This window comes from Phascolarctos cinereus, unplaced genomic scaffold (assembly GCF_003287225.1).
Source record: "Phascolarctos cinereus isolate Bilbo 61053 unplaced genomic scaffold, phaCin_HiC Scaffold_8;HRSCAF=390, whole genome shotgun sequence".
Taxonomy (NCBI): domain Eukaryota; kingdom Metazoa; phylum Chordata; class Mammalia; order Diprotodontia; family Phascolarctidae; genus Phascolarctos; species Phascolarctos cinereus.
Window position 1 is genome coordinate 58089803 of NW_027556291.1, and position 72089 is coordinate 58161891.

The 72089-nt window shown below is 39.9% G+C and overlaps 1 pseudogene; it reads left to right on the top strand.

Annotated features, from left to right (window-relative positions):
* Positions 1-33207: 33207 nt before the first annotated feature.
* LOC110202158 (eukaryotic peptide chain release factor GTP-binding subunit ERF3A pseudogene) lies at positions 33208-35989 on the top strand (annotated as a pseudogene).
* The last annotated feature ends 36100 nt before the right edge of the window (positions 35990-72089 follow it).

Sequence of the window (72089 nt, forward strand, 5' to 3'; positions counted from 1 at the left end):
CTGCCCATCAGGGGATGGAAGGCACAAGGAATGGGGTTAGAGGAACATTAGGCTCCTCTTCTCAACTGAAGAAGCTGTTGAGGAGTGGGTAGCAGGAAGTGGTAGGCTGCCTGTGGAAGGGGAGGTCCTTTGGGGCACATGGAAGATGCCTGGTCCCTTTGCCACCTTCCCTCAAAGGACACTATGACCACTGTATTTAATTTTCCTCCAACTTGATTTTCTTTTTCCTTGCAACTTGTCATTTCCCTCATTCCTGCATGTGTTGAATATAGAAGTCAAAATAGCCATTGCAAGTGGCAAAGGATGTCCTAGGTCTGGGTTGGAATCAAGGGTCAACCAGGAAATCAATTTCTCTTATCTTTTTGTCCATGAATCCCTTAATTTTATGACTGCACTTCTTCATCCTTAGGAGTACTCCCAGAAAGAGCTTAGCAGTCTAACTCCCGTGCACTAATGTCTTATCACAGCTGGTACCATTACCTTTGAAAAGTGAGTTTCCTTCATTATCCATCTTTTTCCCTGTGAATCCCTTAAAGTTAACATGATTTCTCCATTTATGGGTCCTAGGATTATTCCAATGAGGAGCTATGCAGTCTCCCTTTTTTGGACAAATTTCATTTTGAAAAGCTGACTGTTATTTCATAAAGATGGGTTTCCAGAGTTGAATTTGCTTAAGAAATTTATAGAGGTTGGGGGTGGGAGCATCAGTCAGGGCAATCCTGGACTGGTGTCTCCTGATTGGCCAATGAAATGGTTCTACTGCACTCCTGAGCCATCTTTCTTTGCAAGTGCTCCTATGCACATGTACCAGTGAAAGGAATAACTCATTTTTTTTGGTTTTTTTTTAGGCAGTTGGGGTTAAGTGAATTGCCCAGGGTCACAAAGCTAGTAAATGCCAAGTGTTTTGGTCTGAGATGGGATTCGAACTCAGGTCCTGAATTCAGGGCCAGGGCTCTGTCCACTGAGCCACCTAGCTGCCCCCAGAATAACTCATTTGTATGAAGAAAGCTGTACATTTTGGGTCACTTTTGAGCCTCTGAGCAAATTGTGAGATAAGTAATTTTCTTATCCCAATGTTGGAGGGGAGAGACCCGAGGATAACACAGGATAAGTGACTTGGTTACCTTGACAGGTCTGGAAAGTGGATGAGCTGGGAGGTAAAGTCCAGGCTTCCTGACCCTGCAGGTCAGATTGTGACCACCAAGCATTTTGGAAATCTGCCTATCAAGCATCATTTTTCCTCCCCTACCACATATGTATTTATTCTTCCCATGCTTGACTTCCATAAAATGTCATGGTCCACATAGCTAGAATCACAGGCCTTTTCAAAGGTCCTCTATTTGGAAGCCCCTTATGAAACAACTGAGAAAAGTGAGGCCCTTGGGTTTTCCAGGGCCTAATGGAAAGAATGTGTCTGACATATGCATTAGGTCTACTGCTTGGCTGACTCCAGATACTGGCCACTGGCCACTGCCTAGAGTGTGCCTCTTCCTTGCTCACATTTTATTCTTTCTTTTTTAAAAATATTTATTTATTTTTACTTTTCAACATTTACGTCCACAAGATTTTGAGTTTCTAATTTTCACCCCATCCTACCCCTACACACACCCCAAGATGGCATGCATTCTGAATATCCCTTCCCCTAGTCTGCCCTTGCTTCTGTCTCTCCCCGCCTTCTCTTATTCCCTTCCCCTTCTACTTTCCTGTAGGGCAGGATAGATTTCTGTACCTCATTTCCTATATTTCTTATTTCCTAGTTGCATGTGAAAACTTTTTTTTAAACATGTGTTTTTAAAACTTTGGGTTCCATATTTTCTCCCTTCCTCCCTCCCCACCTACCCTCATTGAAAATGCAAGCAACTCAATATAGGTTATTCATGTGCAGTTATGCAAAACACTTCCGTAGTAGTCACGTTGTGGAAAACTCGGATATTTCCCTTCATCCTATCCTACTTCCCATTTATTCTATTCTCTCTTCTGACCCCATCCCTCCTCAGAAGTGTTTGTTTCTGATTATCCCCTCCCCCAATCTGCCCTCCCCTCTATCAACCCCCTGCTCTCTTGTCCCCTTCCCCCCTTATTATTCTGTAGGGTAAGATAGATTTCCATACCCTATTGTGTATGCTATTCCTCTGTAAGCCAAATCCTATGAGAATACCATTCACTCATTCCCTCTCACATTCTCCCATTTCCCCTCCACTGTAAAATCCTTTTCTTCTCTGTTTCATGTGAGATAATTTAGCCCATCCTACCTCTCCCTTTCTCCTCCCAGTATAATTCTCTCTCACCTCTTAATCTTATTTTCCAGATATCACCCCATTCATCTTCAACTCACCCTGTGCCCTCTATCTATGTATCTATCTATGTATTTATCTATCTATACATACATATAATTTTTTACCTCCCACTACCCTAATACTGACAAAGGACTCATGAGTTACAAATATCACCTTTCTATGCAGGAATGTAAAGAGTTCAACCTTAACAAGTCTCTTAAAATTTCTCTTTCCTGTTTACCTCTTCCATGTTTTACTTGAGTCTTGTATTTGAAAGTCAGATTTTCTATTCTGCTCTGGTCTTTTCCTCAGGAATTCTTGAAAGTCCCCTATTTCACTGAATGACCATTTTTTACAATGAAGGATTATACTTAGTTTTGCTGGGGAGGTGATTCTTGGTTGTAATCCTATCTCCTTTGTCCTCTGGAATATCATACACCATGCCCTCCAGTCCCTTAATGTAGAAGCCGCTAAGTTTTCTGTTATCCTGATTGTGTTTCCACAATACTTGAATTGTTTCTTTCTGGCTGTCTGCAATATTTTCTCTTTGACCTGGGAATTCTGGAATTTGGCTACAATATTCTTAGGAGTTTTCTTTGTGGATCTCTTTCAGGAGGTGATCAGTGGATTCTTTCAATTTCTATTTTGCCCTTTGGTTCTAAAATATTAGGTTCTAAAATAATTCCTAGATAATTTCTTGGAAGATGATGTCTAGGCTCTTTTTTGGATCATGGCTTTCAGATAGTCCAATAATTTTTAAGTTCTCTCTCCTGGATCTATTTTCCAGGTCACTTGTTTTTTATTTTTCCAATGAGATATTTCACATTCTCTTCTATTTTTTCATTATTTTGGATTAGTTTTACAGTGCCTTGATTTCTCAAATACTCACTAGCTTCCAATTGCTCCATTCTAATTTTTAAGGAAGTATTTTCTTCAGAAATCTTTTGGACTTTCTTTTCCATTTGGCCCATTTTTCTTTTTAGGGCATTCTTCTCCTCATCGGCTTTTTGGAACTCTTTTGCCATTTGGGTTAGCCTTTTTTTAAAGGTGTTATTTTCTTCAGTATTTTTTTGGGTCTCCTTTAGCATCACTCTCAGTTTTCCTCTGCTTCTCTTACTTGCTTCTCAAAATCCTTTTTGAGCTCTTCCATGCCCTGGGACAAATTCACATTTTTCTTGGAGGCTTTGGATGTAGAAGCTTTGCCTTCATTGTCTTCTTCTGGTTGTATATTTTGATCTTCTTTGTCACCAATGTAAGGTAATATAGTCTGACTCTTTTTGTGCTGCTTGCTATTGATCCTGGCCAACTACTTGAGTTATAAACTCTTTGTTAAGGTAGAAGTCTGTTTCCCGTGTGGAGAATGTACTGTCCCAAGCTTCAGGGGTTTTCTGCAGCTGTTTTCAGAGATACTTCTAGGGACCTGTAAATTTTCAGTTCTTCCAAGTTGGTATGATCAAGGGCAAGGTGTTTACTCCTTTCCTGGCCTGTGCTCTGGTCTATAAGTGACTACAAGAACTCTTTTCTGTCTTGGAACTGTTAGGAAGATTTTCTCTTCACAGCCACTACAAGCTCTACCATGCCAGCACTCCTTCTTGCCCCAGGACCACCACCCAGAACTATGACCCAGATCCAAGCATGGACAAAGCAAGAGAATCCTGCACCAGCAGAGAGATCCCTGCAATCCCCCTCTGATCAGCCACTTGAATCCCCCTCAGTTTGTGGGCTGGAAGTTCAGTAGGCAGCTACCACCTCGGGGCCAACCTTGGGAACTGGGGCTAGAAACCCACTGTGCTTCTCTCTCACCACAGAAATGGACTTTCCCCAGTGACCTTCTAAACTGCCTTTGGTGTTCATGGGTTGAGAAATCTGGAAACTGCCACAGTTGCCTGCAATTCAGTCCTCTGAGGCCTGCTTCAGGTTCGCCGCAGCCTGCGTGCCCACACCGAACTGTGATCTTCTACCAGTGTAGCACGATATACCTTTCCAGTCAACCATCCAGGTTGTCTTGGGCTGGAAATTTATTTCAATTTGTCTTTTTGCGGGTTCTTCTGCTTCAGAATTTGTTTAGAGCCATTTTTATAGGTATTTGAGGGGGTTTGGAGGAGAGCTCAAGCAAGTAACTGCTTTTACTCTGCCATCTTTGTTCCACCTCCCTACCTGCACATTTCTAAAGGCAATAGTCCTTGTAGATATTGAAATCAGATTCTAGGGACTTTCAGAAAGTCAGTTTCTCCTTTCTCTGGCCTTCTAATGTGTTAAGGTTAGCTTTATTTCTCTGTTCATTGGTTCTGGGATTATTATGAAAGAGAGCTATGCAATCTTACCATTTTGGACAAATTAATTTTCACAACTCAGTATTTCTTTTCAAAGGTGAGTTTCCAGATTTGTATTGGTTTAAAAATTTGAATACTTTAGGTCTACGGACATAAGTGAGAGAAAGCCAGGGAGTTTAGCCCCTGAAGGACCTCTGAAATAGTTCACTTGCACTCCTGGCATATCCTGCCTTAGAGGCACTCACACACATTCATAACTGTTGTTTTATTCATTCTTTGTTCTCAAAGAGAACCAATAACATTAGGAGGATGATGTCTTGACTTACAGGTGAATTGAATTTAAGTGACGTAGAGCTGGGCAAAGTCAGCAGCCTCATTCTCTCTTCCAGAGTCATCAGAGTACAGTGGCAAGGCATAAGTCAACGACTGGCCATTGCCCAGAGCATATAATTTAGGATATATATGACTAGAAAAGGATGGAGACCAGTAGTGTAGAGGGAGCAAGGGTTAACAGATGGACAGTTTCTTTACCAACATGTCAGTAGGTCTAATGCAAGGATTCAAGGGTAGACCCAGACAACAGACATAGAGTAAGAGGGCATGGATGAGTTGCAATCTGACCACTGGAAGAAGTACCCACATCAGTGAAATCATTCAGCCATCAAAGTATTGAAGTATGTGCAAAGAACCATAACAGGTACTGGGGATATGATGACAAAAATTAAAATATCTCTCAAGGAGTTTGTATTTCACTGATAGACAGAACATGTAGACAGATAAGTACGTATGAGATCTAATCAAAGAAAGGTAAATTCACAAAAATAAGACATGGACATTCTTTGATATTCCCAAACATCCAACGTTGATAATGATCAGGTAAAATTCCAGTAAAATCATGAGGAACAGTACAATGGAATATTCCAATTTAAAATTACACATTTCAGTTACCTTTTTTAAAATTTTAACATATATTTTTAAAACTTTGGGTTATACATTATCTCCTTGCTCCCTCCCCACCCACCCCCATTGAAAAGGCAAGCATCTTGATATAGGTTATAGATGTGTAGTCATGCAAAACACTTCCATAGTAGTCCTATTGTGAAAAACAAAGCATATTTCCCTTCAACCTATTCTACTACCTATTAAAGCTGTTCTCTCTTTTCACCATGTCCCTCCTCAGAAGTGTTTGCTTCTGATTATCCCCTCCCCTAGTCAGCCCTCCCCTCTATCAACCCCCTACTCTCTTGTCCCCTTCCACCTTTATTTTCCAGTAGGGTAAGATAGATTTCCATACCCCATTGTGTATGTTATTTCCTCCTTAAGCCAAATCCTATGAGAATAATTACTCATTCCCTCTCACCTTCCCCCATTTCCCCTCCACCATAAAAGCCTTTTCTTATCTCTTGCATGTGAGATAATTTACTCCATTCTACCTCTCCCTTGCTGCTTCTCCCAGTACAATCCTCTCTCACCCCTCAATGTTATTTTCCAGATATCACCCTTTCATCTTCAACTAACCCTGTGCCCTGTATCTATCTATCTATCTATCTATCTATCTATCTATCTATCTATCTATCTATCTATCTGTCTATCTATCTATCTATCTATCATCTATCTATCTATCTATCTATCTATCTATCCATACATATAATGTTTTCCCTCCCACTACCCTAATGCTGACAAAGGACTTATGAGTTACAAATATCATATTTCCATGCAGGAATGTAAACAGCTCAACATTAATAAGTCTCTTACGATTTCTCTTTCCTGTTTACCTCTTCCATGTTTCACTTGAGTCTTGTATTTGAAAGTGAAATTTTATCTTCAGCTCTGGACTTTTCCTCAGGAATGCTGGAAAGTCCCATATTTCATTGAATGACCATGTTTTACCCTGAAGGATTATGATCAGTTTTGCTGGGTAGGTGATTCTGGGAGGTAGTCCTATCTTCTTTGCCCTCCAAAATATCATACTCCATGCCCTCCCAACTCTTAATGTAGAAGCTGCTAAATCTTCTGTTCTCAGCATTGTGTTCCCACAATACTTGAATTGTTTCTTTCTGGCTGTTTGCAATATTTTTTCCTTGACCTGGGAATTCTGGAATTTGGCTCCTATATTCCTAGGAGTTTTCCTTTGGGGATGACTTCCAGGAGGTGATCAGTGGATTCTTTCCATTTCAATTTTGCCCTCTGGTTCTAAAATTCTCTTGGCAGTTTTTCTTGACAATTTCTTGGAAGATGATGTCTAGGCTCTTTTTTGGATCATGGCTTTCAGATAGTCCAATAATTTTTCAGTTCTCTCTCCTGGATCTATTTTCCAGGTCACTTGTTTTCCAATGAGATATTTCACATTCTCTTCTAATTTTTCATTCTTTTGCATTTTTTTACACTGTCTTGATGTCTGCTGCTTTAGAATTTCTTTAGAGCCTTTTTTTAGGTATCTGGAGTGGTTTGGGGGACAGCTCAAGCAGGTCACTGCTTTCACTCCACCATCTTGGCTCTGCTCCTCCATTTTATTTTTTCTTATCATTCCCATTCCAGATGTGCCAGGCCTTTTCCTTTGTGTTCAAGATTAATCACAATAAGAACAACAACAAAAACACCTGTAATAATGGTTTCAATTACCAAATTAGAAATGAGCACAGCAAACATCATATAAGAAGTATGTATATTACCTCCTTTGACCAAGCAGGACACCTCTGATTGCAATGTTCTTTGTAGTACAATTCACAGAGGAATCATGGGAAATTACTGCCATCACCTTCATTCCTGTACTTCATTTCCTTTAACCATGTCACCATCCTTTCTTTTCTTGGGTTTTCATCTTCCCCAAGAACCCAGGTCTTGATTGGTTGACAATAAAATGAGGTATATGGCCATAAACACACATTACCATTGGGAAAAGTTGTTATAGAAGGGATTGAGATTCTGGACCTCCTCACAATGTCAGTTTCTCCTTCTTTTGTCCTCTCAATGCCTTAAGGTTACCCTTATTTCTCCATTGATTGGTCCTAAGATTATTCTTGGGAAGAGCTGAGCAACCTTCCACTTCAGGACAAATTTCATTTTGACAAGTTCACCATTCCTTTTCAAAGATGAGTTTTAAGGTTTGCAATTGTTTCAGAAAGTTGAATAGGTTAGTTTTGGGGGCTTCAGTTTGGGAAAGCCAGGGAATTTAGCCCCTGATGGACCTTTGAAACAGTTCCCCTTCACTCCTGACACAGCTTTCCTTGGAAGTCCTCTTGCACATGCGAGAAATGACTATTAATAGATCACAATTTTGAGAGATCCCGAGATCCCCCATTTTTCTTTCCTCATTTCAACACCTAAGTCTCTGAAGGTCTGGCTAAACTGGATTAAAGCTATCTCCCCACCCACCTGTATAAGGAATTTCTAGTGTTAAGTGGATTGCATTCCATCAAATTTGGGTGAAGATAGACCCTTTTCCCTAATTGGGTAGAGACAGACTCTTTTGTCTAAATGGCCCAAGGCTGGGGGACGGAGGGGCGTCTGGGTATAGAGCTAGTATCTTTCTCTGACGGTAACATGATGTCACTTTCAGCCCCTCATTGTAACATTCATTTTCTCATTAATTAACCAGTCAAGGTTCATTTCTACCCTTTGGAAGACCTACTCTTTGAAGGGTATATCAACTGTGAGCCTGTCACCATGATTGTCCTTAGTCTCAGAGAGACAGCCAACTGACCATTCTTTTATTGATAAACTGCTGGCCTTATCAATAAAATGATTAAATTACCCAGAAATTGTCTTTGAAATTGCCACACACACACATCAGTAATAAGAAAAAGAGCTCCCTTGTATGTAGCAAGCTCTACATTTTCTGTGCCTTTGGAACCTCAAAGAAAACTGAGATTGGTGGTTTTTTGACTCTGATTTTACAGGTCAGAGAGCTGAGGATGAGGGAGGTCACGTGACTTGGCCTTCTTGACATGATAGTGGAGACATGAAGTCCAGTCTTCTTGACTGTGCAGGTCAGGATGGGGCCTCTTAGTGATTTTGGCCCCTGCTGGTCAGCCAGCCATTTTCCCTTCTCTGCCAAATATGTATCTATCCTTCCCATTCTTCACTTCCCTAAAATTCAGGTCCACATAGTCAGAAGTGTAGGGCTTTTCAGTGACCATTTGCTTGAAGGCTCCTTGGCAGACAAGTGAGAGAAGTGAGGCCACCAGGGTTTTCAAAAGCCTAATCAATAGAATGTGTCTGATGCAAGCTTCAGGTCCCCTGCTTGGCTGGCCACTGGACACTGCCTTGAGTGTGCCTCGACCTCAGTCAGATTTTATTCTTTCTTGTCATTCTAGTTCTTCTGCCTCCATCAAATGGACTCAGTAGGACAAGAAAAAATCACAATTACTAGGGATGCCAGAAAGCTGGCACAATGTGTAGGGCAAGCCATGCAGTCAGTCTTGCCATCTCTTTTCCTCTTAGTCTCTAAGATTTCACCTCATTTTTGCATTTTTCCTTCCTAGGACAGAGATACCCAGGAAGATTTGAGAAAAGACCCTCTTGTTCACCATTGTCCTCATGTAACTATCCTTTTCCCCTTCTAAATGTAAGTCTCTTCCATTCCTCTTTCTTTTGGGAAGAAATGCATGCATTTGAACTGGCCATTATCTGATGAACAGATTCAATTCTTCTGCTCCCTCATGATGGGCCAATTTATTTCCTTTCTGTTCAAGATTAGCCACAATTACAAAAAGCAACAAAAAACCCAGCTACAATAATAATTTCAACTACCAAATCAGAAAGGAACATAGCAAATATCATTGAAGGAATACAGTGATATGTATATATATGTTATTTCTTTGACCCAGCAGTAGACCTCTGATTCTAATGTTCCTTTCAGTCCAATCAACAGAGGAATTAAATGATGCTAAGACATGTGAAGTTACTCAAGGCAGGAGGATAAATGTCACATGTAGCTGAGGTGAGATTACTATTCAGGCCTTCCTGGATCCAAATTCAAGGCTATAAGTTGTTTGACTCTCTGTCATCATTTTTGTTCCCATATTTCATTTCCTTTTACCATGTAATCATCTTTGGCTTTGTTGGGTATTCATCTTCCCCAAGACCCTAGGTTTTGATGTCTTGACACCAAAGTGATAGACATGGGCTCTTATATTTTTCCCCTCCTTTTTGTATTTCCCTGTGCCATTCCATTTTCCTTTATCCCACTTGTATTCAAGGGTGGCAACATACCTGCACATTTCTTTGTTTTTTTTACTCTTTTAAAACATTTTTAGCATGTGTTTTTAAAACTTTGGGTTACAAATTTTCTCCCTTCCTCCCTTCCCACCCACCCTCATTGAAAAGGAAAGAATCTCTATAGAGGTTATCGATGTGTAGTCATGCAAAACACTTCCATAGTAGTCATGCTGTGAAAAACTCAGTATATTTCCCTTCATCCTATCCTACTCCTCATTTATGCTATTCTCTCTTTTCACCCTGTCCCTCCTCAGAAGTGTTTGCTTCTGATTATCCCCTCCCCTAGTCAGCCCTCCTCTCTATCCAGCCCCTGCTCTCTTGTCCCCTTCCACCCTTATTTTCCAGTAGGGTAAGATAGAGTTCCATACCCCATTATGTATGTTATTTCCTCCTTAAGCCAAATCCTATGAGAATAATTACTCATTCCCTCTCACCTTCCCCTGTTTTCCCTCCATCATAAAAGCCTTTTCTTATCTGTTTCATGTGAGATAATTTACCACATTCTGCCTCTCCCTTTCTAATTCTCCCAGTATAATCCTCTCTCACCCCCAATGTTATTTTCCAGATATCACCCTTTCATCTTCAACTAACCCTGTGCCCTTTATCTGTGTATCTATCTATCTATCTATCTATCTATCTATCTATCTATCTATCTATCTAGTCTGTCTGTCTGTCTGTCTGTCTGTCTATCTATCTATCCATCTAGCTAGCTAGCTATACATACATATAATGTTTTCCCTCCCACTACCCTAATGCTGAAAAAGGACTCATGAGTTACAAATATCATATTTCCGTGCAGAAATGTAAACAGTTCAACCTTAATAAGTCTCTTACGATTTCTCTTTCCATGTTTCGCTTGAGTCTTGTATTTGAAAGTGAAATTTTATCTTCAGCTCTGGACTTTTCCTCAGGAATGCTAGAAAGTCCCGTATTTCATTGATTGACCATTTTTCACCCTGAAGGATTATGCTCAGTTTTGCTGGGTAGGTGATTCTGGGTGGTAGTCCTATCTTCTTTGCCCTCCAAAATATCATACTCCATGCCCTCCCAACCCTTAATGTAGAAGCTGCTAAATCTTCTGTTCTCAGCATTGTGTTCCCACAATACTTGAATTGTTTCTTTCTGGCTGTTTGCAATATTTTTTCCTTGACCTGGGAATTCTGGAATTTGGCTCCTATATTCCTAGGAGTTTTCCTTTGGGGATGACTTCCAGGAGGTGATCAGTGGATTCTTTCCATTTCAATTTTGCCCTCTGGTTCTAAAATTCTCTTGGCAGTTTTTCTTGACAATTTCTTGGAAGATGATGTCTAGGCTCTTTTTTGGATCATGGCTTTCAGATAGTCCAATAATTTTTCAGTTCTCTCTCCTGGATCTATTTTCCAGGTCACTTGTTTTCCAATGAGATATTTCACATTCTCTTCTAATTTTTCATTCTTTTGCATTTGTTTTACACTGTCTTGATGTCTGCTGCTTTAGAATTTCTTTAGAGCCTTTTTTTAGGTATCTGGAGTGGTTTGGGGGACAGCTCAAGCAGGTCACTGCTTTCACTCCACCATCTTGGCTCTGCTCCTCCATTTTATTTTTTCTTATCATTCCCATTCCAGATGTGCCAGGCCTTTTCCTTTGTGTTCAAGATTAATCACAATAAGAACAACAACAAAAACACCTGTAATAATGGTTTCAATTACCAAATTAGAAATGAGCACAGCAAACATCATATAAGAAGTATGTATATTACCTCCTTTGACCAAGCAGGACACCTCTGATTGCAATGTTCTTTGTAGTACAATTCACAGAGGAATCATGGGAAATTACTGCCATCACCTTCATTCCTGTACTTCATTTCCTTTAACCATGTCACCATCCTTTCTTTTCTTGGGTTTTCATCTTCCCCAAGAACCCAGGTCTTGATTGGTTGACAATAAAATGAGGTATATGGCCATAAACATGTATTACCATTGGGAAAAGTTGTTATAGAAGGGATTGAGATTCTGGACCTCCTCACAATGTCAGTTTCTCCTTCTTTTGTCCTCTCAATGCCTTAAGGTTACCCTTATTTCTCCATTGATTGGTCCTAGGATTATTCTCGGGAAGAGCTTAGCAACTTTCCCCTTCAGGACAAATTTCATTTTGGCAAGGTCACTGTTCCTTTTCAAAGATGAGTTTTAAGGTTTGCAATTGTTTCAGAAAGTTGAATAGGTTAGTTTTGGGGGCTTCAGTTTGGGAAAGCCAGAGAGTTTATCCCCTCATGGACCTTTGAAATAGGTCCCCAGCACTCCTCGCATATCCTTTCTTAGAGGTTCTCACACACATCTATTGTTGTTGTTTTATTCATCCTTTGTTCTCAAAGAGAACCAATAACACTATGAGGATGATGTCTTGGCTTACAGGTGAATTGAGTTTAAGTGACACATAGCTTGGCAAAGTCATCAGCCTCACTCTCTCTTCCAGAGTCATCAGAGTACAGTGGCAAGAAATAAGGCAATGACTGGCCATCACCCAGAACATATAATTTAGGAGAGATATGACTAGAAAAGGAAAGAGGCCAGTAATGTAGAGGGAGCAGGGGTTAACAGATGGACGGTTTCTTTGCCAACACATCAGTACGTCTAACGCAAGGATTCTAGGGTTTACCTGGATAATAGACTGAGAGGAAGAGGGCGTGGATGAGTTTCATTCTGAACTTTGGAAGAAGTACCCACATCAGTGAAATCATTGAGCCATCAAAGTATTGCATTATGTGCAAGGAACCATAGTAGGTACTGGGGATATGATAATAAAAATTAAAATATCTCTCAAGGATTTTGTATTCCACTGATAGATACAACATGTAGACAGTTAAGTAAATATAAGATCTAATCAAAGAAAGGTATGTTCCCAAAAATAAGATATGAACATTCATGGATCTTCCCAAACATCCAATGTCAATAATGATCAGTTAAAGTTCCATTAAAATCATAAGTACAATACTATATTCCAATTTCAGATTTGCAGCTTTGAGTTACTTTTTTTCCTTTTTTTTCTTTTTTCTTTTTTAACATATGTTTTTAAAATTTTGGGTTACAAATTTTCTCCCTTCCTCCCTCCCCACCCACCGTCAATGAAAAGGCAAGCATCTTGATTCAGGTTATAGGTGCGTAGTCATGCAAAACATTTGATAGTAGTCCTGTTGTGAAAAACTAAGTCTGTTTCCCTTCATCCTGTCCTACACCCCATTTATTCTATTCTCTCTTTTGACCCTGTTCTTCCTCAGAAGTGTTTGCTTCTGATTATCCTCTCCCCCAATCAGCCCTCCCTTCTACCAACCACCTGCTCTCTTGTCCCCTTCCACCCTTATTTTCCTGTAGGGTAAGATAGATTTCCATACCCCATTGTGTATGTTGTTCTCTCCTTAAGCCAAATCCTATGGGAATAAGATTCACTCATTCTCTCTCACCTTCCCCCATTTCCCTTCCACTATAAAAGCATTTTTTTGTCTGTTTCATGTGAGATAATTTACCCCATTCTACTTCTCCCTTTCTCCTTCTCCTGGTATAATCCTCTCTCACCTCCTAATGTTATTTTCCAGATATCACTCCTTCATCTTCAACTCACCCCATGCCTTCTATGTATCTATGTATCAATGTATCTATCTATCTATCTATCTATCTATCTATACATACATAGAATTTTTTTCCGTCCCACTACCGTAATACTGACAAAGGACTCATGTGTTACAAATATCATATTTCCATGGAGGAATGTAAACAGTTCAACCTTAATAAGTCTCTTATGATTTCTCTTTCCTGCTTACCTCCTCCATGTTTCACTTGAGTCTTGTATTTGAAAGTCAAATTTTATATTCAGCTCTGCTCTTTCACTCAGGAATGCTTGAAAGTCCCCTATTTCATTGAATGACCATTTTTCACCCTGAAGGATTATACTCAGTTTTGCTGGGTAGGTGATTCTGGATTGTAATCTTATCTCCTTTGCCCTCTGGAATATCATACTCCATACCTTCTGGTTCCTTAATGTAGAAGCTTCTAAATCTTGTGTTATCCTGATTGTGTTTCCACAATACTTGAACTGTTTCTTTCTGGCTGCCTGCAATATTTCCTCCTTGACCTGGGAATTCTGGAATTTGACTGTAATATTCCTAGGAGTTTTCCTTTGGGGATCTCTTTCAGGAGGTGATTGGTGGATTCTTTTGATTTCTATTTTGCCCTCTAGTTCTAAAATATCAGGTTCTAAAATAATTTCTTGATAATTTCTTGAAAGATGATGTCTAGGCTCTTTTTTTCGTCATGGCTTTCAGATAGTCCAATAATTTTTAAGTTTTGTCTCCTGGATCTATTTTCTGGGTTAGTTTTTTTTTCCCAATGAGATATTTCACATTCCCTTCTATTTTTTTCATTGTTTTTGATTAGTTTTACTGTGAATTGATTTCTCATATACTCTCTAGCTTCCAATTGTTCCATTCTAATTTTTAAGGAAGTATTTTCTTCAGTAAGCTTTTGGACTTCCTTTACCATTTGGCCAATTTTGCTTTTTAGGGCATTCTTCTCCTCTTTGGCTTTTTGGAACTCTTTTTCCATTTAAGTTAGGCTATTTTTAAGGTGTTCTTCATTATTTTTTGGGGGGGTCTCTTTTAGTATCACTCTCATTTTTTCCTCTATTTCTCTTACTTGCTTCTCAAAATCCTTTTTGAGCTCTTCTATGCCCTGGGACCAATTCTTATTTTTCTTGGAGGCTTTGGATGTAGGAGCTTTGCCTTCATTGTCTTCTTCTGGTTGTGTGTTTTGATCTTCTTTGTCACCAACGTAAGGTAATATAGTCTGACTCTTTTTGCGCTGCTTGCTCATGATCCCAGCCAATTACTTGAATTATAAACTCTTTGTTAAGGTAGGGGTCTGTTTCCCGTGTGGAGAATGTACTGTCCCAAGCTTCAGGGGTTTTCTGCAGCTGTTTTCAGATATTCTTCTAGGGACCTGAAAATTTTCAGTTCTTCCAAGGTGCTGTGATCAGGGGTGACGTGTATACTCCTTTCCTGGCCTGTGCTCTGGTCTATGAGTGACCACAGAAACTCTTTTCTGTCTTGGAACTGTGAAGAGGATTTTCTCTTTACAGCCACTACAAGTTCCACCATGCCAGTGCTCCTTCTTGCCCCAGGACCACCACCCAGAACTATGACCCAGATCCAAGCACAGGCAAAGCAAGAGAATCCTGCACCAGCAGAGAGATCCCTGCAATCCCCCTCTGATCAGCCACTTGATTCCCCCTCAGTCTGTGGGCTGTATGTTCAGTAGGCAGCCACCACCTTGGGTCCGAGCTTGGGAACTGGGGCTGGAATGCCACTGTTCTTCTCTCTCACCGCAGAAACAGACTTTTCCCACTGACCTTCTAAGTTGTCTTTGGTTTTCATGGGTTGGGATGTCTGGAAACTGCCACAGCTGCCCACAATTCAGTCCTCTGAGGCCTGCTCCAGGTTTGCTATGGCCTATGCACCCATGCCAAACTGTCTTCCTCTCCCAGCCTGGCGCGATATACCTTTCCAATCAACCATCCAGGTTGTCTTGGGCTGGAAATTTGTTTCACTTTGTCTTTTTGTGTGTTCTGCTCCTTTAGAATTTGTTTAGAGACATTTTTATAGGTATTTGGAGGAGTTTGGGGGAGAGCTCAAGCAAGTCACTGCTTCTATTCTGCCGTCTTGGCTCCGCCCCCCTACCTGCACATTTCTAAGGGCAATAGTCCTTGCAGATATTGGAATCAGATTCTAGGGCCTTTCAGAAAGTAATTTTCTCCTTTTTTGTCTTCTTAATGTGTTAACTTTAACTTCATTTCTCTGTTCATTAGTCCTAGAACTATTAAGAAAAAGAGCTATGCAATCTTGCCCTTTTGAACAAATTTAATTTTGACAAGCTCATTATTTCTTTTCAAAGGTGAGTTTCCAGATTTGTATTTGTTTTGGAAATTTGAATAGGTTAGGTTTAAGGGCATAAGTCAGGGAAAGCCAGGGAATTTAGCCCCTGATGGACCTTTGAAATAGTTTCCCTGCACTCCTGACATATCCTTCCATAGAGGTGCTCACACACATCCATTATTGTTGTTTTGTTCATCATTTGCTCTCAAAGAGAACCAGTAACATTAGGAGGATGATGTCTTGACTTGCAAGTGAATTGGATTTCAGTGAGGCAGAGCTTGGCAAAGTCATCAGCCTCACTCTCTCTTCCAGAGTCATTGGAGTACGGTGGCAAGGAATAAGTAAATGACTGGCCATCACCCAGAACATATAATTTAGGAGAGATATGACTAGAAAAGGAAAGAGGCCAGTAATGTAGAGGGAGCAGGGGTTAACAGATGGACGGTTTCTTTGCCAACACATCAGTACGTCTAACGCAAGGATTCTAGGGTTTACCTGGATAATAGACTGAGAGGAAGAGGGCATGGATGAGTTTCATTCTGAACTTTGGAAGAAGTACCCACATCAGTAAAATCATTGAGCCATCAAAGTATTGCAGTATGTGCAAAGAACCATAGTAGGTACTGAGGATATGATGACAAAAATTAAAATATCTCTCAAGGAGTTTGTGTTCCCCTGATAGATACAACATGTAGACAGTTAAGTAAATATAAGATCTAATCAAAGAAAGGTATGTTCCCAAAAATAAGATATGAACATTCTTGGATCTTTCCAAACATCCAATGTCAATAATGATCAGTTAAAGTTCCATTAAAATCATGAGGAACAGTACAATACCATACTCCAATTTTAAATTGCAGCTTTGAGTTACCTTTTTAAGTTCCTTATAACATGATGATGTTATCTTATGGTGGTATTTTGTTACTTCACCTGTCAAAAGTTTATAGTAGTTTAACATTTCTTTCACTGGTATGGAAACTGGATCATATAAAAGTGATGCTTTTACCACTTGGGTGGCTGAAGGATAGAAAATCACACTAATTTCTCACCATTCCTTGCATAAATCCAATGTAAAATTTTATCAGAAACATCCACAATAAGAAAAAGAAGCACTCTCTTGTGTACAGCAAACTCTACATTCTATGTACCTTTTGAGCCTCAGAGAAAATTGTGAGATTGGTAGTTTTCTTGCTGTGAATTTTTAAGTCAGAGAGGTAAGGAGGAGTGAGGTCACATGATTTGACTGGTAAGTGGATGAGTTGAGATATGAAGGCCTCGCTTTCTGAACATGCAGGTCAGGATGAAGATTCTTAATGTTTTGCATGTTTTGCTGGTTAGCTATTCATTTTCCTCCCCCACCACATATATTCTTCACTTCTCTAAAAATTCAGTGTCCACATCTGGTATCATACCCTTACCTGCAGGTGCTCTGCCCAGAGGAATGTAATTTTTAATTACCGAAACCTTACAAAATATCTTGAGGTTTATAGGCTAGATTTCTTTCTTAAGGACCATACTTTAAACCCAAGTCACTCTGGCTCTCATTGATTGGCCAACAATAGGTCCCAGACCAAGCCCCACTTGGTCATTTTTTGGGCCCTGATTGGCTCAGAGTGAATATAAACAGCGATTGTTTCTTCTTTGGCCAGAAACCCTTAAGGTCTTCCCCTCCCATACTGATTTTTTTTTTGACTGAGTAAGAGGCCATTTTTTTTGCCTCAGTTCTTACCTAGCCATAATCACTGAATGGGTATTGCCTCAGGCACACTGAGACCTGGGAAAGACATTAACTGAAAAAGGCCAAGGTCACCCACTGCAGGACCCAGGTGGCTCTGGAGGAGAAAGTGAAGCTGGTGACTTTGCACAGCCCTCCCTCACTTAAATCCAATTCACACGCATATCATGACATCACCTCCCTGATGTCATGTTCCTCTTTGAGAATGGAGGACAAACAACAACAGCAACAACAAAAATTCAGTATCCACATAGCTAGAACTGCAGAATTTTTCAAGGGCCCTTTTCTTGACAGCCCCTTAACAGACAAGTAAGGAGAATGAGGCTCTGGCTTTGCCAAGGCCTTACTGAATGAATATGAGTGATGTATGCATTAGACCCTCTGCTTGGGAGACCCCAGATGGAGGCCACCGGACAGAGCCATATCTCCACATTGGTCATATTGTATTCTTCCTTGTAATTTATATTATCTTGGCCCCATAGAATAAAATCTGCAGTACAATAAATTACAAGTGGTTGGGATGCCAGATAGCTGGAAGATGTGCAGGGCCACCCACGCAGCCAGTCTTTCCAACTCTTTTCCTCTTACTCCCAGTCAGTCTTGTCATATTTTTTCCTCTAACCCCCAGTGGCATTACATCCTTCTGTACTTCTTATTCCTAGGATTGTAATATCCTGGAAGATTTGAGAAGTCACCCTCTTGTTTACAGGTTTCCTCATGTAAACATTCCCCTTCCTTTTGAAATGTAAGTCTCTTCTGTTCCTTTTTCTTTTGAGAGAAATGGTTGAAGGTAGCCAGTGGAGGTGGTGTTTTGCATGGCCTAAGAGCTCTACCATAATGTAACAGATAGATTCCATTCTTGTGCTCCTTTCTGTTCAGGTTTAATCACAACAGTAGCATCAAAAACCAAAATAATATCTTCAGTTACAAAAACAGAAACAGCTACAACAAATATAATTTATGGAGAAGAGTATATGTATGTTATCTCTTTGACCCAGCAGCAGACTTCTGATTTTGATGCTCTTTGTAGTCTAGTTTTCAGAAGAATGAGGTGATGCTAAGACATGAAATGGGACTTTGCCAGGATGACACATCTCATAAGTGGCTTAAGTGGGATTCCTGAGTGGGCTTTACTGTTTCCATGTCCAAATATCTAAGACATTTTGCTGTCAGTCATCACTTTTCCTCCTGTATTCATTTAATTCTCGTTTTTCTTTTTTTAATTTATTATTATTTTTTAATTTAGACATTTTTTAAAGTTTAAGTTCTGGATTCTCTTCTAATCTTTCCCCATGCAGTGTGATCAAAAGAAACATGATACCAATTATACATATAAAATCATGCAAAAAGTATTTCTATATTAGTCATGTTGTAAAAATAAAGCAAGAAAAATGAAGTCAAAATATTCTGCTTTGATCGGCATTCAGACTCTATCAGTTCTTTCTCTGAAGGTGGATAGCATTTTTCATCATAAGTCTTAATTTTGGGGGGTTATTGTATTTATCAGAATAAATAAGTCATTCACAGTAGATCATCATAGAGTATTGTTGTTACTGTGTACAGTATTCTCCTGGTTCTACTCACTTCACTTTGCATCAGTTCATAGAAGTCTTTTCAGGTTTTTCTGGAACCATTCTGCTCATCATTTCTCCTTTTTTAAAAAAGATTCATTTTTTTTTCTAATTGCAAGTAAAAACAATTTTTAACATTTGTTTTTAAAAAATTGAGTTCCTAATTCTTTTTCTCTCTCTTTTCCCTACCTCCCATTAGGTGGCAGGCAATTTGACATAGGTTATATAAATCATGCAAAACAGATTTCCATATTAGTCATGTTCTGAAAGGAAACACAAACCGAAAAAAAACCCCACAAAAATAAATCGGAAAATAATTTACTTTCATCTGCATTCCTACTGCATTGATTCTTTCTCTGGATTGGATAGCATTTTCCATCATGAATCCTTTGGAATTGTCTTGGATCATTGTATTCCTGACAATAGCTGACATTCACAGGTGATCATCATTCAGTTACTGTTACTGTGTACAATGTTCTCCTGGTTTTGCTTACTTCACTTTGCATCAGTTCACATAAGTTTTTCTAGGTTTTTCTGAAAGCATCCTATCCTTCTTATTGCACAGTGGAATTCCATTATAATCATATAACACAACTTGTTCAGCCTTCCCCAGTTGATGGACATCCCCTAAATTTCCAATTCTTTGCCACCACAAAAAGAGCTGCTATAAATATTTTTGTACAGACAATTCCTCCCCCACTTTTTAAATATCTTTGAGATACAGATATAATAGTGGTATAGCTGTGTCAAATGGTATGCACAGTTTTATAACCCTTTGGGTATAGTTCCAAACTGCCCTCCAGAATGGTTGGATTAGTTCACAACTCCACCAACAGTGCTTTAGCGTCCTTATTTTCCCACATCCCTTCCAACATTTGTCATTTTCCTTTACTGACATATTAGCCAATCTGATTGGTATGAGGTGGTATTTCAGAGTTGTTTTAATTTGCCTTTCCCTAATCAATAGTGATTTAGAACTTTTTTTTTTCATATGGCTATCATCCTGCACATCAGTCACAGTTGGGGAGGCTCTGTTCAGTGAAACATTACTCAGTCTGCAGCTTTTCTATTTCCTATTATCCCTCAAGTATTAGGTCACCTACCACCTGTTAGCTAGCAACTAATGGCAATTGGGGAGGAGCTAAGATGCAATGTTCTATCCCCTTTTCCTGATGTGGACATATCTAAATTGTCTTTAACTCATCATGAAAATTATCAATAAAAGCTGGCTTTGTCCCTAGGGATCAGCCTGTCAATGTATTGCTAACTTGATGTACTTTTAATAAACTCCTTTAAATATCTAGGGAAAAGCCCAAACAATGAATTTGCCTTTTAATAAATGAAGAACTACCAGAAGCTTTTGAGGGTTTTCACTACTGGCTATCACTTTGGATGGGCCTGCTTCAACCCTGGAACCAGCAATCACTTACTACCTGATAGCTGGCCCACCCTAGCAATTAGTTAAGCTATGAAGTGGCAGAGAATTTAGCTCCCCAAAACTCAGGACTCCTATTAGGATAATTATGGTAAATCAGAAATAGGTTCCCAAATCAAAATTTTGTGCATGAAGAAGGGAAGGCAGAAAGAAAGGCCAAAGGCTCATCAGGAAGTGGTGGGTAAGTAAACGGCCAAGCATGCTTTTGCATGGAAATACCAGTATTCATAAAAGGAATGGGAGGACTGAGCCTTCAGGGGACTCCAGGATAGACAAGTTGTAATAGCTTGGGAAATATATTGCCAGATATGTTCACAATTGATCAATGAGGATAGGTAGGCACTGGGAACATTATGGGAAAAAAGTAAAAAATATTTTGACGAGATAAAGGATGGGACCTAAGGTATTGAACTCAGTCAGATGTATATTCTAAATGTGATTTGAAGATCTATAGGCAAGGCAAACCAGGGATTTTCAGTGCTGTTGAGAGCGGCCTTGAAACAGCAATTGGGGGAGGTAACTAGGTACTAGGAATACCTTTTGGGAAGGCTGAAGTAGAACCTTCAAGGCTTTCAAACATAAATATAAAAAGAACAATCTCTCTCTCTCTCTTTCTGACTGTGGCCAAGTTGCAAGGACAGACAAGAGAAAGAGAAGAAGAAAAAATTCAGCAAAGTGAAGATTATTTACATAGATAGTCTGGGATGATTGGCAAGGGAAATGTCTAGTCAGAATATGAAAGAAACAAGACAGGTGCAGTTGTGAAGGGCTTTAATCTAAGCTTAAAAGAGAGAAGGAGATACAGTTTAACCAAATTAGGGATAATAGGAAATGGGTAGGAAGTTAAGAGAAGTTATACTCTTATTTGCACTGATAGTAGGAATAGAGGGCTTGAAAGTAAAGGGTTGTGGAAATATGGAAAAGAGAAGTGAGGAAGGGTTTGGTCTCATTTGTATAAGGATATGAGAAACTTTATTTTGTTATTCAAGATGATACAGAAAATATAGTAATGTATTCGCAGCACTGAATTACTTGGGAATAGCAAACCATTAGGAGGATATATTTTAGTCCCTATGTGAAGAATATGCATTGACTGTTTCATTACTGAACAACACAGTTCATGTTTGCAATTTCTGTTTCAGAAAAGTTTCATGGATCCTAAAAGAGAGGTGAAAATAAAAGACTGGGGCCAGCTAGGTAGCACAATGGATAGAGTACTGGTCCTGGAGTCAGGAGGACCTGAGTTCAAATCCGGTCTCAGACCAAACACTTGACACTTACTAGCTGTGTGACCCTGGGCAAATCACTTAACAGCAATTGACTCATAAAATAAAATAAAATAAAATAAAATAAAATAAAATAAAATAAAATAAAATAAAATAAAATAAAATAAAATAAAATAAAATAAAATAAAAGACTGTAGCTTTAAATCTTTGGCAGCAGACCAACTGAAATTAGCTGGCCCTATAATTTGAAGGGCTAGCAGTAAATGGCCCTTGGATGAATTGAAACTTACACATTACCATTAGTGAACATAAATCTAGATTTGATTTGGTCCTGAAATTAAATCATCTTGTGGTCTCATTTATAGTGAAATGTGTTCTCCTATTAGGATAATTATGGTAAATCAGAAAATGCAAAAATGCATTTGTTATTTGGGATTAAGGCAGAAGAAAAAAAATGTTTATGGATCAGGAAAACCTGAGTCAAAAAATCTGCTCTCAGAAATTTATTGACTGTGTAACTTTACCTCTATTTACCTCAGTTTACTGATCCATAAAGGGGGAAATGAAACAAAAACACCCATATCTCCCAGGGTTGTTGTAAGGATCACATGATTTTAAAGTATTTAACACAGTGTCTGGCATATGGCAAACACTATGTAAATGTTAACTATTGTTAATATTATTATTTCTTTAATTAGATGTAATTACTCCCTACTTGATAACTTTAAACCAGGTTTTAGATATGACCAGTATAAAATGCTATAAGAGACAAAACAATGGGATTTCTGTATAAAAGAATTCAAAAATGCATTCAAATGAATTGATGTTATTTGAAATTGTTTTTTGTTGTTTTGTTTTGTTTTGTTTTAGGCAACTGGGGTTAAGTGACTTGCCCAAGGTCACACAGATAGTAAGTGTCAAGTGTTTGGTCTGAGGCCCAGTTTGAAGTCAGGTCCTCCTGACTTCAGGGCCGCTGCTCTATCCACTGCACTACCTAGCTGCCGCAAATAGGTGTTATTGTTATTTTAGCATGTACCTCTAAATTCTCTTCTATTTTAAAAATCCATGATATTGCTTATGTTTATGTTGTTATTGTGTTTCTAAATTTCCTTGTATTGTGGATGCTGGATGTCCCATTGCATGGGACATGCTGAAATTTTCTTTTGTTCTGGTTACTATGAAATTACTAATTGAATCATTTGTGGTTATTGTCAAACTGTAAAAACTTATCAAGTATTTAATTGGGTATATTTCGAAAGGGAAAAATTGTTAATTATTTACTGTATGGAAAACATACAGAGAAAAGACCTTGTAAAATCTCCTTATTTGTAAACTTTGAGGTTTCTTGAGATCATCCACTTGGGCAAGGCTATAAAATCTTATCAGCCCTGTGAAAGAGCTTGCTTATGCTGTGAAATTCCTTAACAATTAACTGATTTACTGAGAAAATGGGGTCCTATCTTCTGCTCATAGCAAAAACTGGGGAGAAATTTTCAAGTCTGCTTATAATAAAGAATGAGCTTCATCTAAATTTACTTTCCTATCCCTTGTGAAGATTATGGAATTATATCTGGAATAGTACATATTGACAGCAATTGGCCATTGTTTTTCTGGGTTTTTGAATAAAACTATCATATATTCACTGTTGCTGTAGAATTCCAGAATGTAATAGTTTTCTTGATTTCTAAGGATTGATTTTTATACCAGGATGATTTTAAACTGAAAAAGAAGAAGAAGAAGAAAAAGAAGAAAAGGGTATTGAGTACATTTTTAAGGCCTTTTATTATTACAACACTATGATACCTCTATCTCATCCTAAGTTGTGACTAATGAAACTTGTTATATGAAGTAAAATCTCATGGGACTATAATCTGATATTATCCTAAGTTTAGATTTCAGGTATGATTATCTTAACTGTCATGAGGCCAATAGTTTCCCAGTCAAAGGGGACGTCATTGTCCTGCCGTAAGGGAGTGTAGTCTGGGAACTGTTACAGGTAGATATCTGGGCCTAGGAAAGGTTCAGGGAATGACCTTGGCATGGCCAAAGAAATGATTCTCTTGACCCAGTTTCCCAATGCTGTTTGTATTTGGAGAGGTTTGTTTTCCACCTGGTTAATCTTGAGCCTGACTAGCTTTGATACCCTGTGAATGAGATGGAATCTTGCTTTGGCTGTTCTTAAACTTAACTATGGCTTACCTGAAATCAAACAGCTAAGGATGCCTTTCTTGAGTCATTCTGTGCCTTTAGGCTTAGGCCAGGAGGAGCAGTTTTGGTGCTGTTGTATTTATGTCCCTCCTTCTTCCTCTAGTAGCAAATCTCTCTTATCAGGGTAGGTGAAGAGTGGAATTTGGTCATTGCTTTACTAAATAAGTGTCTTTTTAGAAAATTCATTTGTGTTAACTGTTGACCCTAGGGATTAAATACATCTACTTACAACGAGTGCTGGTAGCTAAGTATTCATATATAGGATAAGATCCTTAAAGTATCTTTTCCTATTACAGAGGAATTACCAGCTATGGAAAATTTTGAGAATGCAACAAAATCAGACAAGCCTTGAACATATTATAATAATAAGTTCTAAAAATTGGATTCAGGACTTTACATACAAAATTGAGTTGAAAATAGAAACAGCAAGTGATACGTAATAACTGAATGTGTAATAACCAGAAGTTTCTGAAGTTTCAGGTGAATTATGTGTTCCTAATTTGATATTTTCATAGCTCCATTGTTAATAAGACCAGAATCATAAGACTTGAATGGGCTTTACCCACATTAATTAGTTTTTGGAAAAAGCACATTTAAGGGATTATAATACATTGTGTTGAGACTGGTTACTAATAGCTTTGAGTAGAATTCCCTAGGAATCTCTGCAAGTGACTTGGAACCGGAGAAGCAAATCCACTGGAAAGAGGCCACTTCAGAGCTGCTCTGGGAATGAGGCCTATTCCTGAATGTCCAAAGGAAGACATTGCCAGGGACCTGAAAACTACATGGGACATCTGGAACTCAAGAAGAAATGTGTGGATTAACTGAACATTGGGAGTGGGTTACAAGCATAATTGATGTTATTTAACATTGATGATCATTGTTATATTACTTTGGTCTTTTGTTTCATGACATTTATCTTTATTGAGTTTTCTTTGTGACCTTGCCAATATGTAAATCTCCCTTCTAAAATGAGCACATGGTGAGCCCTGTAAGTGGCTTGATGTGTAATCTTCCTTAGTTGACATATAAAGCTTATTTATTAACAAGGTTTGTCTCCTTGGGGGATGCATGAGATTATGATGCCATACCTAAGTTTATTCAACTTTATGACATTGATGGATACATGGGATTATGATTTGTGATGCTCATGGCCACAGTACACTTGATTCCTATTGTAAGTTTAAGTCCCCTAGCTTTTAGCCACAGATGTTTGCTCAGACTGATATGGCATGAGCAGCAGAGAGCAGGATGATGCAGTTGAGGATAAATGAGTGAAATGAAACCAATTGTGGTGCTGTACCATATATATTATTAACACCAAATGGGAGAATTACAGAAAGTTATGATGACTCAGTGATCCATTTGAAGAGGTCTAGGGGTTTTGGGGTGCTGGGACCCCAAGATCGCGGTACCGGGCCCTGCTGAATGAATTCAACTCAAATCTTCTTCAGCCAGAGGAAAAGTTTATTAGTGATAAATCACATTGACCAGGTGACGCCCGTAAAGACGAGCGGGCATGAGAGGTTCTCAGCCTTTTGAGCATGAGATTCTCAGCATCTGAACGAGGGCCAAGGTGGATCTTAAATACTAAAGTAACTTTGGGTGGGCAGAGAAGGGGGTTGGGAAAAGGGTCTAGGTAAGAATTCTAATTGGGGAGGTCAGGGAGATTGAATAGACAATGGGAATAGATAATGGAGGGAACAGGAAGGCAGAAGTTTGAAAGGCATCTGCACAAAATCAAGGTGGGGCTAGGACTTTCAAAAGGAGATAAAGGGAAGGCCTTTCTGGGGCCTGTAGACAAGAGGGAGATGATTAGGAAATTTGAAGGTTTAAGGGTTTTCTGGGTCCTGTAGACAAACAGGAGCCAGATTCTATTCAGGGCAAGGGTTGAAGGTGCATCTGAATAAGAACTAAAGGTAAGCTAGGGCTTTCAAGGGAGATGAGGGTCTGGGGCCTGTGAGTCAGATTCCCTTTGGGGCAAAGGGCGAAGATCTTGGCTTGGGCCCCGCCCCTATCACATTGTTCACAGTCCCGCTTGCCAATCATTGTTAAGGGAGGCATCACCCCAACAGTTGCATCTTTTGTGTTATTACCTGCTATCCCTCACATATCAGGTCACCTACTACCTGTTAGCCTGTACTTACTAGCAATTGGTCAGGAGCGGAGATGTAATATCCCATCCCCTTTTACTGATGTGGACTTATCTGAAATGTCTTCATCTTGTTATGAAAGTTATCTTGAAACCCTGGCTGATGTCTTAATGATCAGCTAGTCAACATGTTGCTAACTAGATGCAATTTTAGTAAACTCTTTTCAATTTGCTTTTTCCTGAGTTTTGCCTCATTAATTAGGGTGAAAGCCCAAACAAAGAATTTTCATTTGAATAGGACACTGTCTTCTCTGTCGCCTGCAGGATCTTTTATTGTTCTCAGAGTGAGGCAAATTGGAAAAGGAGAATTCCTAGGGCAAGCTCTACATGGCAGTAGCAGAAACTGCCTAGGAGAGAGAGCCCAGATTAGATACCTCAGAAATTTTCATTCTATGAGGAATAGAGAGAATAGAAAAAGACTAGATAAGCATAGGATTCACGAACCAGAGAATAGAAAATTAGAATGGAGAGAAAGAATGGATAAGAGAATGGGACAAATCCTCTCTAGAAAGGGGGACAAAATAATGAAGAAAAAAACTAAGGAACAGGAGTAGTTGAAGGGGAGGAAAGGAAAAGGAAATCAACTTGATTAAGAGGGGGAAAAGGGAAAGAATTAAATAATTTTATAAAAGCAGGAAAGAAAATTAAATTTATTATTTAAAAAAAAAAGGTAAAAGGGTAACAAATGGGAGAGGGAAAGAATGCCAATAAGAACAGAGCCACTTTTTAAAAAGATTAAGCTAAAGTAACTAAAGAGACATAGGACTGTGTTTACAGCAGAATAAGGGTTAAAATCTCAACTTAAAAAAAAAAACATCAGAGGCAAATGAAAAAAAATATGCACCTAACTTTCATAGCTTTAAATATGAATGTATTAAACAATACAATAAAACAAAAAATAACAGAAAAAAAGACCCTACAATTCATGGCTTAAAAGAAACACATTTAAAAAATAAAGACATACACAAAATGAAACTGATGGGATGGGGAAAACAATTACTACACATGAAGTGAACCTCAAAAAAAGCAGAAGTTGCAATCATGCAATCTAACAAAGCCAAAACCTTTAAAAATCCTTTAAAGAGGATAAATCATAATACTGCTGTCTGTCTTTCATTCTTGAACAGGACCATGTATGACATCAGTGAGGTGATGCCATGACATGCAAGTGAATTGTATTGAAGTGAGGGAGGGCTGTGCAAAGTCACCAGCCTCATTTTCTTTTCCAGAGCCAAGTGGGTCCAGTGACCAGATATAGATCATAACAACTGGAGATGGCCTAGGATGCAGTGAAGGACCTTGGCCTTTTCAAGCAAAAGTCTTTAACATGTCTCAGTTTAACTGAGGCAAAAACCCATTTATTTACTGAGGCTTAATAAGAAATGAGGCAGGAATGGCCTCTTTACCTAGTCAAAAAAAATGCTCAAAAGAGAAACAATTGCTATTTATGTTCACTCTGAGTCAATCAAGGCCCAAACAATGACCAAGTAGGGCTTGGCTTGGGATCTATTGTTGCCAATCAATGAGAGCCAGAGTGAATAATAAGAATGCTGTATTATGCTTAAAGGAGCCATAGACAAACTATTATCAGGAATAAAATTATATGCTTCAGATACCTTAGTATACAAATTCACAAAGCAAACATTAACTGCACTACAAGATCACATAGACGGTAACACAATAGTCACAGGAGACTTCAATATCCTCATTTATGGAGAGGTCTGACAGAAAGTAAACAAAATGGAAAATGCAGAGGTGAACAAATTGCTGGAGAATTTAGAGCTAAAAGATTTATGGTGTTTTCTAACTGGGACAACAAAGATTACACATATATCTCAGCACCTCATAGTCCTTTCAGAAAAACTGACTATGTATTTGGGCAAAGAAATATTGGAAAGAAAAGTAAAAAGGCAGAAATAGTAAGTATATCCTTTACAGAATTTGCACAATACAATAAAAATAGTCATTAGGTCAGGGACCACAAACAAGACGGAGACTCAAATGAAGTCTTAACAGTGAAATCCTAAATAACAAGTAGGTCAAAGAACAAATCATAGAAACAATTAACTATATGAAAGAAAACACTCTGAGCTATTATCTGCTTGAGCCTCCTATCTCCGTGACAATACTGTAAGAACAGGGAACCTAGGAAGAAGAGTTATACTTTAATGGTGGTCTCCCTTCTCAAGTAAATAACTGAGGGCTAAACTCAGTATTGTAAATAGTAATTGTTTCAGTTATCTTTACTGACACCCCTTTGGATAATTCTCTTTGTGTGTGTATGTGTTTTTTCCTTTATCTTTGTCAAAGCAAAGTAAAAGTACAAAAATTTCTGCTTTCAAAAAAAAACTGCTTTCAAGGAGTTTAAAATCTAATAGTGGTGATAGCCTGTAATTAAACAGGTACATACATGATACATAAGGAATAGAAGAAAAAGAGAAGGCTCCAGTTAGGTGGAATAAGCAAGGACTTTAGAAGGCAAGTTTTGATCTGAGGCTTGAAGAAAGCCAAGGAAATAAAGATGCAGAAGCTATAAGGACATTGCAGGCATTTTGATGTTGTACATGCTATTTTCCATTAAATTAATAACAGGCATTCTTCAGATATTCCTATTATATGTATATATATATACATAATAAAAATATTTATTCCTGTGCCAGGGGGAGATAATCTAGAGAAAGAAAATAATAGAATAATATTCCTAGTAAATACAGACCAAATCAATACATGAGTGTACCTATTTTTTCATATCCTCTCTAGCATTTTTCACACTATTGCTAACCACCTCTTCCATTTTGCAGATAGTAGGGTAACTGAGGCAGGTCTGACATTAGAATCCACAAGCAGGTTTTTCCATTACACTATTAATAAATTAGCTATGACTTGGGAGTCAAATCTTTCCTGCCCTTTCTCCCAGGTTGGTGGCAGACCCTGGGCTGTTAGGGGGCTCCTTAGTTTAATTGTTGCATAAGAGGCATATCTCTACCAGCTGCCCTGCAAACCCAGACATGCTGCTGGGGAGAGTCAAAGAGGCAGTAGCTTGCTGGGAGCAGGAGCTAACCTGCCTTTTCATCCCGAGTCTAGACCACTGGTCACTGACTTTCCCCACTACTTCTACATCTCACAGTACTCCAGCCAGAAACAAGAGAAGATAGGAGCCAGATGGCCAGGCAGTGACTATCCTGGGGTCCAGCCAGCCCATGGCTGCCTGTGTGCTGTACAGCTAGGAGAAGAAAGGAATTGGTAGTACAGCCATCCAAGAAGCCAGGCCAGCTGTCCAGCCACCCCAGGGCTGCAGAGTGCTCCAGCCAAAGACCAGAGAAGGAGGTGTCCCAGGTGTTACCTGCTGGTTCCATAGAACCATAGAACCAATGTGCTTATTTCCCAATATAAACAAGTCCCAGGTATGTTATCCAAGAAGGAGCAAGAACAGCTCAGCCCCAATGGTGCTGAGGTCAACTCCACTACACCTCCCTGAAAGATCCTCCTCCCCGTAGCCCCAGGGCCTGAACCTGCCTCAAGTGGCCAGAGAACCAAGCCCAGCAGCGACAGTGGCAGCCTCAGGAGCAGCTCCAGCCGCATGCCTGGTAGCCCCAACAGTAGCATGAAGCATCCCAATAACCCTATCAGCAGCCTCAGCCTCCACCCCACCCCCAACAGGCCCAGACTCTTCGAGGTCTTCTGTTGGCCAAGCAGCCTCAGGTGCCCCAGCAGTCCTAGCAGCAGTCCCAGCAGTCTGAGTCATAGTATTTTATTCATAACACTAAAAGGGTTAATTGGAGAGGATTTAAAAGAGCCTCCATTGTCTTTGTAAACTTCTGCATTGCTAAGACCCATAAGCAGGTAATTAACATTAAAATAGATCTACTCAGAAGACTCCAAAACCTAGCATTTCACAAGAGGGTGAGGCCTTAGAACATGGAATGTCAGGGAGTTGCCATGGAGAAGAGAATGTCAGAGCTGGGAGGGCACCTCACTGGAGGGCTATCAGAAGTAGAAGAGCCCTTACAACATGAGAAGTCAGAATGACTTCGAACATCCCAGAAGAGGATGGAGAAGCTCTTTCCAATATTAGTTCTTGTTGGATGTAAACTCAGCCCTTTCTGACTCTAGGGCCAGGACTTGAAGTCTTGAGCCACTGATGTCTCTATCCTGAGCGTTGGAGGAAAGGAGAGAGGGTGAGTGTCCTGGAAAATAAAATAAAAAATACTCAGGGAATTCTGATATTTTCACAAAGTTATTTTTTTCTGTTAATTACCCCAATGTATAAGAAAGGATAGTATCATTTGGGGGGTGGGGGCCAATTGGGGTTAAGTGACTTGCCCAGGGTCACACAGCTAGTAAATGGCAAATGTTTGGCCTGAGGCCAGATTTGAATTCAGGTCCTCCTGACTTCAGGGTTAGTGCTCTATCCACTGAGCCACCTAGCTACCCCATAGTATCATTTTTAAAACAACAACTAAATATAATTAAGGTGTGATAAGCAGATTATTTCAGCACACACATGTGCACACACACACATACAGAGGCACACAAAATCATGGAGAAGCATTGTTTAAATGTATTTTTTTCAGTATTTATTGGATTAACCTCATGACAGGCATGATCATTTAAAAAATAAATTACAAAATATGCTCATGATTTGATAAGTGCTTTAGTTCGTGAAAATTGAAGTCAACACTATTTTGATGTTCTGAACGACCAGACTTTCAGAGATCTCCAAAGATAGATTGTAGGTGGTGGGAGCTGCAATAGAGAATGGTGGATCTGGAAAGGCATTGGGAAGCAGGAATATCAGACACAGGAGAGCCCTTACTATAGAAAAGGGGAGAACTAGGAGTGTCCTAATGCCCCCAGATTGTCAGAGGATATTCATCTGAGGGTCAGAGGACCCTCAGAATATGATAAGAGCTCACTTTTATAAGTCACTGTAAGACTGCCAAAATCCTTAAAACCAGATTGTGTGGTTAAATCAGGACACGCCTGTTGTTCTAGTGAGCAGTGAGGCATATATGAAGAAGTTAGGATATTGAGTTGGGGAAGAGGGGCGGTGGAGAGGGGGAATTGAGTCTGGGGGCAGTAGCTGTATTGAGTATGATGGCCCATGGTTAAAGGCAGATTGTGTGGTTAAATCAGGACATGCCTGTTGTTCAGTGGGGCCCATAAGGGAAGTTAGAATGTTGGGGCTAGGGGCAGGTTTATTAGGATTCCATCAGATTGTTAACACAAACATATAGCAAATTCAAAGAAAATGACTCAAAGAAACCAAAGCCTAGGCTGTTAGAATAAGGCAGGACCTTTGAACTTGGAATGACAAAACTCTTAGAGACCTTCATACTGGGAGATGCCGTAAAGAAGAGGGTGTTAGATGTGGGAAGGCACTGAGAATGAGGGTTAAGAGACATAGGTGAGCCCTTCCTATAGGTAAGGGAAGACTTAGGAATGTTGTTAAACCCCAGAATGTCGGAGATGCAAAGACTAATAAATGAGGCAGAATTTGAACTCAGGTCTTTGCGACTCTGAATTTCCTCAGATGTACCTACTTCATCCTGCTGCCTCCTATACTGTCATCTGAAGAAGTAACTCTCACCTCCCTAGACCTTCTAAGACTGAAGTCGAAGGGATCAGTCTCTCCTTGACACTTTAAAAGACACAGAGTTTCCCTAAAATGTATAGTTTCATCTACTAAACATTTCAGAGATACTTGTATTGAACAGAATTTTTTGGCTTCCTGTTTACATGATATACTATGCTGAATGTGTGGTTTCCTTTAGGGCTATGCATTGTTCCAAGTGTTTGGGATACAAAGACAAAATGAAAAATCCTCTTGCTGCGGTCTGAGAGGTTGAGACCCCTCAAAGACTAGAGTACAGGACAGGGTCACACACTCAAGCATTCTTTAAGTCAAGGTGGCAAAGATTTATTGTTATGCTTTTCAGTGGGCAAGGATTCTTAAGGAACCTGGGAGAGACTGAGTATGGAGCGAGGGTTTATATGGAAAAGGGCATGGGAAAGGAATGTTAGGGGTACTGATTAGGTAATCCAAAGGTCGCAGTGTCTTTGGGAGCTATGGATGGGAAAGTACAGGGAGTATACCAGACAGGGAGGGAGATGACAGAGGTACGGATCTTGGGAGTCTGGCAGGAGGAAGAGTCCTTGGGCTGGCCAAGGACAAAACTCCTTGGGCTAGGCAAGGCACCCCTCTCCCTCTGTTCTGATGAGAGAATGCTCTGCAACAAGGGGACTTACTAAGGAATTGGGAGGCTTGCAGAGACATGATCTGAGGGCTGGGGCCTGAGCAGCCCAGCACTCTCTCACCCAGCTTTGTGTAGCTGCACCAGGGAGAGAGATAAGGGTCTTGCTGGGGCCCATGCACGAGTAATTGCTAGACACAGTGTCCTTGGGCTGGGGAGTGACTGTCAGAGATGGTGTTTCTGAGACTAGGGAGAAATTGGGGTCCAAGTACAAGCACAAGCACCTAAGCACCCCATCACCCTGCCCTGAAGGAACTTTAATCATATTTGCAGAAAGAACCAAGGTTAACACCAATTCTTTTTCAGAAAAAAAAAAAAAGAAATTATCTGTAGCTAGGGACCAGGTATACTGTAGGGTGAAGCCTGCTTGATGATATTTCCACTATTATTAAGTCATAACCTGTATCATATCTCCTGTGTTAGGATTAAGAGTATAAGAGATTATTTTTATCATGTTAATTTAGTCTGAATTCCTATTTATGCTGAAGGATTTCATTACAATTTTTTTTCACCATTTACTTGGGGTGAGGTTAGTTCTTCATAAGGTCAAATACATGTTTCTAATAAATCAGAATAATGTTCTTCACTTGTTCAATGGAAGACTTCCTTTCAGGTTATTCTATCCCCCTTAAAAGAAAATGAGTTCTCATTGTGCCAAGATCTAATACAGATAGGTTTTGGAAAGGGCCAGAATGGAATAGAAGGATTTGCATGCATGATGACAGACTAAAACTGGCAACCACAAAATGGCAAATTTGTCTTGAAATTATCAATGACCGGTCAACGTGCACTGGGCTTGGGGTTGGTGGCAAGGGAGTCGGAGGTGGTTGGGGTTGGGGGCGGGCTGGGGGGGGGGGGGGGAAGGGGAAGGAGGGAGGGAGGAGGAAGGAGGGAGGAGATCTGCACACACTAGTACGCAGGAGTGGGGCGGGGTTTGAGCCTCCTCCGCCACCGCCGCCTTTGCCGCCGCCAGGGTAGAGCCGGGTCCGAAGCTGTAGCGGCGCCACCGGGTTTGTGTCTTTCTACCCCTCTTCCCTCTTTCCTCGTCCCCCTTCCCCGCAGTCAGCGCGCCCCGCTCGCCCCCCCCCGTCTCTTCCCTGCTCGCTCCCCGTTCCTGCTCCCCTCCCCCATTTCCGCCGTCTCCTTTCCACACTCGTGGCCCCCCGAGACCATGGATCGGGGCAGCGGCAGCCGCGGGAGCAGCAGCGGCAGCAGCAGCAGCGACTCGGCCCCCGACTGCTGGGACCAGGCGGACATGGAAGTCCCGGGCCCCGCCGGCGCCGCCGCCGCCGCGGCCGCGGCCGAGGCCGAGGCCCAGAACCTCAGCGCGGCCTTCAGCCGGCAGCTCAACGTAAACGCCAAGCCCTTCGTGCCCAACGTCCACGCCGCCGAGTTCGTGCCGTCCTTCCTGCGGGGCCCGGTCCAGCAGCGGCAGCCGCCGCCCCCATCCCGCGCCGCCGCCGCCGCCGCTGCCGCCGCCGCCGCCGCCGCCGCCCAAGGATACGGCCCCAGAGCAGGAGGCCCCGCCGGGCCCAAGGCACCTGTGGAACCTTCCCAAGAACAGTCAGTATTGCATGAAGATTCAGATTCAGCTGTTAGCATGGACATTTCAGAGCCTGTTCTAGAAAATGGAGAGACAGAAATGTCCCCAGAAGAAGGATGGGAGCACAAAGAACCTGGTATAGCACAGCCTGGGGGTGGCTCTTTGGGAGCCGGAGGGCCTCCAGAGGAAAGTGTCCGGGAAGTGGTGATGGAGGAGGAAGAAGAAATTCCCAAACCTAAATCTGTGGTAGCAGCGCCAGGTGCACCCAAAAAGGAACATGTAAGTGTAATATTCATTGGGCATGTAGATGCTGGTAAATCAACTATTGGAGGACAAATAATGTATTTGACTGGGATGGTTGATAAAAGAACCCTTGAAAAATATGAACGAGAAGCTAAAGAAAAAAATAGAGAAACTTGGTACTTGTCATGGGCCTTAGATACAAATCAAGAAGAACGAGACAAAGGTAAAACTGTAGAAGTGGGCCGTGCCTCCTTTGAGACAGAAAAGAAGCACTTTACCATCCTAGATGCCCCCGGGCACAAGAGTTTTGTCCCAAACATGATTGGTGGTGCTTCTCAAGCTGATCTGGCTGTGCTGGTAATCTCTGCCCGGAAGGGAGAGTTTGAAACTGGATTTGAAAAAGGAGGACAGACAAGAGAACATGCCATGTTAGCAAAAACAGCAGGTGTAAAACACTTAGTAGTGCTTATTAATAAGATGGATGACCCAACAGTAAATTGGAGCAATGAAAGATATGAAGAATGTAAAGAAAAGTTGGTGCCATTTCTGAAAAAAGTTGGCTTCAATCCCAAAAAGGATATACACTTCTTGCCCTGCTCAGGACTGACTGGTGCAAACCTTAAAGAGCAATCAGATTTCTGTCCTTGGTATGTTGGGTTGCCATTTATTCCATATCTGGATAATTTGCCAAACTTCAACAGATCAGTTGATGGACCAATCAGGCTGCCAATTGTGGATAAATACAAGGATATGGGTACTGTGGTCCTGGGAAAACTGGAATCTGGCTCTATTTGTAAAGGACAGCAGCTTGTGATGATGCCAAACAAGCACAACGTGGAAGTTCTTGGAATCCTTTCTGATGATGTAGAAACTGATTCTGTAGCCCCAGGTGAAAACCTCAAGATTAGACTGAAGGGAATTGAAGAAGAAGAAATTCTTCCAGGATTCATACTTTGTGATCCTAATAATCTTTGTCATTCTGGACGCACCTTTGATGCCCAGATAGTGATTATTGAGCACAAATCCATCATCTGCCCAGGTTACAATGCGGTGCTGCACATTCATACCTGTATCGAAGAAGTCGAGATAACAGCCTTAATCTGCTTGATAGACAAAAAATCAGGAGAAAAAAGTAAGACACGACCACGTTTTGTCAAACAAGATCAAGTATGCATTGCCCGTCTAAGGACGGCAGGAACCATCTGCCTTGAGACCTTCAAAGATTTCCCTCAGATGGGTCGTTTTACCTTAAGAGATGAGGGGAAGACCATTGCAATTGGAAAAGTTCTGAAACTGGTTCCAGAGAAGGACTAAACATTTTTCTTGATGACCCTGCACAATGCTGTGAGGAAAATTGACTCTGCAAAAGCCTACTTCATATCACCTTCTTTTATTTTCTGCCCATCAATAAACTTCTCCTTATATTTTGCAAAGACAAATTTCACAGCAAAAGTCCACATTATGTCAGCTTTCTCACATTGAGAGCTCTGCTATGCCACTGTTGAATCTCCCCCAAAGTTTTTTTTTCTCCTCAAATTCTGCTTCCTTGGACAGATTTGGCGATAGCTTTGTAAGTGATGTGGACATAATTACCTACAATAATGAAAACCTAAAGGAACTTTTTATTTTTAATTTTCCCCTTAGGCGTATTTAGACATCCTTTTTCCAGGCAGATCATTTCAGAGTGTTTGAGTATGTGTGCACATGTTACAAAGACAACTACCATGTTAATAAAGTATTCAATTTGAAAAAAAAAAAAGAAATCATCAGTTACCTGTAATATCCATCATGGACACAAGAAGACATCGAATGACCATACTATTATCTTCAAAGACACTTTATGGTTCATTTTTTAAATCATCTATGTTCCAGGCTTTGTCCTAGGTGCTGGGGATACAAGAATAAAAATTAAAGACCTCTGCCCTGATATAATTTGAATTTGCCTCTTAATATACTCCACACACAACATACACAGACATATACACAATATTATACTACCTTGCATGATCTATCTGTATTCGTGTAATATATATAAAACATTAATAAAAACATAGGTAATGGGGGAGGGTTTCTAATAAGTAGGAAGGGAATCTGGAAAGGCTTCATATATAGCAAGAGCTGGTACATTATCTGAGCTTTGAAGGATAGGAGGGATTCTAAACTACAGAGCTGAGGAGGTAATCCATTCCAGGCACAGGAATTTTTACAAAGGGGTGGAAGTGGGAAATAAAGTGTCATGAATGAAGAACAACAAGAAGACAAATTTGTTTGGATGACAGAGTGCATGAAAGGGAATCATACATGATAAGGCTACAAAGGTGGACTTTAGCCATGTTATGAATAGCATTTAATGCAAAGAAAGGAGTGTTTGATCCCAGAGGTGCTGGAGAGCAGAGAGGGGCTTTAGTCAACATGGGATTGGCATGAGCAGACATAGACTCTAGGAGGCTTTGTAAAACTGAGTAAAGGAAGTAGGGAGACCAGTCTATTTCGATTGTCAAGGTAAGAAAAGCCGAGGTTGTGTGAGTCAGCCAGTCAGCAAGCATTTCCTATGTGCCAAGCACTGTGCTGAGCATGGGGAATACAAATACAAGTAGAAAGACAATCCCTGTCCTCAAGATTTTTACCTTCTAATGGGAGAAGACAGCACATACAAGGAAGTTGAAAAGGTAAAGAGGTTGGGGGGAGGCAGGGCTGGGTTGTTATAGGAGAGGAAATTTGGGGAGGAATAACCCATGGCTGGCTTAAGTCCATCGTTCAATGTAGGTTTTGTGAGGACCCATTCAATCAAAGGGACAGACTGCAGAGAGGAAGGGTACTTCCCAGGTAGGCATTCCAAGGATGGAGTGAAGCTTCAGGATGAAGATTTTGAACCTTGTAGAGGAACTCCAGAGTGAAAAGAAGACTGGGTAACTAATTGCATATGGGGAAAGAGAAACAATGAAGGTGGTTAGATAGATAGTCAACAAACAATAAGCATTCATATGTGCTAAGCACTAGTTAAGTACTTGATGTACTCAGCTCTCACATACCTTACAGTCTAATTTCAGATACAACATACAAAAAAACTATGCACAAACAAGATATTTACAAGAAAATTTGGTGATAATTAAGAGTAAAAGGCACTAACATTTAGGTGGATCAGGACTGGTTCCTTATAGAAGACAGGATTTTAACTGGGACTTGAAAGAAGCCAGGAAAGCTGGGAGGTGGAGATGAGGAGGGAGAGAGTTGCAGTCATAAGGGAGAGCAAGTGAAAATGCCTGGAGTTGCGAGATGGAGTTTGTCCAGTCCAAGGACATGAAAGAGATCTTGATTTCTCATAAAGTCACTAGCTTCATTTTGCTGGATCAAAAAGTCCATTGTGGGGGGATGGAGGGAGTGGGGGGGGGAGAAAGAGAGAGATTGATTTAAAAATTCCTTAGTAAGTGACAGGAACTGCAAGCAAGCAAGACAGTTCCTGCCTTCAATGAGCTTATATTCTAGCGTGGGAAGAGATAACATAAATGACACATGGAAGAGGTGAAGAAGATATGATTTAAAGCTGATAGTCTTTACCCATTCAGAATTTTTAAAAAGTACATAAAATATATGGCGATCAGTCTGCCAAAGACCACAAGACAATGTATAGAGTTGATTATAAAATTACCCTTAAAAAATAAAAAGTGACTGTAGTAACTGAAAGGTTATTTGGTGTTGATGGCTAAGCAAAGCCAACCTAATAAAAAAATATATATACTTTCAGAGTTAATTAACGAATTGAAAGCTACAGTAATGGCATGCTCAATGGTCTACTTTATAGAACTCTTAAAAATAACAAAATTGAAGATGGCAGAGTAAAAGCAGTGAGTTGCTTGAGCTCTCCCCCAAACCCCTCCAAATACCTGTAAAAAATGGCTCTAAACAAATTCTAAAGCAGCAGAACCCACAAAAAGACAGAGTGAAACAAATTTCCAGCCGAAGACAACCTGGATGGTTGATCAGAAAGGTATATTGCGCCAGGTGGGGAGAGGGGCGCAGGCAAACCAGGCCTCAGCTAACCTGGAGAAAACCTCAGAGGACTGAATCACAGGCAGCTGTGGTGGTTTCCAGACTTCTCAACCTATGAACACCAAAGACAACTTAAAAGGTCAGTAGAAAAAGCCTGTGTCTGCAGTGAGAGAGAGCTCAGTCTCAGCTCCAGTCCCCAAGTGCAGCTCTGGGGTGGTGGCTGCTTCCTGAGCTTCTGGCCCAAAGACTGAGGGGGAATTGAGTGGCTGATTAGAGAGGGATTGCAGGGATCTCTTTGCTGGCACAGGATTCTCTTGCTTTTCCTCATGCTTGGATCTGGGTCACAGTTCTGGATGGTAGTCCTGGGGTGAGGAGGAGAGCTGACATGGTGGAATTTGTATTGGAGTTGGAGAGAAAATCCTCCTCACAGTTCCAAGGCAGAAAAGAGAGCTTGTGGTCACTCAGACCAGAGCACAGGCCAGGAAAGGAGTAAACACCTTACCCTTGATCATACCACCTTGGAAGAACTGAAAATTTTCAGGTCCCTAGAAGTATTTCTGAAAACAGCTGCACAAAACCTCTGAAGCTTGGAACAGTACATTCTCCACATTGGAAGTAGACCCCTACCTTAACAAAGACTTTATAACTCAAGTAATTGGCTGGGATCATGAGCAAGCAGTTCAAAAAGAGTCAGACCATAGAATCTTACTTTGGTAACAAAGAAGATCAAAACATACCACCAGAAGAAGACAACAAAGTCAAAGCTCCTATATCCAAAGCCTCCAAGAAAAATATGAATTGGTCCCAAGCCATGGAAGAGCTCAAAAAGGATTTTGAGAAGCAAGTAAGACAAGTAGAGGAAAAACTGGGAAGAAAAATGAAAGTGATACAAGAAAATCATGAAAAACTAGTCAACAGTTTGCTAAAGGAGACCAAAAAAATGCAGAAGAAAATAACATTTAAAAAAATAGCCTAACCCAAATGGCAAAAGAGGTCCAAAAAGCCAATGAGGAGAAGAATGCCTTTAAAAGCAGAATTGGCCATATGGAAAAGGAACTCCAAAAGCTCACTGAAGAAAATAGTTCCTTAAAAATTATAATGGAGGGACAGCTAGGTGGTGCAGTGGATAGAGCACTGGCCCTGAAGTCAGGAGCACCTGAGTTCAAATCTGGCCTCAGACCCAACACTTGACACTTACTAGCTGTGTGACCCTGGGCAAGTCACTTAACCCCAATTGCCTAAAAAAAAAAATAGAATGGAACAATTGGAAGCTAGTGACTTTATGAGAAATCAAGACACTGTAAAACAAATCTAAAAGAATGAAACAATATAAAACAATGTTAAATATCTCATTGAAAAAACAACTGACCTGGAAAATAGATCTAGGAGAGATAATTTAAAAATTATTGGACTATCTGAAAGCCATGATCAAAAAAAGAGTCTAGACATCATCTTGCAAGAAATTATCAAGGAGAACTGCCCTGGTATTTTAGAACCAGAGGGCAAAATAGAAATCGAAAGAATCCACTCATCACCTCCTAAAAGAGATCCCCAAAGAAAACTCCTGGGAATATTGTAGCCAAATTCCAGAGTTCCCAGGTCAACGAGAAAATATTGCAAGCAGCCAGAAAGAAACAATTGAAGTATTGTGGAAACACAATCAGGATAACACAGGATTTAGTAGCTTCTGCATTAAGGGACCAGAGGGCTTAGAATAGAATATTCCAGAGGTCAAAGGAGATAGGATTACAACCAAGAATCACCTACCCAGCAAAACTGAGTATAATCCTTCAGGGGGGAAATGTATATTTAATGAAATAGAGGACTTTTGAGCATTCTTGATGAAAAGACCAGAGCTGAATATAAAATTTGACTTTCAGATACAAGACTCAAGTGAAACATGAAGAGGTAAACAGGAAAGAGAAATCATAAGGGACTTATTAAGGTTTAACTGTTTAAATTCTGCATGGAAAGATGATATTTGTGAGTCATGAATCCTTTGTCAGTGTTGGAGTAGTTGGAGGGAAAAAATGGATGGATAGATAGATAGATAGATAGATAGATAGATAGATAGATAGATAGAAAGAGGGCACAGGGTAAGTTGAAGATGAAGGGGTGATATCTGGAGAAGAAAATTAAGAGGTGAGAGAGGATTATAGGAGGAGAAGAAGAAAAGGAGAGGTAGAATGGGGTAAATTATCTCACATAAAACAAACAAGAAAAGGCTTTTACAGTGGAGAGGAAGTGGGGGAAGGTGAGAGGGAATGAGTGAATCTTATTCTCATTGGATTTGGCTTAAGGAGGGAATAACATATGCACTCAATTGGGTATGGAAATCTATCTTATCCTACAGGAAAATGGGGGAGAGGAAGAGGACAAGAGAGCAGGAGAACGATAGAGGGGAGGGCAGATTGGGGGAGGGGGTAATCAGAAGCAAACACTTCTAAGGAGAGACAAGGTCAAAAGAGAGAATAGAATAAATGGGGGGCGGGATGGGATTAAGGGAAATATACTTAGTTTTTCATAACATGACTACTATGGAATGTTTTGAGTGACTATACATGTACAATCTATATGGGATTGCTTGCCCTCTCAATGAGGGCAGTTGGGAAGGGAGAAAGGGAGAAAATTTGAAACTCAAAGTTTTAAAAACAAATGTTAAAAAAATTTTTTTCACATGCAACTGAGGAATATGATATATAGGCAATGGGGTATAGAAATTGATCCTGCCCTATAGGAAAATTGAGGGGAAAGGGGATAAGAGAAGGGAGAGGCAGAGATAGAAGAGAGGGCAGATTAGAGGAAGGGGTACTCAGAATGCATGCCATTTTGAGGTGGGGGAGGGATGAGATGAGGAGAAAATTTGGAACTCAAAATCTTGTGGAAGTGAATGTTGAAAACTAAAAATAAATAAATTAATTTTAAAAGGGGGGCATTCCCAAATAAGGGCTGGGGAAAATGGGGTGTGGGAGATGTAATTAGGGGCAGAGACTCACCTGGGGAAAGTAGGCTCTTAGGATAGGTTGTAACCTCTATAGTACCAAACAAATGGGGAAACAGGGGAAGGAAATTCAAATGGGGAATAAGGAACAAAAAGGTGTGCATTTGTCGATGTGTGTGCTCTCACATGTGTGCTTCGGGAAGCCTGGCCTTCCCAGGTGGTTAATAAAGCTTCTTCCTGTTTAAATAAATAAATAAATATTTTGGAGTCAGAAAGCATCTAAAATATTAAGGACATAATGAAAAAAGGAAGGAAGGGGGAATTACATGTTTGGAATTCAAATTCTATTATATAACAACAGTCATCACATATTTGGCATTAGTTAAAAAATAAAGTAATAGATCAGTGGAATAGACCAGATGAGGGAGAACCAGCAACAACTGATTTTCTTATCCTATGTTTGATAAACCTGAAAATATAACTTATTTTGGAATGAAATCCCAATTTAATAAAAAAAATAACTTCTGGGATAACTATGTCATAAGCAAAATTTAAAAGGTACATAAAGGTATGTTCTCTCCAAGCTAGATAACATTTATTAACAGTGACACTAACAGATGTCAATAAAAATGTTAATGGCTTGCCTCAGTTTATGCCAAAATGCAACTCATTTTTATAAATATAGGACAAAGAACAGAAAAGAAATATCGCTGGTTATTGAATTGGCAACATCATAGGGTCAATGGATCATGACTGGTTACATCAGAGACAGTGGGTTTATACACATGTGATAAAGACCACTTATCTGTGTCTCCAAGAAATGTTTTTTTGTGAATTTATGGGTCCCAGATGCATCTTGAAATCACTGATAGGGACCCAGAGATGTAGACTCACTGGCACCAGGGGATTATGTAAGACCACCTTTTTAATTGGCAAGGATGAGTTTAAAGATGGAACAAGGCCAGTTAGCCCCTTCTCAAGTAAAACACAAACTTGCCTTGGAAGCTTCTCAGAAGCTGAACCAGCTTTCCTGGTACACAGTGATTAGAAAGAGAACAGGATTTCTAAACTTAACCTATTTCAATTTCCCCCTTTGATCAATGGGAGACAAATATGTCTCTCATAGAGCATTTATCTAAAAGCTAATCCTATAAGATCTCTAACATAGTCATTACCTGTAGGGTGCACTAACACAAGCTTTTTTGGTGGAGGTTTAAAATGGGCTTTGACAGAGTAACTAGTGAGAAAACTCAGCAAACATAGATGCAGTTTAACAAAAGACAAACTAATACAATAATGATAATCAATATTAACTAACATCAAGTCACCTAGTATCTCAGTAACCCACTACCAATGTCCATTTAATCAACACATTTCATCTTGAATCTCAGATGTCTTTTGTAGCCATCTAGTCTTCTAGAAGCATCTTCTCTTGGACATTCTGGAATGAATCTCATTCTCAGGGCACCTCTGAAGAGGGCTCCTCTCCACAACATTTGCTTTTTTGGTTCTAAGTCTTTGTAGATTCTTTGATGTTGCTGCTAAGATCTTTTATAAAACAGAGCTCAATACACTTTAGGATGGCTTCTTGAATTTTGCTTCTCCAATAATCAGTGAAGCCAGCTGAAACCTTATGATTCTAATCTTGTTCACAATAGAGCTATATAATGAGGCTGAGCCAAGATGGTTGAGAAGAGCCAGAACGTTTCATGAGCTCTCCCCAGTTTCTGTTGGAAACAATGTTAAATCAGGACTCCAAACTAATCCTGGAGTGACAGAACCCACAAAAAAAGGTGGAGTGAAAACATTTTCTAGCTTAAGATAATTTAGAAGGACTTCAGGAAAGGTCTGTTTCACTTGGGTAAAAGGGAAACACAGGCCAATGCAAGTAGTATCTGGGCAAGCCAGAGGAAGGCTCTTAGCCACAGTACAGATCAGCAATTGAGGTTCCAAGGTCCTGACTCAGCAAGCCAATGGCACAGCAGGCTAGTTATGAGGCCTCCAGCCCCAGATCAGCAGGCAAACTGCCAGCCTCAAACCCAGGGCACAACTGGTGCTCAAGGCTACCCTAGCACAGTGGGCAAGCCACCAACTCCAGAGGCCCTGGTGCAGAATGCCAGTGACTAGGGCCCTGGCCCCCAGCACAAACAGCTTGGGACAGTGCCCCCTGTAACCTAGGAGCAGAGCTCAACTTTAAAAGTCATGAAACACACTAGAAAATGAGTGACCAAAAAAAAAAAAAAGATCCCTGACCAGGGAAAGTTACCACGGCAATAGGGAAAATCAAAACACAAACTCAGAAGAGGGCAACGCTGTCAAAATGCCTACATGCAAGGCTTCAAAAGGGAATATGAATTGGTATCAAGCCAAAAAAGTCCTCTTAGACGATCTCAAAAAGGATTTTAAAAGTCAAATAAAGGATGTAGAATAAAAATTGGGAAAAGAAATGAGAGTTATGGAAGAGAATCATGAAAAAAGAGTCAACACCTTGGAAAAGGAAGCACAAAACTTGAGTGAAGAAAGCTCCTAAAAAGGAAAAAAGAAAGAAAACAACTCCTTAAAAAGTAGAATTGGCCAAATTGAAAAAATGCACTGAAGAAAAGAACTCTTTAAAATGTGTAATTGGCCAAATGGAAAAAGAAGTACAAAAGCTAACTGAAGAAAATAATTTCTGGAAAATTAGAATTGGGCAAATAGAAGATAATGACTCTATGAGACATCAAGCATCAGTCAAACAAAATGAAAAGAATGGAAAAATAGAAGAAAATGTAAAATACCTCATTGGAAAAACAACTGTCCTAAAAAAGAGATCCAAGAGAAATAATTTAAGAATTAATGGACTACCTGAAAGCTATGATTAAAAAAGAGCCTGGACAGCATCTTTCAAGAAATTATCAAGGAAAACTGTTCTGATATCCTAGAACCAGAGGATGAAAGTCATTGAAAGCATCTACCAATCACCTGAAAGAGATCCCAAAATGAAACCTCCAAGGAATATTGTAGCCAAATTCCAGAACTGTAAGGTCAAGGAGAAAATACTTCAAGAGACCAGAAAGATACAATTCAAATATCAAGGAGCCACAGTCAAGATTACATGGGAGTTAGCAGCTTCAACATTAAAGGATAGGAGGACTTGGGATATGATATTCCAGAAGGTAAAGGAGCTTGGATTATAACCAAGAATCAACTACCCAGCAAAACTGAGCATAGTCTTTGAGGTGGGGAAATGGATATTCAATGAAATAGGGAACTTTCAAACTTTCCTGATGAAGAGACCAGAGCTGAACAGAAAATTCAATTTTCAAATACAAGACTCAAGAGAAGCATAAAAAGGTAAACAAGAAAAAAAATCATATTATTCAATAAGGTTAAACTGTTTACAACCCTACATGGGAAGATGATACTTGTAACTCTTAAGAACCTTGTCTCTATTAAGACAGTTAGGAGTATACATAGAAAGTGTGGTTATAAGTTGACTATGATATGATAACACAAAAAAATAGGGGTGAAAAAAGGATTGTACTGGGAGAAGAGGAAAGGTGGAGGCAGAATGGGGTAAATTACATTCACATGAAGAGGTGCAAAAGACCTATTAACATAGAGGAAAAGAAGGGAGAAGGGTGAGCATTGTTTGAAATTTACTCTCATCAGACTTGGTTCAAAGAGGGAATAACATATATGTTCAGTTGGGTATAGATATCTGTCTTACCCTATAGGGAAGTGTGAAGGGAAAAGAAAAGGAGTGGGGTTGATAGAACAAAAAACAGGTTGAGGAAGGTGGTGGTCAGAAGCAAAATACTGGTGAGGAGGGACAGGGTAAAAGGAGAGAGAAAAAATATAAATGGGAAAATAGGATAGAGGGAAATACATAATTAGTAATCATAACTGAGAATGTGAATGAGATGAACTCTCCCATAAAATGGAAGTGGATAGCAGAGTTGATTATAAACTAAAATCCTACAGTCCTCCTCCTCCACCACCCTTTAATTTTTTGAATAAAATAAATACACCTCATTCACAGTCAAGAATACAAATATCAGTTCTGGGGGTACTTGATTAAGACACTGCAAAAGATTTTTTATTAGTCTTCACTCTGCAGTGGCCAAACCTACATATCTTACAATCCTTTTGTCTTTTTGGTGTTTCCAAACCTGAGTTTTAATTCAGAAGATTGTCAGTGTCAACATACATTTTAATAAATGCTGCTCATTATAAGTATGTTTGGTTGTTGTTTTTTTTTAATTAACCCATCCCTGTGTGAACATTTCTGCAGTTGACCCAAAAAATAAAACCTGAAATAATAGCATCCCCTGAGTGTTTTCCGGTTTTCTAGGACCCCTCACAGATCTTCCCACTGGGACCTATTGTGCCTCTGGGCTTAGAGCCCTGGGACTAGAGTCAAAAAGAGCTACATTCCAGTCCTACCTTAGACACCTAACTAGATTTGTGACCCTGGCCCGTTTTCTGAGCTTTCTGGACTTCACTGTCCTCTGCTCTAAAAGGAAGAATGTTACTGAAACTAGCTCAGCTGGTTATATGAGGATCAAATGAGCTCACAATGCGAAATGATTTGCCAACCTTAAAGCACTTTACAACTGCTACCTATTAGGTATGTCATGAGGCTTATTCCATCCTTAAAATTCATTGGGCTAAAAGGCCACTACGAATTCCAATCTTCCACAGCTGTGACATCCCTCTATTTCAATATCTGTGGACTCTGACAGTCTCTTCTCCTGGGCACTTAAAATCCTAGATAAAATCTGTTCTCAGGCCTAGTCTAAGGTTCCACCCTCTTGTGATTGACTAAGATTTGGGGACTTAGGAGTCTATGTATTTTTTTTTGGTTAATTCACTGCTTATGGTTCTTAGCAATACTGTCACTTAAAGCACAGAGATATGTCCCTTCCAATCTTGTTAAATGAAGCATTTTATAATGAAATAAATACTGTGAATTCACTGCCCAGAAAAGAAATAACAATACCGGACTTACCTGATTTCAAGTCACTGTATGGAAGATTTTATGCTTCCCAATTTTGCTCCTGGCAGATGGATAGATGTTACAGACCTTTTACCTTTTCTCTGGGGATTTCTCTTTCCTTTCTTGAGGTTTAATTGACATCAACTGTATGTTAATTTTTTTGTGAAATAAAATCAACTTATCATACCCTAATTATATTTAGTTGTTGTATTTAAAATGATACTATTCTTGCCTAAACATTGGGATAATTAACAGAAAAAAAAATTGTGAAAATATTAGAATTTCCTGAGTATTTTTTTTATTTCTTAGGACACTGCCCCATCGCCCCCATCCCCCAGCACTCGGGACAGAGACGTCAGTGTCTCAGGACTTCAAGCCTAGGGTCAGAAAGGGCTGCATTTACATCCACCTTCAGACACAGACTAGTATTGTCACCCTGGGCCATTCCCTGGAGCTTTATGACCCTCACTGCCCTCTCCTCTAAAATGAGGAGTGATCTTGGCAGCTAGCTGACTACTTTCTAATGAGAACAGAAGCTAATATTGGAAAGAGCTTTTCCGTCCTTTTCTGGGATGTTTGAAGTCACTCTGACTTCCCCTGTTGTAAGGGCTTTTCTATCTCTGATAGCCCTCCATTGAGGTGCCCTCCCAGCTCTGACATTCTCTTCTCCATGGCAACTCCTAGCCCAGACACTCTCTGAGTGTTCTCAGGTCTCTATAAGCCCTGACATTCCATGTTCTAAGGCCTCACCCTCTTGTGACATGCTAGGCTTTGGTGTCTTTTGAGTACATGCATTTTAATGATAATTACATGCTTATGTGTTTCAGCAATGCAGTGGTTTACAGAGAAATGGAGGCCCTTTCACGTCCTCTCCAATTAACTCTTTAATGTTTTGAATAAAATACATACTGGAGATAAAACTTGCTCCAGGGCACTTGGGACTGAGATTGCTGTTGGGATTGGGGGAAGGGTGACTGAAACTTCAGAGGAGATTTAAGGGGAGCCTTAGGGAAGATTGGATCTTTTGAGGAGCCTGGAGCTGCCACTGGAGCTAATCAGCAGAGGAGGAGATGGAGAATGGGTCAGTTGGGTAGACTGAGCCTGTGGATGTGGCTGTTGGGGCATCTGTAGCTGTGCTTGAGGCTGCCAAGGATGCTGATGGGGCTGGACCTGGGGCTGCTGGGTTCAGCCAACAGCCAGGCAGGTTCAGGCCCCATGGTTGGGAGAAGGGGTGGTGCCCCTGGAAGTGTATGGGGGTTGGCTACAGCACCCGTTGGGGCTGCACCTCTGTTCTCACTCTCCCTTAGGTAACGTACCACAGACTTGACTTTGTTCCGCACTGTCACCTGGAAACACAGTTCCTTGGGCATGTTAGGCCCATGAAAGGTCAGCATGGGCTCCCCTCCTTGGACAGGGGCAAAGAGCCTTCCTCTGGCTTGCCCAGACACTACATGCATTGGCCTTTGCTTCCCTTTTACCCAAGTGAAACAGACCCTTCCTGAAGTCCTTCTAAATTATCTTAAGCTAGAAAATGTTTTCTAGGTGCTCAGCAGAACAGAGGTCTGTACACAAAATTTGTAGATCTGACCAAAGCTTTTGATACTGTCAGTCACAAAGGCTTATGGAAAATTATGTCAAAATTGGTTGCCCAGAGAAGTTCATCAGCATTGTACATCGATTTCACAATGACATTCTTGCCCAGATTCTGGATAATGTGTGATGCTTTTGTGCTTTCCTAGTCATGAGTGGAGTGAAATAAGGCTATGTGCTTGCTCCCATGCTTTTTAGCATGATGTTTTCAGCCATGTTGTCAAATGCTTTCAATGAGGATGAACGTGGCATCAAGGTCAGCTACCACACTGATGGTAAATTATTTAACTGGAAAAGGCTACAATCCAAGATCAAAGTAGAGGGAGTATTGGTGCATGATTTTCTGTTTGCAGATGATTGTGCCCTCAATTCAGCCTCTGAAACTGATATTCAATAAAGCATGGATTAATTCTCTGTTGCTTGTGCTAATTTTGGCCTAACAATAAATACCAAGAAAACACAGGTGCTCCATCAGCCAGCACCCATACCATCTATACATGAAACCATTGATTATAGCAAATGGAGAAGTTTTGAATGCTGTGGATAAGTTCACTTACCTTGGCTTATACTTTCCAGGGATATACCCATTGATAAGGAAGTTGATGACACTCATTGCCAGAGCTAGCTCTGTGTTTGGGAGGCTCTGAAGGAAAGCATAAGAGAGAAGAGATATTAGACTGACTACCAAACTGAAGGTCTACAGAGCCATTGTGCTAACCTCATTATTGTATGCCTGTGAAACCTGGACAGTATACTAGTGCCATTCCAGGAACTGAATCACTTCCATTTGAATTGTCTTGGGAAGATTCTGAAGATCACCTGGCAGGATAAGATATCAGACACTGAGATCCTCTCTTGAACCAAACTGACAAGCATTCAGACTCTATTGCAGAGAGCACAGCTCTGATGGGCTGGCTCTGTGCAAATGCCAAATGTACATTTACCAAAAAGACTATTTTATGGAAAACTCACACAGGGCAAATGCTCACATGGTGGTCAGAAAAAGTGATACAAGGACACTCTCAAGGTCTCTCTTAAGAACCTTGGAATTGATTGTGTGACATGGGAGACATTGGCACAGGACTGCCCAGAATGGAGTGCCCTTATCAGAGAAGGTGCTGTGCTCTATGAGTAAGGCATAATTGAAGTAGCTCAAAAGAAACAAGAGATATGCAAATTTAGAGAATCCACCCCAAATGTTCACATGGACTATTTATGCCCAACCTCTGGTAGAGCATTCTAAGCTTGTAGGTCTGATCAGCCACAGTCAGACATACTGTAACTTAACTCTAACATAGTGATGTCATTTTTGTCCTCTTCAAGAATGAAGGACAACAACCAACCAACCAATAAGAAAGTTTCTTCAGGACATGCTCAACTCACATCCCTCAGGATCAGTTCTCAGGTACAGCTCCAGGAACTCTGGGGTGAGTGTCTCAGCTCATTGTTGGTCTAGAGCTGGACCATGGGACCCAATGAGAACTGGAACTCAGGAGGTTTGGTGGTTTGTGTGGTTGCTAGGGGACTAATTGTTGTCGTTGTTGTTGAATTGTGTCCAAATGTACATGACCCCAAGGACTTTGTTCATGAAGTTTTCTTTGCAAAGATACTGGAGTGGTTTGCCATTTCTTTCTCTATTGTATCTCCATTTGACAGATGAAGAACTGAGGCAAATAAGTGACTTGCCCAGGGTCACACAGCTAGCAAGTGTCTGAGGCTGCATCTGAACTCAGATCTTCCTGATTCCAGGCCCAGTGCTCTATCCACTGTACCAAACAGCTGCCTCTAGAGGAGACTCATTATAACCAACACCAATTGGGTATATCCTTTGGCTCTGACCATGCCTGACCACAAGTAAACCCCTCCCCTCCAATTCATGACCCTGGTTAGTAGAATCAGGAGCCAATCCTGATGCTATTGTCCTAACATGTTCCTATGTCCTTTTCACTCTGACCTTGGCCACCAATCTCAGCTGCCACTGCATTACCTTCCTTCTTCTTTCACTCTCTCAGTCCCTAATTTGTGGCCTAAATTAATAGGATCAGGTTTAGAAATATTTTTCCATTGGTATTTTCTAGAAATATTTTCCTTCCTGCTCTCAGTGTGAGTGGCGGGGAATATATACTTGATTTCAGAAATAATGATGATACCACTTAGACTCATCAGACTGGAGGAGTAAGCCAGAAGATACTGTTGACTCTCAAATCATGACATTAGTTTTTAAACTGAGATGACGAAGTTGCTATATTCAAATGAGGGTTGTCCTAAAGAGAATAGAGAAGAAGACTATTCTCTTGACTTTACAACCCCTCCTTGATTTTTTACCCAAACCAGGATTTTCCAACTTTATTACTAACCCAGCTTGGCTACAGATTACTGTTTGCATTTTGGTTTGCTTGTTGAATGAATTTGACTTGTTAAGGAACAAAGTCATTCTGAGAGAATGAAGGTTGACCATAAGTAAGATTCAATGAGAAGCAATATGTCTTAGTGGGTAAAGCTCACCTAGGAGGCAGGAAGACTTGGATTCTAAAGACACAGACTGGCTGTGTCTTTGGACAAGTTGCTTAACCTCTCTGTGCCCCAGGCAACTCCCAAAGACTTTAAGTGGCAGAGAAGGTGCTGAGTCACATTTCTAAATGTCCCTAAGATGAATTCACAGGTTTCAACCAGAAAGGATGAGTTTTTAAAAGCCTAGGCCATAGAGTTGAAAGCTATTTTAAAAAATAAGTTTATTTTTATTATAACCATTTATAATCTGTGTCTCTCACTTCACACCCCACCCCAATCCAATTCAGCAAATAAAAATTAAATTCTCTTTAAAAAAGGAATGGTTTACAGAGCAATTCCCCCAACTAGTCACATCTGAAAATGTGACTTTCTTTTTTTAAGTTTTTTTTACTTTTTTTCATTCAGTTTATTCTGAATCAAACATTTTCTCCCTCCTTTCAGCCCTTTTCTCACCCATTGAGAAAGCAAGTGGTGTGATGCCCAATATGCGTGTGAAATTCAAAATATATTTCTGTTTGCCATGTTGCAAAAAAAAAAAAAGAAAAAGAAAAAAAAAGTGAAAAAAATGTGTGTCAATCTGCACTGAGATCATCAGTTTCCACTCTGGAAATGGATACCATTTTTCATCAGGAATTCTTTGGAATTGTCATGGATCATTGTATTGATCAGAGTAGCTAAGTCTTTCACAGTTGATCATTGTTACGATATCATTGTTACTGTTTACAATGTTCTCTTGGTTCTGCTTACTTTACTTTGCATCAGTTCATATAATTCTTTCCAATTTTTCTGAACCTATGTCCTTCATCATTTTTATAGAATAATAGTATTCCATCACAATCATATACTACGGCTTGTTCAGACTTCTTCAAATTCTCCAATATTTCTCCATCTTCTCAATTTCCGTGTTTTAGGCTATACATACACATTCCTATTAAACATATTTTCACATTAGCGATGTTGTAAGTAAGAATTAGAACCAATAGGAGGAACCATCAGAAAGAGGAAACTAAGCAAAACAGAAGAAAAAAATAGCAAATAGTATGCTTCGATCTGCATTCAAACGCCATAGTTCTTTCTTTGGATTGGATAGCATTTTCCATCATGACACTTTTGGAGATGTCTTAGATCCTTGCATTGCTGAGAAGGGCAAAGTCTATCAATGTTATTCCTCACACAATGTGGCTGTTATTGTGTACAACGTTCACCTGGTTCTGCTCACTTCACTCAGCATCAGTTCGTGTAAGTCTTTCCAGGTTTTCTGAAACCCGCTTGCTCATTATTTCTTATAGCACAATAGTATTCCATTACATTCATATACCACAACTTCTTTAGCCATTCCCTAATTGATGGGCATCCCCTCAATTTCCAATTCTTTGCCACCACAAAAAGAGCTGCTATAAATATTTTTGTGGGTCCTTTACCCATTTGTATGATCTCTTTGGGATACAGCCCTAGAAGTGCTATTGCTGGGTCAAAGGGTATGCACAATTTTATAGCCCTTTGGGCATAGTTCCAATACATCTTTCTTTACATTATAATTTGATCACCTCTTTGATAGGAGTAGTGTTTCATCTTTTCTCTTTTGGCCTTCCCTCTTTTGATTTATAATTTTTTGTTTCCTTTTTAAAATTTTTTACATTTATTTTAATTTTCTTTAATTTTTTTTATTTCAAACTTAAATAAAAAATGAAAAAAGAAAAAAAAGCTGCCATGTATACAGTAGAACATAAGAGACAATTCAATATAAAACAATAAATTTCCATTTCTAGTAAACTACTAAACATTGTTTTCAAAGCTACCCAGCTTTTCTTTACTTCCTTGTTAGTTTTCTTTTGTTCTCCGCAGTGTACTTTTTACTTTATTTTTCCCCTCCCTCCCCCACCACCCTAAAGAAGGCTACAATTAAGTGTGGATATAGATAGATAGATAGATAGATAGATAGATAGATAGATAGATAGATAGATATAAGCATACATATACATGCACACATACACATGTACACTCATACTCATATGTGTAAGACTGTACTATGCTTATTTCCTCCTATTCTCTGTTTCTCTGAAGGTGGATACCATCTCCCTTCATAAGTCCAAGTCTTCCTATTTTTTTCTAAATCAACCAGTTCATCATTTCCTACACCACAGCAATACTCCAACCCCATCACATCCTATCTGAGAGATTATCTATAAAAGTTTTTTTTCCCCAATTTTCTGCATTCCTGCTATTCTTGACTACATAGGTTTTATTTACACAAGAAAATTTTAATTTAAAATAATCAAAATTATCCTTTTTATACTTCAACAATGCTCTCACCTTATAGTTTAAGGTCTGATACTGCTATATCTACTTCCTTTACATCTTTCCCCCAGTTTCTTTGAAGTTGCTGACTTTTTGTTCTTTCAAATGAATTTTGTTATTATTTTTTCTAGCTCAGTAAAATAATTTTTAGCAATTTAATTGGGATGATGTTGAATAAATAGATGAGTTAGATAAAATTGTCATTTTTAAAATTTATTGACTACCCATGAACAATAAATATTAGTTCAATTATTTAGGTCTGAGTTTATTTGTATAAAAAGTGTTTTATGTTTATGTTCGTATAGTCCTGTGTCTGTTTTGGCAAGTATACACTCAGGTATGTTATGCTGTCTAGGTATTTGAAATGGTTTAAAGCAATACTGAATAATATTGCTGATACACACTGCAGTTTCTTATTCACTTTTGATTAAATCTATTTTAACTTTAACTTTGTCTGAGATCATGATTACTATCCCCGCTTTTTTTACATGCTAAATTCTATTCCTGCCCTTTATTTTATCTTTGTATGTTCCTCATTTTTAAAATGTTTCCTGAAAGCAACATATTTTTAATTCAAATTTTTAATCTGCTATCTGTTTTTGTTTTATGGATAAATTAACATAAACTACAACTACATGTTGTGTGTTTCGCTCCTTCCTATTTTTCTTCATTATCCTTCTCACCATATTTACTCTATTTCTCCTCACTTCTCTGCTTTACTTCTACCTGCTACCTTACCCTCCTATTCCTTAATCTACCCACCCATCTAAAAGTCCTTTTTTTATCCTCTTCCCCCACCCTATCTCCTTGCCCTCTTGTTTCTTTCTGAATTTAGAAGACTTTTAAACTGACAACCAGATTGGAACTGGCCTCTAACCTGTGTGTAGCCAGAACTAAACAAAGCAGGCTAGAGAGTCAGGAATCAAACAGAAGTTTAATTTTAGAGTGATGAAAACAGGTTTGCAAACCGATGTCCCTCTGAGAAGGAGGACTTGTGACAAGGATAGGGCTTTTAAGCATGAAAACCATGAAAAGGCAAGATCACAACACAGTCATTTTAAGGTCTTGAGTAAACAGTTTCCACTGTTGGCATTTCTTGGGACAATATAAGTGTTCTTGGGTCCTGTGGGAACAGTCTCTAAGTTTTTAGAATCATTAAGCCTGTGATTGCTTCAAGTTTTAAAAGTCATTGAGCATTTGTGAACATTCAGTGGGGTACATAACCACAGTTAGTGTGGTGGGAACAGGAGTACAACATCTGGTTTGGTTCACTTAGCAGTTATGAGCACAGGAATTATTAGAATGTTAGGAGATATGATTGATGACTTTCTGCTGCAGCACTTTGGGCTATAGCTCTAGCTCTCAGGCCAAGATCACCTGGGAAATAGGGCTAAATATTTAAAATTATAAATCCCAATTCTGGGGTTTTGGTATGACTGAGATCATCCAGAGGATGAATGCAAAGGATTGTTGTTATACCAAGCTCAGGGCACAGCCTGCTTTCTGGGTTTCAGCTCTGGAAAACAGGGTGTCTCCTAATAACTTGACTATATATATGTGTGTGTGTGTGTGTGTGTGTACATATATGTATATACATGTGTGTGTGTATATATATGTATATGTGTGTGTATATGTATATGTATATATATATATACATATATATATATGTATGTTTGTTGTTCCCTCTTTAACCCATTCCCAATGAAAGTAAGGTTCCAGCACTACCCACCTTGCCCCCCACTAGCTTCTTCTGTATCAATTTTTCCTTTTATGCCTCACTTCTATGAGATAATTACTCCTTTTTATCTCTCCCTACAAATTTTATTTTTTTAGAATCACCCCATCATATTCAGCTCAGCCTATGCCTTTCTTTCAAACTACCCAAATAATGATGACAATCATAAGAGTACTACTAGTATTTTCACATATACAAAGTAAACAATTTAACCTTATTGAGTCCCTTATAACTGGTGTTTAATCTTTACGTTATATTTCTTCTGGATATTGTATGTCAAATTTTCTGTTAAGTTCGGGGGTTTTGTCACAAAAACCTGAAAGTCTTTGAGTTTGCTAAATGTCCATTTTTTCATTCAAGATTATAGTTAACTTTTTTGGGTAAGATACCCTTGGTCATAACCCAGCTCTTTTGAGATATGGAAGATAGTATTCCAAGACCTATGGTCCTTCAAGGTGATCACCGATAGGTCTTGTGTAATTCTTAGTGTAGTTCCATAGTATTTAATTTTTTTTCTTGTTAATTCCAATATTTTCTCCTTAACCTGGGAGCTTTGGAACTTGGCTATGATATTCATGTAGTTTCCTCCTGGAATTTTTTTTCAGATGGTGATTGGTGGATTTTTTTTCTATTTCTACTTTGCCTTCTTATTCTAGAACTTCAGGGCAATTTTCCTTTATAATTTCTTGTAATATTATATCAAGATTCTTTTTTATCCTAATTTTCAGGTAGTCTGTATATTCTTATATTATTTCTCCTGGATCTGTTCTCCATTTCAGTTGTTTTTCTGATGAGATGTTTTATTATCTGTTCTATTTTTTTCATTTTTTAATTTGGTTTATTATTTCTTGTTGTCTTAGAACATCATTAGCTTCCCCTTGCCTAATTCTAGTTTTCAAGGAATTATTTTCTTCTTAAGTTTTTGATTCTCTATTTCTAACTGGTTGACTTTCTTTTCATAATTTTAAAAAATTTTCTTGGATTGCTCTTATTTTTTCCTATTTTTTTCCTTGATCTCTCTTATTTGATTTTAAAAGTCCATTTCAAATTCTTCCAAGAACTCTTTTTGTACTTGGAAGAATTTGATATTTCTCATGCAAAAAGGAATGGCCTTTTTTAGCTCCATTATCTTCCTCTGAATATGAACCCAGATCTTCTCTATTCCCATAGTAACTGTCTATGGCTAGGTTCTTTCTCCTCTGCTCACCCATTTTTTTAAATTTTGTTTTATTTTATTTTTTTAGCAGCTGTTAGTGTAATCAATCAAGTTGTAGTCCTGAGGTATGGGTAATGATGCTCTGTATCACAAGTCCTTCTTGTAATTATTTTCTGAGGTATGTCTTCAGGCCCAACTTTGAGCTCTTCTTTCCATTCCTAAGCCTGAACTAGGGCCCCCAACCACACTGTCCCACAAGTGATCTTGCTCTCTGTGTCCCTCCAGTGCCTGCAAACTGCAGCTGTCCTCTCTGCCCCAGAACTGAAACCAGGGACTCTACTTTCCTGCAAGTGTCGGCAGCTGTCGGGGTCCCTGCCCCTCACTACTGCACTCACCAGGTGTGTGCTAGCTCCTTCTCCCCGCAGCCACAGCCCAGGATGCATCTGATCAGCACAGCTGTACTTGGTGTCCCTTGATAGTGGAAGGTCCTTCAGTCTTCTCCCACTCAGCCATCAGACCCCCACATTGTCTTAGAGATGAAGGTTTCTAAGGCTGAGGCTGCCTCTAAACCCAGCTGGCCCCAGGGCTTGTTGTTTGTTGATTCTACAGAGTAGACTTGAAGTGTTTGCAGTTCACTCAGGCCAAACCTCCACCCCTAGAGGTCAGATCTTTCCTGTGGTCTTCTCAAATTGTCTTAGGAGGACAACTGCTTTACCCTGTGTTTATTTCTGCTACTCTGAGATAATGTTCTGTCTTATTTTGTGGAGGAAATTTGGAGAGCTGAAAGTTTCCTGACCTGTTCCGTCATCTTTCCAGAATCCTCTCCCTGCTTGCTGGTTTGTCATAACATTAATCAGAGTTATAAAGACTTTTGAAATAGTTCTTTTTTTCCCTAGAATATTGTTGTCACTGAATAAATTATTCTCCAAGTCCTTCTGTTCACTTTGTTCTACATTGATTTTTAGAGTTCTTTCCAAGTTCCTCAGAAACTATTCACTTAGTCATTTCTTAGGGCAAAATAACATTCCATGACCTTCCTGTCCCCAACATTGTTTAGCCCTTCTCCAATAGGAGGACACTCTTTAGGTTCCAATTTTTGTCTACCACGAAAAGAGTTGTCATAAATGTTGTTGTTCATATAGATCATTTCCTTCTTCTTTGGTTTCTTTGGAGCATAGGCCCAGTAGTGGTATAGTGGGTCAAAGGCCAGGCACAAGTTGATAATTGGGAGATACAGCTCCAAATTGCTTTCTAGACTGGCTGGACCAATTCACAGCTTCACCCATGGGCACTAGTGCTCCTGTTTTCCCACAGCACCTCTAGCATTTGTCATTTTCCCCTTCTATCATCTTTGCCAGTCTGATATGTATGAAGTGGGACCTCGCAGTTATTTTCATCTTTTCATATATGGTTGTTGATAGCATGTTTTTTTTTTTTCCTTTTGAAGCTGCCTGTTCATCTGTTTGACTGCTTACCTATTAGGAAATGGCTATTGGTCTTACAAACTGGAATCAGTTCCTCATTGAAATGGAAATTGGAAATTCCCCTTTAAATTAATAAGATCACTCAAATAAATAGGTTCAGTTCAAATCTCGGTCATGACCGTTCCATATCTCCTGAGTGTTCTTGGCCTAGCATTCCAGGAACTAGCCATTCCTAGGTCACGTTGACATGGAGGGTTGGCTCCTCTCCTTGTGAGACGTGATGTTATCAAAAAAACAAAATACCAAGCCTCAGGCGGATGGGAGCGTGGCTAAGGTCAGATGTGTATTGGACAAACCATGAATAGCGCAAGCATCAAAAAGGGGTTCTTGGCCCCAAGCCTTCTTTGTTTAGAACAATATAAAAACACTGCGTCCTGTAAGCCCGCTGAGCCTCACCCGCGGGAAGGACGCTTCGCCCGGGAAAATCTTTACACAATTCAAGTTTGTACTGGCTGCAACGGGGCTCCCAGCCGTTGATTGACTTTGGAGGTTCCCTTGAATTGGTGATGTATTCTCTTCCATTACCGACTCTCTTGATCGGTGCTATATTATTGATTGTTCTTATTATTTATGCTTTCTATGCAAATTCAAACTATCTGTGCTTTGCTTCTTCTAAATAAATTATCTATTTCCTATTATTTTCTGGTGCATTGGAGAGTGTCATTTATAGGAGCGAATCCGAACCTCACTAAATCCTATTAATACAAAATTGGCGTCACGAACAGGATTCGCTGTATAAATGCCTTTCTTTAAGAGCCCCGGGCTCCGGTAGAGGTCCCCGGTTGGGAGGACCCTCCGTTTTCCTCGCTCGCAAAAACCTGGTCACAGTGTACAGGACCTAGTGAGGATTGGGGGTGTTGGGGGTTCTCGTTTGGGGTGCGACGGATGGGCCGGTTGCCAGCAGGGATAATGGGGGGATACGACCAGTACATCATTTCCCTCCCTTTTGGGTTGTTTGCAGCCAGACAGCCAAAGGCTGCAGCAGGACTCTGAAAAGTTGCCTTCATTCTCCCCCTCTCCCTCCCCAGGTAACAGCAGCTTCAAAGCAGTGCGTGGATGGGAGAGGGAAAGAGAGAAGAATACTTTATTACTTAGGTTATATGGTTGGTAGAGGGCAAGTTGGGAAGGATTGTTGAAGTGTTAGGTCAGAATTAGAAAGGAATGAGATATGTACAGGTTTTAAGGGGATTTTAAATCATTAGAAAGAAAGGCAAGGAAGTTTAAGCATGTAGGAGAGAGGAGTGTGTGTAGAAAATTTGAAGGGTGAGTAAAAGGAAAGTGCATGCTGTAATAGCTGTAGCAAATATGAATTGGGACCCTGATACTTGGGAAGGTGATATTTGGGATGAAGATGATGATAGGTGGGGGGAAGTAATAGAGGAGATTCCGGATGTTGTAGACGGGGAAGCTCGGCCGATAGATAGGAGAAAAGCCGAAAAGGAGGGAACTAACCCACCCCGGGTGACTGAAATCACGGAAGATTACTCCCAAAGAGAAATTACTGATTTGCTTAGTAGGTTTTCACAGCGATCAGGAGAGCCTGCAATCTCCTGGCTTGTAAGATTAAGTGATGGGGGAGCTGGAGGAGTGTGGCTAGACCCCAAGGATTGTCTAAAATTTTTGAGTTTGACCTCTATATTTTAATACAGGCAGAGAATAAAGAGGTGGTAGAGAAAAGATTAACTCAACTAATAGAACATATGAAGGAGAAGGGATGGGAGATTAATCCTGATAAAATTCAAGGTCCAGCTCAAAGTGTGAAGTTTTTAGGAATAATTTGGAATAAGGGTCATAGAGAAATCCTCCCCAAGGCCAAGCAAAAAATATTAGATTTTTCACCTCCTAGGGACAAAAGAGAAGCTCAAAAGTTCGTTGGGTTGTTTGGTTTCTGGAAGAATCACATTCCTCATTTAGGTCAGATTTTGAAGCCATTGTATAAAGTTACCCGGAAAAAGTATGCATTTGAATGGGGGGAAACAGAATCGAAAGCCTTTGAGGAAGCCAAAATAGCTATTCAAACTGCCCTGGATCTTTGGCCTGTACAGCCAGGGCCGATGGAATTGCAAGTTACAGTTTTGCATGGATATGCTGATTGGAGTTTATGGCAAAAACAACAGGGCAGGAATGTTCCTTTAGGATTTTGGTCGCGAAACTGCCACCTGCTGGCCAAAATTATACTCCTTTTGAACAACAATTATTGGCTGCATATTGGGCCCTGGTAGAGACAGAACATTTAACTTTAAACCATGAAGTTGTATTGAGGCCAGCCATACCCATTATGAGTTGGATTATGGGGACCCCCGCCTCACATAAAATAGGACATGCCCAAGAATCATCAATTATTAAATGGAAATGGTATTTGCAAAATAGAGTCAAGACAGGCAGATCGGGTATTTCCACCTTGCATGAAAAGGTATTAGAATTACCAAAACATTCAAATGATATTGATATACCACCAAAGTCTTATGATCAATCACCTGTTTCTTGGAATAATGGATATGATTCTCTAACCCCCGAGCAGAAGAAGCATGCTTGGTTTACTGATGGCTTGGCTAAATATATAGGATCTAAGCGATGTTGGAAAGCTGTAGCCTATAATCCTTCATGCAATACTATTTTGGAAAGCTCTGGTGAAGGCCAGAGTAGCCAATGGGCCGAATTAGTGGCTGTCTATCAAGTAATTCAAAAGGAACAAGGTGGCCAATGTCATATATATATATATATACTGATTCCTGGGCCGTAGCCAATGGCCTAGCAGTTTGGATGCCAATTTGGAAGAAACACGAATGGAAAATTAGAGACAAAGATGTGTGGGGAAAAGAATTATGGGAACAAATATGGGAATGGTGTCAATGTACTAATGTATCTGTATTTCATGTAGATGCCCATGTGAATCAAGATTCTGTGGAACGTGAGTATAATGCCCGTGCTGATGAATTATCCAAACTTCAAGGAAAAGCTTTAAAGGTCACCCCCAGAGAGGAAAATGAAACACAATTAGGAAAATGGGTCCATATCACCGCAGGACATCTTGGCGCTCTTGCATCTTACAGGTGGGCATTAGACAGAGGGATTAACATACCTCTGGATCTATTTAAGCAAATAGTACAAAACTGCATACAATGTCAATTATTTGCTCATCGGCCTGTGCCGAAGAAAATCACTGGAGAATTGGCTAGAGGGTCTTTACCTGCTCAAATTTGGCAAATAGACTATATTGGACCATTACCTGTTAGTCAGGGGTGTCAATATGCCTGCACTTGTGTGGACACCTACTCTGGGGTATTAGTTGCCTGCCCCTATAAACGGGCTACCCAGAAAAACACTTGTAAAACCCTAGATATTATTTCTCTTTATTATGGGACCCCCCTACAAATACAGAGTGATAATGGTACTAAAGTTTGGATAAAGAAGCATCAATCTGATAGACCAAGGCCAGCTGAGCTCATAGCACAAGGAAACACTAATACTGCCATAGTAGTATACCCTGGTGATGATAAATGGTATCATGTCCCACTAACCCAAATGTTTTTACGATATTAAGTGTTTTACAGTGTTTGCCTGCTATACGCTAACTATGGCATGAACTCCAGGTATTCCAGTGGGGAATCCTCAGCAAGGACCGCGTACTGATTCCATCTACGCTGGTGAAAACAACACCCACATCATGAATTGGTCATACCCATTCAACGTAGAAGTTTGGGACGCCCCTTTATTTCCCCTAATGAGAATCAATTTAACTAGTTTTAACCTAACTGTAACCGCAGCAAACACTAATATTCTGTACTCTTACAGTTGGCCACCTAGTCCTTATTTTCCTCACAAGCACATTCATATAATTGGACTCTTGTAAACTTAACACGGACTACTATTGCTACATCAATGAAAGTAACACGACATAAAATTATTTTTATTGTCGTAACACCTCCAATGGGCTGTATGAAGAATATCTAAACCAATTAGTATGGGTTGTACCTGTGACTCCGAAACCTCCTGGAATAATTCGTGTCCCCCGCTCATGTACTAACACCTCTATCTTGCAACACAAAATAGTGTTTCATTATAATGTAACTTTTCCCTCTTTAGAAAGTTGTGTCAGGAAAAAAAGAGCTTGGTATGATACATTACTTGGTGGTGCAGGAACTGGTTTGGGTATAGTTAATTCTATAGACCTTGAGACCTTGGCTAGCAGACTGCGCAGTGCTGGACAAGATGTTTCTCAAGCTTTGACTGTGAATGCCCAATGGTTACCCACAACGATCCTGCCACACCAAAATACATTACAATATCAAGGCCAATTTTTACAAGTCTTTAATAATAGCATCCTCGTTAATTTACACCTTATGAAAAACATTGGTGTTTTATTTAATTGGACTAAATGTTCCTTGCAAAACTTATATACCCTCATACAGAAGGAAAATGCCCAAAGATTACTACAGGAAGGTAACTCTCACATATGGAACGATATACTTGACTTGTCAGATGTATGGAAAAAGCAAAAACCTGAGAATGCTAGATGCACTCCACTTTGGTGCGCTGGAACTATTATACTCTACCAAGTTAAAACTTGGACTGTTATGTGCCAATTTCATGTAATACCTTTTGTCTTACATAAATACTTTGCTTTACCTCATATCTATGGAAACTATATAGATTGGTATAATGTAACTCATACTCTGTCTGATTGTGTTGTAACTAATGGAGGGATTGTTTGTGGGATGATGACTCGGCAGATGGAACCCTGCCTTCTCTCACATTCATCCAATTTGTGTGATCTAACTTTATACCCAGTGAGTAACTTTTCTATGATATATGAAGTATCTACTCAATATGTTTGTATAGCTCTAATAATCACTCTGACCTTCTATCTGTAGATTACTACTGTTCCATTTTCTGGTTGCTTATCCAATGTATCTTTCCTACGCTGGCAAGGAAATGATTTTTACTTTCCACCAGACACTAACCTAGTTAAAAATTTTGCTTGGGTACCCCAATCTTTGCCTCTACCTCATGTGTCTCTATCTCTATATCCCCTTATGAACATCTTGAATCAGTCGACTGAAATCAAAAAGTTATTAGAGTCCAACCAACGCGCGTTAAATGAACATCGAATACAGACTCTTATAGCCGCAGGAAGACTAGTCGAAGCTTCTCATTTAGTGATCTCAGATACTAATCATCATTGGTATGATTTTCTTTTTAAATCTCCTACTGCTACTATGTATTTTAATTCCTTAGCTACCCCATACTACTACTTGCTTTGTTCTTTTTATGTCTTTGTATATGCAATTGTTGTATGTATACCAAAATACGCACTATATACACTCATGTCACACCTTTGCCCCTCACCTATTATTCTCATGATCTTAAGGCCAAGTGAAATGGAAATTGGAAATTCCCCTTTAAATTAATAAGATCACTCAAATAAATAGGTTCAGTTCAAATCTCGGTCATGACCGTTCCATATCTCCTGAGTGTTCTTGGCCTAGCATTCCAGGAACTAGCCATTCCTAGGTCACGTTGACATGGAGGGTTGGCTCCTCTCCTTGTGAGACGTGATGTTATCAAAAAAACAAAATACCAAGCCTCAGGCGGATGGGAGCGTGGCTAAGGTCAGATGTGTATTGGACAAACCATGAATAGCGCAAGCATCAAAAAGGGGGTTCTTGGCCCCAAGCCTTCTTTGTTTAGAACAATATAAAAACACTGCGTCCTGTAAGCCCGCTGAGCCTCACCCGCGGGAAGGACGCTTCGCCCGGGAAAAATCTTTACACAATTCAAGTTTGTACTGGCTGCAACGGGGCTCCCAGCCGTTGATTGACTTTGGAGGTTCCCTTGAATTGGTGATGTATTCTCTTCCATTACCGACTCTCTTGATCGGTGCTATATTATTGATTGTTCTTATTATTTATGCTTTCTATGCAAATTCAAACTATCTGTGCTTTGCTTCTTCTAAATAAATTATCTATTTCCTATTATTTTCTGGTGCATTGGAGAGTGTCATTTATAGGAGCGAATCCGAACCTCACTAAATCCTATTAATACACTCATTTATTTTGCATGTAAGAACTTTATCAGAGAAACTTTCTGCAAATTTTTTTTTCTTGGTTAAATGTTCTCTTCTAATTTCACATATATTAGGTAAAAAGTGCCAAATCTTTTTAAATTTTATGTAATCATGATTGTCCATTTTTGCTATGTGATCTCTATTATTTGATTAGTCATGTACTCTTCCCTTTTCCGTAGATCTGAAGGGTAATTTGTTCCTAACACCTGTTTTTGTTGTTGTTGTTGTTGTTATGATGTGACTTTTTATATCAGGGTCATTTATCCATTTGGAACTTATGTTGGTATATCTTGTGAGGTATGCATCTAAGTCAAATGTATGACAAAATTTTGTCTAGTTTTCTCAATACTTTTTGGCAAATAGTCTTTCCCCTGTAACTGTGGTCAATATTATACCATTGTGATATTTTTTGTGCTGTATATTATATATCTAATCTATTTGACTTACTGACAACTCAATTTCTTCACCAGTACCAAGTCATTTTAATGATTACTGCTTTATAGTACAGTTTGAGAGCTGGTACTGATAGACCCTTTTCTTGGTTACTTTTTCATTATTACACTGCCACTTTATCACCTTCCTCCCTCTTTCACTGCCATTGGCAGTATTGAACCAGCTCTGATTTCTATATGCTTGCTCTTCTGTTCTTCAGGGACTCTGCTGGGATACAGTGGTGGCCCTGTGGAACTTAGAAACTATGGAACACTGGCTATTGTGACACTACAACATTACTTGCACTCTCTCTTTTTTTTTTAGCTATTCCTTTTCTTTTACTTTTTTAAGATTTTTTTCAGATTTTATTAATTTATTTTTAGTTTTCAACTTTCACTTCCACAAGATTTTGAGTTCCAAATTTTCTCCCCATCTTGTCCCTCTCCCCACCCCAAGATGGCATGCATTTTGAATATCCCTTCCCCTAATCTGCCCTCCCTTCTATCTCCCCCCCCTTCTCTTATCCCCTTTTCCTTCTGTTTTCCTATAGGACAGGATAGATTTCTATACCCCATTGCTTGCATATCTTATTTCCCAGTGGCATGTGAAAACAATTTTTAACATTGTTTTTAAAATTTTGGGTTCTATTTTCTCCCTTCCTCCCTCCCTACCCACCCTCATTGAGAAGGCAAGCAGCTCGATACAAGTTATACATGTGTAGTCATTCAAAATACTTCCATAGTAGTCATGTTGTGAAAAACTAACTATTTTTCCCTTAATCCTATCCTGCCCCCCATTTATTCTATTCTCTCTTTTGATCCTATCCCTCTCCAGGATTGCCACCCAGAACTATGACCCAGATCCAAGCATAAGCAAAGCAAGAGAATCCTGCCTGAGCACGAGCAAAGAGATCCCTGCAACCCCCCTTTGATCAGCCACTCGATTCCCCATCTGTCTGTGGGCCAAGCTCAGGAAGCAGCCGCCACCCCGAGGCTGTGCCAGGACTGGGGCTGGGATCAAGCTTCTCTCTCACCATGGTCACAGACTTTTGTCGCTGACCTTCTAAGTTGTCTTTGGCATTTGTAGGTTGAGAAGTCTGGAAACTGCTGCAGCTGCCCTTGATTCAGTTCCCTGAGGCCTGCTCCAGGTTTGCTGAGCCCTGTTTTGCCTGCATGCCCATGTTGAACTGTGTTCCTCATTCAGCCAGGCACAACAGATCTTTCCAATCAGCCATCCATGTTGTCTTGGGCTGGAAATTTGTTTCACTCTGTCTTTTTGTGAGTTCTGCTGCTTTAGGATTTGTTTAGAGCCATTTTTTACAAGTATTTGGAGGGGTTTGGGGGAGACCTCAAGTAAGTCACTGCCTTTACTCCGCCATCTTGGCTCTGTCTCCTCTTGCTCTCTCTTAGAGGAGGAAAAGATAGGAAAGACAGAGCTTAAGCCCCCAGATATAGACAAAGAATCATATATTCATATGGGCCATTTTCCTTCCAGTTAGGATCCTTTACTTCTCCCCTGAATTGTCACATATGTTCTATTTCCAAGTATAAACAAAGAAAATCTATTGCCCTCCCAATACTTGTTTGGTATAAGTAAAGGCTGTGTGCATCAAGATTTTTGGAGCAAGCATTACTAATAAGAATGTACAAAATAAACCCAGAGAAATCAACACCATTTCTATTTAATAATTTTAAACTTCAATAAATAATTAAAATTAGAAAAAATCAAGATATCAAGGGAATTAATGAAAAAAGTTAGTGATGAAGGAGAAATCAGAAAAAAAGGGAATTCAATAACCCAGTGTTTAATAAATACCAACACATAAATTCCTTAGGAAAGAACTCCTTACTTGATAAAAACTGCTAGGAAAGTAGAAAGAAGTCTGAGAGAAATTAGGCTTAGGCTAAGAATTTCTGCCATCTTCAGCAAGAAGTCTTAAACAGGTATGTGACTTTAATAGTGAAGATCATACAATAAAAATTACAAAAAGGAAAGATCATATACCTTTCACAGCTATGGGTAGGAGAAGTAGTCTTAAGCAAACAAGAGATGGAGGAAATTATAAATAATAAAATAGATTACTTTGATTATGTGAAACTGAAATGCTTCTGTACAAACAAAATCAATGCATCTCAAATAAGAAGAGAAGTGATCAAATGCAGGAAAGTCCCTTACATCAGATTTCTCAAGTGAGTGTTTCTTTCTGAGGATATACAACTAACAGACACGTATTGATATAAACATAGATGATGTATGTATATATGTAAAAACCCAAGGAGGTTACTGATAAAAATTCCCAAAATATTTACAGTAGCAAAACCAAATCATTTCCCACCAATTTCAGAATGGCTAAAGAAACTGTGGGATGTGCATGTCATGGAATATTACTTTGTGGACACAAACAATGAAGTTGGTGAATACATAGAAACATAGAAAGATTTATGGTATCAGATGAAGCCTGAAGCAAACACAATAAAGAAAATGACATAAAGAAAGTGTCTCCAATAATATAAATGAAAAGAAGAATCACCAAACAATCAAAAGCAAATGTCGCAAAGTTACACAGTCCTGGTATGGTTCTAAAGAAGAGATACAAAAAGATATTCTCCCTCTCCAATTTTATAGATGTGGCAGGCCCACCATTGTGGTAAAGCACATATATTATCAGACATTTTGAATGGATTGATTAATATTGTGGAATTTTCTTCTTTTTATTTTAGAAAATGTTATATGGGATGTCTCCATGGAGAGGGAAGGAAAAGAGATATTGAGAGAAATTTTGGTCATAAAAAAGAAATCCATACAACTATATTTTTAAAAAATGTTAGGCCCTGTTCAGACACTGGATTGGTATAGCCCACTGCAGCTCAGAACACTTGAACCCAAGTGACCCACTATCCTCAACCCTCCCCTACATCAAGGATTACAGGGATGGTGGACCACCATAGCTGGACAAATTTATAAAGTTATTGTAAGTGACAGTTGAATTGAGTAGGAGAATATTACAAAAATGATCGATATAAAAAACCTTTTTTGAAGGAAAAAAAATAATATGTTGTAGCTGAAAGACTGATGGATGTAGACATGAGGTCTGAGGAAACATGGATTCAAATCCCGTCTCTGACACTAACCAGCTAAGGAACCAGTGGTATGTCACTGGACATTTCTGAGCCTCAGTTTCCTCAGGTTTAACATAGAGATAATAATATATCCCAGGGAAGTTGTGAGAGTCAAATGAGTTAGGCATGAGTAGTGAAGATCTGAAGCTGTTAGCCCAACCCTCACTCACACTGGGGCAGGGCAGGTACCAGAGGGCATCTGCTTATATTTCTCCTTCAGTGTACTAGACATAACCATAAGGGCTTGGGGCACTGTCATGACTCATGAGCTTCCCCTAGTGTGGTTCCCCTATGAACATCAGTTGGTATCATTTAGTGAACCTGACCTTTTTAATGTTCAGAAATGTATATTTAATGCAATGGTAGAATTGGCACAAAAATAACTCTAACCCCCAGAGTCACCCTCTAGTACACACAGAGTCCAGGATAAAGTGGGATCCAGAGTAGAGAACACAGGTGGTAAAGGGTTAACACCCACTTCCTTGAAGTCCTTTTGCTGGAGTCCTCAAGATATTCTCCTTACTAAGAGTGTAGCTTTTGTGCTGGGCTCCTTGTAAAGCCTTACCTCTGCTTGTCCTCATGGTGTGGAATCTGCCCTCTCCTCCTGATGCAGACACTGCTGCCTGCTGGGACACTGTTAGGATATTCATGAATAGTCCAAATCCTGTTCCTACAGCATTCATTCACAGGATCCTACTTTTCTTAAGATGAAGAGGGAGAGGAGATGAGACTGCGAGGATGCACCTCCTCACCCCCTCCCCAAGTGATGCCTGCTGAAGGACTTGGCTGGAGGCTTCTACCAATGAACTACTAGAAATTGAAATGCCCTGATCCCAAACTAGCTGTGGATTTTTCAAACCTGCCAGAAATTTGATCACATTCCTCAACCCATCTGCATGGATTTCCTGTCACACTTAATCAAAATGCCAGAGATGATGCCCAGGTCTGTGTTCACCTCTAGTTCACACTTCAGCATTTCTCATTTGATTTCCATGGATTCTTACCTGATGGGAGGTGAGACTGTGCTAAGAATGGGCTGTAGAGGGTGGGGAGATTGATTGACTGACTTAATCCACACCCAGTGTTACAAGTAAAGGAGGCTATACTAGCCTTAAAGTGCTAGCTGATATCAACTGGTCCCAGAGCTCTAAGGATTGGGAACCACTTGGCTCAGACAGCCTGAGAAGGGAGGTAGGGCACTTATCCTCAGCCCATTTTACAGTTCAGAAGGTGGAGAGAAGTGACTTCTGAGGTGTACTGGTAAATGTTTATCAACTGGTTCTCTGGGGGAAAACATACCAAACATGTTTAATTTTAATCTTTTTTAACATTTCTACACCACCTTCTTAAGTCTAGACAGTCAACAAAACAATAAAGGTAACCCAGAATTTTAGCACTTCCTCTGAGTACTTAGGTGGCGGAGAAGTATGTAAGCATCTCAGGGGAAAGGTCCTAAACTTTGTCTGACATCTTTCTAGGGAAGATGGCAAGGTGGTGGCCTAGTTGCCTGCCTGGACAGGAAGGGAAGCATGGCTTGGCATGGGGCTGGCTAAATACAGTGGTCTGGGTGACTTTGTGCTTACTCACCAAGAAAGGATTCCACCAGGAAAAGGATGAAGTCCCCAAAGGTATTTTCTCTGGAGGTTAGGGGGGTGAGTGCTGAGATGGGCGAACGGAAGCATTTGCTAGTTGTATAACTTAACTCTATCCCCATCCTTAAACCCACTCCCTTTCCAGGCTGGTCATTTCCCTTCTCTGAGCCTCTTTTCCTCCATCTGGGCAATGGGCATCATAAGACTTGCACTTTCCAATTTAGAATTAGGGTGAGAGCTCTCACAGGGGTCTTGAGAAGATCAAAAGGGGGCACATGAAAAGTTCTTTGTAACCCTTAAAGCACATGTGATCTGCAGAATATTCCCTAACATTCAGAAATTTTCTTGGGAAATTCTGATTTCAGGCCTAAGGATGGACTTATGGGCACCTGACCAGGAAGTGTTCATTAAGACCTTGCATGAAATGGTGGCTTGCATGTTTATTCCTTCTCCTGACTCAATTCTTGTAGCCACAGGTGTTTTGCATATCTTCTTTTACATACTGTTCTGCATTTAGCTTCTCTCTGTCTCTCTCTTTCTCTCTCTCTGTCTCTCTGTCTCTCTCTCTCTCTCCCTCTCTCTGCCTCTCCTTCTCATACATATATATATTGAGAGATACATATATACATATATATGCACGCATGTATGAGATTTGGGACGTGATTGTTATCTCCCATTAGACCATAATACCTAGGGATTTAAGTCTGTGCCCAGTTGGCTGCTGCGAGCAAAGAGAGAATGAAGCCCCCTCCTCCTCTTGGCTGAGGGATCATCATAATACCAGCCTAATAAGGAGCTAGCTTCAGGGCCAGTGACTCAGGATGTAAGATTTCCTTGGTAACAGACGAGTCACCATGACAACCAGAGATAAGGCCCCTCTGATACAGCTTTCAACAACACAGTTCTTCCTCAGCTGGGTCTCACAGCCTGAAGGGTTGGGCTGCAGACTAGAACTCTTATTGGGATCCTGTCCTCCAAAGAGTTTTCCATCATTCTTCTGTCCCCCATTCCCACAGGACAAAGAAAAAAAGAATTAGGATATGGTGAAATTGGGATGAATTGCCACAAGAAGAGCCCTTTAATCCTTAAAGCACCACCTTAGCATTCCTCCCCCACCAGCCTCCACATTCCCGGGAGGAGGGATGTACCATTTGACCTGTGGCTTCCTGACTGAGACCTATGTTCACTTTTTCCCTGCTGTAGCGACTTTGTCACATCTCCCTTCAATGAGCAGTAGGCATAGCTTCTGCACAGTCACTTCAGAAGGAAGAGGTGGAATGTGGGCATTGAAAATATGCTGCTTTCTGTCTGGGGCAAGTCCTGGGTTGGAGAGCCCAAGGTTGTAAAAATTGCTGAGGTTATACTCTGGACCAGGGGTGGAGAACATGCAGCCTCAAGGCCACATGTTGCCTTCTAGATCCTCGGGTGCGGCCTTTTGATCGAGTCCAAGTTTTACAGAAGAGATCCGTCACTCTGAGCCTCCAATTATCATTAAATATGGTAGATATTAATTCAGCTAAGACATAGAAGGAAAATGGTGCTAATTAACGACCTGCGTACAAGGCCAGACTTGCTACTGTTAGAAATAGACTTGACACCAAAAATTTAGTATCAAGAAAATTTATTATAAAGAAAGTCCAGAGGATTTAGATGTTTCTGGCCAGAAGCAGGCTCCACGCCTCTTCAGGAGGGGTGGGCTCTGAGTGCAAGGGAAAGTGTGCTTTTCTGCAGTTGAATTTGGAGCGAAACCTCCCAGGCCAGAATTGGTCCAACCCTTCCCAGGTTACACCTTTCCTTACATGTTTCCCCTTGATATGCTCAAGTATGTTCCCCCTCCCTTGGTCATACGTCCCAGGACTCGTTAATGAGGTTCTAATTTTATGTGGGGTGTGTCAGATAATAGTAATGAAGTTTATTAAGCAGGCACACTAGCACTTTTCAGGTGTCCTCAGGTTGACCCTAACTGGTCTGAGCTGGCTCCACCCTTATCTTGATTTTGGGGTCTTCTTGGAACAATCCACTTACTTCCCACTGGTCAAACCTGGCCCACCTACAGTGTACCACCTCCTGGGACCTCTGCTCTCCAAATCTCTGCATTATTCTACCTGTGGAAACTTAAGCCCTTCTAATTCTAACAATTCCCTCCTCTTCTTCTCAATAAGAATTATGTTTCCACACTTTTTGTTCCTGTTGTCTTTCCTCAAAGTGTTTTAACATTAGTTCAAATTCTTCATCAGAAGGAGAGGAATGATCATTAATTTTCTCAATCATCATCCTAACTCCACTTGATCCTGTTACCTGAATTCCCATAGCTGGTCCTATTGGGGGTACTTTTAGTTAGTGCTGTTTCTATAAATTTTTGCACTAGTCCTTTGATACAAGGGTTGATGCAACACCTTACTGCTGTTAAAACTCCTGCAGCTAAGGTTAGAGAGGTGATGATGGATGCTGCTATTCCCTTCCATTTGCCAGACCAGGATTCTAACCATCACTTTAATCAGTTATCCATCAATGCCTTAGTGATGGTTCTACCTGGGACTGTGCTGCTGGGAAACATTTCATCAAGGGATTTTGGGGACTTAAAACAATATGAGAGAAGGAAGGAAAGAGTTGACCGACACATTGACAAATTAAAAAGGGGGCAGTCCCCTTATTAAGTACAGATACAGAGACCCAAAAGTAAGGATAAATTGTCCATTTAAAGCTTCAGAAGTCTCTTCTCATACCGCTGTCTGACACTCTTGACATCATCCAGTGAAGTCTTCTTGTCTAAGTACTGTTCAAACAGTGTCCAGCAGACACACTCCTCCTGCAGAGATCCTTCTTCTTGTATCCACTCTCCTATAAGATTGATCTCAACACAATTTTAAATTACCTTGCCAATAACCAGGGCAAATAATGAAAATTAACTCAACCTCTATGTCTTCACCATTACAAGATCAAAATTGTAACTTTGTCCAGTTGTCATATTCCAAGACATTCAAATTTAAAAAAAATTAGAACCTAGCCTTACATTCTGCATTATTTCTAGTTTTATACCTTGCATTAGTTCATTATTCATTCCTATTCATATTCCTCATCAGGAGGATGAGATTCCACTAAGGAATTAATCATAGTAGTTAATTTAAAACCAGTACATATCAAATAACTAAACAATCCCAACTTCTAGTCATGTACAAATAAATAATCCTTAATTAAAGTAGATGCTTCTTTCAAGGCATTTACAAGATAAGCCATAAGCTATTCCTCTTTTAACATTAATTGTAACAAACTGAGATAACTTTAACATTAACTAAATATTAACTAAGTAACAGAATAATATCCTTGTTCCACAATCTCCTGGCCTAATTATCCCCTAATGATGGGGTAAGGGTACAAGTCAACCCCTGCCTCTTGCACCAGAAAGAATGTGGCTCTCCTTTGTCTAAGGGCCCCAGCTCCCCACCTTCCTTCGAAAGCCAGTTCTTGATCTTATTCAGATGCCTCTCAAACCTCCTCCCTCCAGTTCCTTCATTATCTGTTCCCATTGTCTATTCAATCTCTCAGACATTCCAATCAGAATTCTCTCCTAGACCCTTTCCCAGCCCTTCCTCTGGTCAATCAAAGTTACTCTAGTGAATGTAAGATCCACCCTGACCCCTATATAAAATGCAGACTTTCTCATGCCTGCTCCTCCTTATGGGGATCACCTGGCCCATATGGTTTACCTCCAACAAACTTCCCCCTGGCTGAAAGACCTGGGCTGAACTTCTTCAGAAGGACCTTGTGCTGTGACCTTAGAGTCCCAGCACCCCCAAACCTCCAGACCTCATCATAACCATTATGAGAAATTAAAGGATCCTGACTTATACAGGAATATACTTAATTCTGAAATTCTAGGCCAAATAACTCAATCTTTTTCATCTTACTATAATAACCTCAGATGCTCCCGCATCAATCTATTGCTTAATAGATTCAATATTTATGCTTACAAACTTATGAATATAGGAATTTGCCATGAAAGAACATAACTAAAGTAAGGGAACAATGCTTCCCTAGATTCATGTCAACTCCAGGCAGAAGTTATATAATGACCAACTGCATTGAGCCAGGTTTAAAGTCTGCCAGGTGTCAGTGGGGAAATTGAGTCAGGAGAATCCTACCTCAGCCATGCAGAAAAGT